Source organism: Periplaneta americana, chromosome 6 (assembly GCF_040183065.1).
Source record: "Periplaneta americana isolate PAMFEO1 chromosome 6, P.americana_PAMFEO1_priV1, whole genome shotgun sequence".
In the NCBI taxonomy this organism is placed as follows: domain Eukaryota; kingdom Metazoa; phylum Arthropoda; class Insecta; order Blattodea; family Blattidae; genus Periplaneta; species Periplaneta americana.
In genome coordinates, this window is record NC_091122.1 from 60,501,765 (window position 1) to 60,573,853 (window position 72,089).

Genomic DNA, 72,089 nt, shown 5'->3' on the forward strand with positions numbered 1-72,089 from the left:
ACCTATTTTTTTAAATTGTTTGCATCTCATGCACCTGAAGATGACTTTTTAAAGTCGAAAATATTAGTGACTTCGTATTAAATATTGTGATGTAACAGATTATCTGACCTCACAAATTGAAAAGTGTATTTGACTGAAAATTTATTATTATATATAATTATTAATTGTATTCACACTTTTCTGAACCAACATGTCTTTCAAATCCTTTGTATTTTGTTTAGCGGCTCTTTCCATTATGAGATTCAACTGATGGGCACTTAATTTCACATTTCTCCTGAAATGTTAAGTTACTGAACTGAATAGACTGTAAATATTGTACAGAATTAAACATTGTTGCACTTGTTATACTCACAACATTAAAGAAAATGTATTTAAAACTGCGCGCTACTGACAAACTGCTGAAAATTTTGCAGCGCCTGGAAACTCTGGATTCACAGCAAGGGGCAGCAGGGAGGAGGGGTAAAACTAACGCGCAAAGCATCCGAGACGAGACTGGCAGCTCCAGGGGAGGAAGTGACTTCACGCTATAGTCCTTGTCTCTGGTTTCGCTCTGGCAGCACCAGGGGAGGAAGTGACTTCACTAACGATTGAGTGCATGTCATTGAGAGCAAAATTTTTTTTAAAAATTCGAGCCGCTAAACAGAGACTGTATAATAAATGTTTTTCACAACAAAAAACTAGACAAGAGCCACAAATGTCTGGGGGTGCTGCAGCTCCACAGCCCCTCTTCGAAAGCCGCCCCTGATCCTGTCATATGTGCACATATGTTGCTGCAGATTTGGATCCTGACTCCCCTGAATTTTCATTCTGGCTTGAAGACCACAAGAGATCTGGGGAATGCCAGAAAAACTATGTTGGTTTCTCTAATGCAATGGAGATGGCAGCAGTAGACCAACTTGCTCTCGTTCTGAAAAATGTAAATTTAGATACACCACCATATTGGCAGATGGAGATGCTAGAACATACCAACATTTGATTCAAATTAGAAATGGATTCGGAACACCTCAAAATCTGTGCTTCATTGGCTGGTCATGATAATATCTTTGAAAAATACTGGAGTGCAAGAGGTCAAATGACTTTATTGTCAAACGCCTGGCATTAGAAAACAACAACAACAACAACAACATTTGATTCAACTCAACATTTATGGTGATAACAAAATTATGAACGAGGAGTGCATAAACCATGTCGCCAAGCGAATGGGCACAGGACTGAGAAATTTGGTCAAGGAGTGTAAGGTAAAAGGCATAACACTGGGAGGAAAAGGTGTGGAAAAGCTGAATGAAAACACAATTTCAGCTCTCACTAATTACTATAGAGCTGAAATTGTAAGTGGCATCCCTGATGTACAGGGAATGAAAAAGGGTATTTATGCAACTCTATGCCATTGCATGTCAACTGATCAGAAACTAAGTCTTAATCACTGTCCGACAGGTGTCGATTCCTGATGCTTTTACAACAGAAGCCAGGCTAAGGAAGAGGAGCCTCAGAGTCACAACAAAATGAAACATCAGTTGAGCTCTGAAGTAGTGGCAAAGTTTTCCTCTATATCAACGTTAGGCATGTAATGAAATTCTAGCCAGGTGTACTCGGGGTGCCACACAAAATCCAAATGAATGTGTTCATTCGGTTATCTGGGCCAAATGTTCAAAACAAATATTTGTTTCAAAGAAAGGAATTGATTTTGCAGTAACGAATGGTATCGCAGAATTTAATAAGGGCTGCTTCCAAAGTGAAAAATTTAAAATAGCCATTAGAGATGGTAAACTGACAGAGGTAGTCCAAATTGTATACAAGAAATGCAACGAAAAGAGAGAACGTACAAGTGAGCTCTAAAAAGATGATGTTTCAAAGAGATAAAAAAAAAACAAAAAAACATGTAGAGGAGGAAGCAAGAAAGAAAAAAAAAAAAGAGGAACATAATTATGGTGCTGGGCAGTTTTAGACATATGAGTTCACTTGTTGCATGGTATTTTACAAATTGCCATTTTTCTCAGAATGATATTTTCACATATCCAAAACACTCCAGAATGATTATTTTTCATCTGATTGCTGTGACAGTTTGCATGTATATCACTAATAGGTTGATTAACAAACTGTAGTCCCATTTTTTGGATATTCACAATATGACCTAGTTAAAGAGCGTTTACACCCTATAAAATTTAAAAAAAAAAAAGAAAGCTTAAATATGATTATTAAATTTTAAAAAATTAATAACCTACGTCTACATACAAAAATGGCAAATTTTCACTCAGAAATCAAAATTAGGGGTCAAATTAATTATTTTAAAATGTTTTAAACATCGAAAGTCAAATTTTGGGGCTCGTCGAATATGCAAGCAAAAAAAAAAACTATATATCTAATAACTTCCCAACCAAACATCCAATCAGCTTCAAATCTTGCATGGTACTCAGTTTTATAAGATTGCATGTGCTGTATAAAAATCATTCAGATCGGTTGGAAATTGCAAAAGTAAAAAACTCATTAGTGTTCTCCCTTAAAATCCATTTAGTTATTTTAACCACGCAAAAATAGCACATATTTCTTCTTCACGTGAGATGCTGCACATTATTTAATTAATTTAATATTTACTGTAAATAATACAAACTGCATCCACATACCACATATGAAACACCAATACTTTGAACTATATAATAATGTTAGCAATAACATGATTTAACTGATACCTACCTTCAGAATTCATTTCCCGTGCTATTTTTTCCCATACATTCTTCTTTAATGTAATAACTTTGTATGTTTTATGTTTCTTGTTGTGTAGACATGGATTTTTTTATATAAAATAATGAACTTTTCGTCATATGATTCCATATTGCGCGCGACCATGAGATGTTAAACAAAAAGTGAAAACACGCTTTCCGACTGTGTATTGTTTACAAATCACGTAAACATAAGCATGAAAGTTTGCAAACGAAGGTCGAGTTGTGAGGGTGCTAAGAACAAAAGACTGTGCCGGTACTATTTCGCATTGTCTGTAATGAGGAGATATTAGCGATCCTAGTGGTCAGCACCTACCTATGGATGCATATTTACTACGTATTGACCTTCGTGACTATCAAGACTTCTACTCCTCTTGGTGACTATCAACGAAAATGGTTCTGGAATCGGGCGAAGCGATATAAGTACACTATGGTGTTACAGTTACCCTGGAATTGGAAATATTCTCTTTGCTTCCGGTATGAGCAATGTTTTGGTCGAATTTACGTGCGAAACCGCGAGATGTGTGTCTCTGTGAATAGCGCAACTCAAATTTTTAGTGTATTAATGCATGGAATTGTGAATAAATTAAACAGTATACATTACGTAGTAATTAACTGAATTTTTCCATTAATATTACTTCTCTACATGTGCATTTAGTATTTCTTTAACTGTTGTAAATTGACATTGATCTAGTAAACTGTAGTGAAATGGTCGTACTGAGTAATTTTCCTCCACCAACCGACGGAATCAAACATCAACAACCATCTACAACTGTGCATATTAATGACAGAGAAATAGGAAAAGGCACATTGTTTATTACGGAGAGGTAAGTGTATACGAAAAGTTACATACATGAATCTCAGTAAGGTGTGTAATTATTTGCTTTAATGGCACCGCGGGTTTACCTCATTTGGCACATATTAAAGGTAGCGTCTGATCGCAGGGATCGTGTTGCACTGTGTTTTACTTTCCACTGGTGTATATTTCCGTAAATATTTTGAGTTAAAGGTTAGGTTACATTAGATAATTGACATGAGGCCGAGGAATATGATTTTTTTAAAGTTGTGTTTTATTTAACGACGCTCGGAACTGCCGAGGTTATATCAGCGTCGCCGGTGTGCCGGAATTTTGGGGACGCAGGAGTTGTTTTATATGCCAGTAAATCCACTGACATAAGCCTGTCGCATATAAGCACACTTAAATGCCTCCGATCTGGGCCGGGATCGAACTTGCAACCTCGGGCACAAAAGGCCAGCATTCTACCGACTGAAATATAATAATGTTAGAGTGGGTTAGATGCAAGAGGAGTAGAAATATTCTACTCCTCTTGGTTAGATGAGAGGATAGCTAAGTGATAGACCGAGAACTGTAACAAGGTTAGAATGGTTAGGTGAGAGGGTAACTAAGCAACATGAGGCCGAGGAATGTGATAAGGTTAGATGAAGAGAGAGCTAAGTGACAGGAGACCGAGGATTGTGACGAAGTCACACCGACTCCCCACATTTGGTGCCGCTGAAGTAAACAAATGTCAGTGAAACAATGACAATGTAATTATGCGAGTACGTCAACCATCAAAAGTTCATAATAACCGTTTATGACGCATTAATCCTAGCCTAAAATTTAAAACCAAATTCGTCAGAACTCTATTGATCTGTTACAGCCGTTTATCATGGGTCAACAGTTCTTCTGGACAAGGTTTCTCATTGGAATACCCACATATAGCCATGCACGCTGTTTCTCGTGACCTTCAAGCTCACCCATCAGAATGTTTATACATTTTGTTAGATACGGAGATAGATACAGGTAAGAAATAATAACAGAGCAGCAGTTACATTTGATTTTTTTAAACAGCATTCCTTTCGTGATTAAATTATAAGGTACCGGTATCAGTATTTTTCACGGAAGTGGCGGCACTTAGATATCCCGAGGTATGTGACAAGATTAGTGGGTTAGTTGAGGGGTTATCTAAACCCAGTGTTTCCACAGTGCCTGTTTCGTTGCTGCCCAGCAAGCTTGATTCTCTGATGGATATGTTGATAGCTCCCGTGTTTGCTACTATGCTTGAACTGTTAACACGAAGCTGACTCTTTTCACAGTTCAAATTGGAAAATCATCTGCTGTTTCATCTGTTGCCAACACTCATGATTAAAAAGAAATTAAACCGTGAGTGCAAAACAACTAAATTCCTTCATTAACAATAGTAAATGTCATAATAAGCTAATTAAACCAGAAGTGTAAAACAGCTAAAGTTCTATATGTAATTGCTGTTTCTTAGAAACTAAAGAATGTAGAAAAAAAAACAGATTTAGTTGGAAAACAACAAACATGGCGACATGGTTTTAAGCGGTGATACCACAGTCTAGAACACAGTCTACTATATACAGTCGCGAAGCTCAATATGTAGTAAAAATGCAAACATGGGTAGTTGCCCACCACTAGGATCGCTACTATCGCCTCATCATCGCAGATCTCTCTCCTAGCAGACGACAAAATATGTTACACTTTCGTTGTCGTGTTCTTTTGAAAAAATTAACACCTTCCTCCCATTATTGAAATATTAAATGCATAAAGTTAATTTATTATTTTAATGAATATATTAAATTCCACCATAAACTCGAAGATACCTGCAAGAAATAAGTTAATATAATTTTTGTTTGTGCAAAACGAACTGAAATTTAGCCTACTATAATAGCTTCACTCATTCAAGATTATAGCGATAATTAACTATGAAACCAATAAATATTAATTTGCATTTCCCTTTACAACAATAATAATGGAAATATGAATTAATGGAGTAACTTACGTGTACCGGTACTTGTAGTGTAGGCTTACGTAGTTAACAAAGTGGGATGAGGTTAAGCAATAATAGTCACACCAGAATTGGAAATAAAACGTGATCAATAAATTTTATTGTAACAGACTTTTTCTATGTCTCTAGTAAAGTAACAAATAAAAATAACAACAAAATTATTAGCTATAATTAAAAACATATCCTTTAAAAAAAGTAGGCCTAAGCAATAATAATCCCACCAGAATTGAAAATAAAACGTGATCAATAAATTTCATTAAAACAAACTTAATTTTTCTACGTCTTTAGTAAAATAACACATAAAAATAATAAAATTAATAGCTACAATTAAAAATATATCCTATGAAAAAAAAGTAAACCTAACCTTTATTTCTCTGGAAATTTAGCAGCCTAAGTGACAGAACTTTAACCGGTATCTAAAGTCCTTTCGGTTAGACTGAAATATTTCATTGTGAAATTTAAGGATATAATGTATTCTAACAGTCACAAAGAACTTCAAAATTAAGAGTTTTGTTTCTACACAGTATTCTTGTGGAAACCCAGGAACCTTTCTGAATCTTTCGGAAATCGGAAAAAGGATAACTCTGGCCTCTTTCTCTTACTGTTGCTACAATTTATAGCACTACAAACGTCTCATCCTTGTCCCATATTATTATTCCAATTATTATATTTTAGCCATTAACATTTTCATTACAACCAATAACGAACATTTCACAAGCAGCAATGTGAAATACGCAACGAGCTAGCACTCGATAGAAATACGACACAGTCCAAAGTCGATCATGGACAGTCTATTGTTTCTAGTTGCTAACCGCTTGGAGCGCTTTATCACGAGATTTGCAAAAAAACACCTCAAGCTTCGCGACTGTATATAGTAGACTGTGGTCTAGAATATAGAGTCACGATGCTCAATACTTAGCATCAATAGGTAGTTGCTAACCACCAGGATCGCTACTATCGCCTCTTAACAGACCCTTTCTTTCTCTAGCAAACGATAATATGTGTTGTACTTTCGATATTGTGTTCTTTTGAAAAAATTAACACCTTCCTTTCACTATTGAAATATGAAATACATAAGGTTTATATATCTTAATTTTAGTAGGTTATTTTACGAAGCTTTATCAACATCTTAGGTTATTTAGCGTCTGAATGAGATGAAGGTGATAATGCCGGTGAAATGAGTCCGGGGTCCAGCACCGAAAGTTACCCAGCATTTGCTCATATTGGGTTGAGGGAAAACCCCAGAAAAAACCTCAACCAGGTAACTTGCCCCGACCGGGAATCGAACCCGGGCCACCTGGTTTCGCGCCCAGACGCGCTAACCGTTACTCCACAGGTGTGGACGGGTTTATATATTATTTTCATAAATATATTATATTTTATAAACTCATCTTTCGGAAGAAGGATAACTCTGACCTCTTTTTCTTACAATTTATAATTAGTGCTACAAACGTCTCCTTGTCCCATATTATTATTCAAATTATTGTATTTTAGCCGTTTATAGTTATTACAACCAGTAACGTACATTTCACAGTTTACACAACATTTCACAACAATACGAAATACGGCACAGTCAGTGCCTTTTCGATCTAGACCAGGCTATAATGTATGTTCAGGTTTTCTATTTCAGTGTATGAAGCACTCAGTGAAATATTATAGGCCTATAACTTTATTGCATATCATTCTGTTTACTTCTTGTTCCATAATATGTTGCAGAAATAATTACAAAACTGTTTTATTTTAATGTGAAAGAATTTTACATGTTAGCATAATCTGTTCGAATCAACATTTTAAGTTTAGAATTGAAGCTATTTTGAGGTTTAATAAAAAGTAATTTATATTGTGATTTTAATTTAACACATCTAGCCTATATTTCTTAATTGTAGACAGAAAATTTACCATACCACTCCTAATTTAGTGTACGTACGATTGTGTTACTTCGTCTTTTAGGTAGCAGATAAATACAATAATTCAGTACTCAATTGTACATTAAAATACAAATTGAATGTCCTAGGTTCCATACTTGACATTATGTTTAATTATAATGTATAATTGCGAAAATATAGTAAATAAAACCTATAATTTCCATATGACATAATATACATGTGTAATGGGAGGGCATTGGAGACCACTAAAATTAGAAAGAGGGAACTGGTACAGTAAACATAACCTATAATTTCAACATATCTAAATATCTGTGCAGTGCAACTGAAAATTATTGAATTGTGCATAAATGAATGTACAAGAATTTCGTAATATTTAATCGAAATAAAGGCAGGTGTTACACATACGAACAATGTAATTTTCACAACAAAAATATTACTCGCAAGTGAATTGTGTCTGAAGTGTCTCATCATTGTTTTAAATTTTATTAATGCAATTACACTACATTTTAGAGAAATATATGTTAATCTTTATGCATTCAAACTAATTTATATGGTTGAAACGCGAGTCACATGGTCTGCCTTATGGCCTGTATTAGTTCATGATGAAAATTGCACAGTCTATTGTTCCTAGTACTCATAGGGCTCCAAGCGGCTAGCGACTATCACGAGAAATGCAAAACAACATCCCAAGCTTCGTGACTGCATATAGTAGACTGTGGTGATACTATATTATCATATTTGGTTCCAGCCTGCAAACCAACACGAAAAATAGCATCCCAACTTGGAATCCATCACAGAAACAAGCACTGTGGGACTGGACTTAAGTAACGTCACTTCCGTGTAACGAATCTTGGAAATTACCAATTATAAATTTAAAACATTTAAAGCCAAGAGGTCTTTATTCATAAATGGGGAATAATGTTATTTTCATTCTTTATTTTTTTAGATTCTCAGCCACGTGGTGGTTCTGGAGATGAAGATTCTGATGCAGGAGTGCAAGATATGACAGAAATGAGGTTTGTTCCGGATGATAAAGGAATGTTGGATGCAATGTTTCATGCCATGAGTGAATGTCAATCATTGCATCCTGATCCTCAAGACAGTTTCACAGAAGGTATGTAGGCTATTTACGTATTTGTTTTGACTAATAGTTCAGATGTAGATGAAGTGATGAGTAAACATATTTCATCCCTTTGGAAGGATTAAGAATGGACTTCCATTTTACATAATGAAACAAAAAATGACCATAGACCTATATTATGCATCTGTTGAAGTAAATAAAAAATAGATGAGATCTAAAGTTTGACGATAACTAATGAAGAGTAGCCTATATCAATATAAGAAATCTTTTGCAAGAACATTGAATATTGGATACTGAATAATGTTTTTAGAAAATTACATGAGAATTGACGAGTTTCCATGGTTCAGAAAATAATTTTCATTCATGTCTTCATTATAGATGAAGAAAGTTTTGAAGATGCTGATGAGGAAGAAGGAGAATACCACCTAGCTGGAGGAGATGCGTCAAGTGTTCCTGTTTTTGCTGGACTAAGTGAGTGGTAATAAATTTATACCTATTAAGAATTTTTGGGAGGCCGGAGGGAAAAAGACCTTTAGGGAGGCCGAGACGTAGATGGGAAGATAATATTAAAATGGATTTGAGGGAGGTGGGATATGATGATAGAGAATGGATTAATCTTGCTCAGGATAGGGACCAATGGCGGGCTTATGTGAGGGCGGCAATGAACCTCCGGGTTCCTTAAAAGCCAAGAAGTATTAAGAAATTTTTGTAAGTGTATTAAAAAAAAGTTGTTTCTGAGTCTGATGAAAACAGATTAACAAAAAAATTCCTAATAATGTTCCACGACCAATTGCAAGATAGGTACTGCCACACTAGGCACAGAAGGGGTAACTGACATTTTTTGGGAAAACGAATTAAGATTGTTACATGAATTAGCATTTTGTTCTCTAATACTAAGATATATATATATATATATATATATATATATATATATACATATACATATACATACAGTAGAACCTCTGTTATCCGTGGTAATGACAGGGGTGGTCTGAACGGTTAATCGAAAAAATCGGATAATCCGTACTATGATATATTTTCATAAATTAAATGCATAGGCCTAAGACTTAGGCCTATAGTTTTGCAATTTTCTACGTGCTCTTATGTTTAACATGCTAGTTAGTGGATCAGAAGTTCTAATTTAAGTTCGGTTCTCAATGACGGCTTTTAAGTGACAAGAAAATCCTTGTGTTGGTTGTCTGCGGAAAGATAGAGTAGAGATATCGTGTTGTAGATTTACATTCTCGTACTTTATACACTTTATCATTGTTTTGAAATAAATAGTGCACAGTTGTAAGTTGTAACGCCAATCTCGTATTTTAATAATTATACATGAACTATAGATTCTACTTTCCCAAATCCCTCAATTACTTGCACTTTTTTTTCTATACGAAGCTCAACACATTTTCTTTCGACGTTTTGCATAGAAGTTAAACAGTACGGCCACTCTAACAGTAGGACAAAGACCAATTGATGCGCATGGGTTTGCAATTGTGTGAAAGTTACTGAAGTCATTTCTTTGAAAGCAGATAGTGACTATTTTACAAGTTGGAAAAAACACTCCCTCTCACAAGTAACTGCTCCTGTTGCTGGAAGTGTGCGGAAGCATTCCTACGACATATCGTGTAATGGTAAGGGCTTATAGAAAAATAGGACGAGAAAAACAATCTGATAATCTGCCGATTGGTTAATAGGGTGATGGATAATCGGTGTTCTACTGTATGTATGTATGTATGTGTATATATATATATATATATATATATATATATTGCATGAGAATTGACGAGTTTCTTTCCATGAGATTTCAGTACAAGTTTCGTTTATGTATCGCATTTCGCGGACTGTTTCGAAGAGATAAAGTAGAAATGTAATTTTGTGGGTTGAGCCATTTGTGTGCTGAGCACCTTGTATGTTTTTTTAGTGGTTTATTTTACGACTCTTTATCAACATCTAAATATGATTATCTAGCGTCTGATTGATATGAAGGTGATAATGTCAGTGAAATGAGTCCAGGATCCAGCACTGAAAGTTACCCAGCATTTAATCTTAATGGGTTGAGAGAAAACCTCAACCAGGTAACTTGTTCCAACCAGGATTTGAAACTGGGCCTGTTCGTTTCACGGTCAGGCAGACTAACCGTTTCTCCACAGTGGTGGACCTTATGTGTTCATAAAGGAATAGATTACAGCTATGGAAAAATCACTGGTTTCGCGAAAAATCGAGATCACCTCATTGAGGTTAAAACAATCTCACGTACTAATGTCTTTTGCATTCTCTGGCTTCGAACATGTTTCTCTTCATTCTGAGAAATCAATATCAGGTTTTGAAATGGCCGATATAACAACAAAAGTTGTGCATATTATTGAGAATGGTGAAGTATTATGATTACTTTAGCTAATAAAATTTTGACAAGTACATTGTGTAATTAAAAATGTATTTCCTAGAAAAACGCGTTTTTCTCAGAAACTTATTTTTGTCGCTTGAGTCATTATATATTTAAACTCTTAAATTATTGATGATCCCTTTTGCAAATTCTTGGATAAATATAATTTCGTTTGTGTTTATGACTATTAAATACCCATGCCGGGGTCTAAGTCATCCTGCCTGGGACTCACGTTTCAGAATGTGCGCTGTTTGAATCATCATGGGGAAGAAATTTTCTCATGAAATTTCGCCAGTGTATGGGACCGGTGCCCACCCAGCATCGTGATGCACTTGGGGAGCTATGATAGGTAGTGAAAATCCGGTTTTGTAAACTAGTTATAACAGCTGGGGGGGGGGGTCATCATGCTAACCACATGATACCTTTCTGGTTGGATGATCGTCCACTTCTGCTTTGCTATGTAGCCGTGAGGCCAGCAGCCGGCTGGTCGGTCTTGGCTCTTCATAGGCTGTAGCGCCATGTATTTACTTTTACTTTTTTATGATTATTAAATATATTGTGTTACTGAGTACGGTATAATTAATTACTTATTTCGTATAGTATAACCAACTAGAATTTACATTGACTTTGAGTTATATAAATAAAAAGATAAAATAAAATTATGACCAGATTTTGCTACCTAGTGTAGCTCCTCAGTTTCTCAATTTCGTCATGATGTTGAGTGGGCACCAGTTCTTATGCATTGTCCAGAATTTTGAGAAAATTTCTTCCCTGTGAGGGCTCAAACTAGCATTAATTCCATAACACAATGCCTTAAACCATGATAATACGATGTAGGACATTAATTAGTACCATAATCTAAATCCTGAATGTTCATCTGGAGTTCATACTTTCAGCTATGATAACAGCTGACTAACCCCCAATGGTGCCCTCTAGTTATCTCAATTTCAGCAATTAGTATTAAAATTTACTCACAGATACTATTATTTTGTTAATTGATGTTAATGTTTTATTAATATTTTTCCATTAAATGCTATATGATATTGCCCCTTTGAATGGCCTCTGCAGTTTAAATTATTTATGGTGGTGAGCAATATGTGTAAAAATATTGTTGTTATTGTTGTCTAGTGCCTTGCATCTGGCAATGAAGCCATTAGCAGTCGTGCTTTCCAATACTTTTGAACTGTAGTTTCTTCTGATCTTAATGCTTCACAGGTCTTCAAGTGGTCTTCATTCATTTCTGCTGGATCATTACACAGGACACATATTGGTGAAGCTGAGATACCTATTCTGTAGAGATGACTTGCTAAACAGTCATGATCTGTCAATAGTCTGAAGGCTGCAACTGCTGTTTTCCTTGGTCTCTGGGGAATTATATCTGGGTTGGAAAGTAGTGTAATCCATTTTTTGTCTTTAGCATTTGATTCTTTTTCTTGTAGGTATGAATGAGAAAATTTTGTAGTGATCAAGTGTTTTATTGAGGAATATGAGAAATTAAACTTAGACTTTTGTTTTATTGTTGTGCCTTTCTTTGCAAGTGTGTCTGCGGTTTCATTCCCCATGACTCCACAGTGTGCTGGAATCCATTGGAGATGGACAATCTTATTAACTTTTTGGAGTTGTGTTAGCATTTTGTAGCATTCTCTTATTTTTGTTGACTTCTTTGTAGCATTTGAACATATTCCCTGAATTGCAGCTTTAGAATCTGAAAGAATTACTGTCTTGTTATATTTATTTAAGGGAAGATTTAATAATTGTCGGAGAGCAATGTGTATAGCCTCTATTTCACCATCATAATTTGTTGTGTCTCTGCCAACAGAATGATAAAAGGAAAAATGTGTACATGTAACTCAAGCTCCAGTAAGGTTTTCTGTGGTGGATCCATCGGTATATATGTGTAGCCAGTCTTCTGTAGGGTATCTAGTATTGATCGTTTCCAGTGCTAGAAGTTTTTGTATTTCTGTTGGTGTGTCTGATTTACTTATTTCCTCTGTTAATTCCAAACTGAAGGTAGGTTGCAATAATTCCAATGGATTTTCTCTTATGAGTAAATTTTCTCTGATGTTGGGAATGTTCAATTTGGATTTAATCTGTGTTACCTTTTCTAGAAACTACTATGAGCTTTAAGGATTGAAGAAGGAAGGGTCTTTTCTGTCCATTGAGAGTTTGGCAGTCGTAATATTTTCTCATGTTGGAGCAGTGCTTGTTCTTCTATTTTTGTTGTTATTGATGGGATCCGTGTTAAGGCAAGCATGGCATCAACAGGTGTGGATTTAACTGCTCCAGTGATTAGACGAAGAGTCTGATTTTGTAGTTGTTCAAGTTTATTGATGTTAGCATTTGCTGCTGTTATTAATGCTTCAGAACAGTACAAGAGGTTTGGTTTAATATACATTTTGTATGTTGTATTAAATATTGTAATTTTATTATTTTTACTTTTCAGATAATGGTTATGAAAGTGCTGCAAATGGTAATGGCATCGGTGAAGATGAGGATGATGAAGAGCCTATGGAAATGGATGGACAATTTGAAGATGCAGATGATTATTAATACAGCAATAAGTCGGTGAAAGGAGGAATATTGTGTCTTTATATTATACAGACTTAAAGCATTTTAATTCTAAAATGACATTGTTTAATTTGGTGGAGAATTGGCTCAAATATGTACATTTTAATTTAGAATAAAATTTATATACTATGATTATTCATTTTGAAACTTATCAAAACTATTACTGACTATAATAAGTACTCTAATAAAGCAGTCTTGTAAACTGAATTCGTTTCATGTCTTTGGTTTGGATGATTTGTGTAAGTGCAAATGATAAATCTGTGTGAGAAAGACAATTAGTAAGCGCGGCACTTAAACAACAAAGCAATTCATCTTTATGATCGTTCTTCTTGTAGCCTAAACATAAACAAGCTCTTAGTGACTGGATTGCGATGAAACTTATTTTATTTTGACAGAAATAAAATGGACACACTGATGTCTTCCCTGTACCATATGTAGTAATTGGAAATATGTCTACAGTCTATACCAGTTGCGGCTCGTAGTTTAAAATGGAGGAATGCTCTAGGCTGAAATGGCAAATGAGCACGAGTATGTTTATTCGTGTATTTCTGTAACTGGGAATTTTTAACAATAAGTTATTATAACATATATAACGTTATAATGGGCACTTACGTTACCTTAATTCATTTGTGGAACATCGTTTCAAAATGCATTAAGTGCACAATTAACCATTTTTCAAGAATGAAGAAAAACGTTTTACTTTCAAACCAGGAAATATTTCTGTAAAATTTAAACGCCAAATTTTATATACTGAGATGATTGAGAATCCTCAAAAACTGAAATTCTTTCATTATGAATGATTATGTTATTTTAATTTAAATTTGTCACTTAAGTTTTGAACCAATTCATTGTATGTAAATACATTTGAAATCGTTTAAGTTGCTACATAGTGAGTTTGAAACATCAGGTGAGCTAAAATTATGTTGCCACTCAAATATAAATATTTAAGTTATTTATTAAATGTATTATATTTTTTATTAAGCATACACCAAACATGTCTTACATCGAATTTTTGTCATCGATTAGCTATTGTCTATTTCTTCAATTTGAGACCGTCATGTAAATTATTATTTATCACATTCTGATCTTGACATATGCGGCAGAAACGTGGTCCATCTCCAAAAACAATGAAAAAAGATTGGAGATTTTCGAAAGAAAGATTCTGCAAAGGATCTATGGCCCAACATTTGAGGAAGGTCTCTTGAGGAGGAGATGCAACTATGAATTATATAGACTTCTAGGAGAGCCAAATATAATCAATACAGTTAAAACACAGTCTACTATATACAGTCGCGAAGCTTGGGGTGATTTTTTGCAAATCTCGTGATAAAGCGCTCCAAGCGGTTAGCAACTAGAAACAATAGTCTGTCCACGGTCGACTTTGGACTGAATCGTATTTCCATCGAGTGTTAGCTCATTGCGTATTTCACATTGATGCTTGTGAAATGTTCGTTATTGGTTGTAATGAAAATGTTAATGGCTAAAATACAATAATTGGAATAATAATATTTTACTAGAGACGTAGAAAAATTAAGTTTGTTTTAATGAAATTTATTGATCACGTTTTATTTTCAATTCTGGTGGGATTATTATTGCTTAGGCCTACTTTTTTTTTCAAAGGATATGTTTTTAATTATAGCTGTTAATTTTATTTGTTACTTTATTAGAGATGTAGAAAAAGTCTGTTACAATAAAATTTATTAATCACGTTTTATTTCCAATTCTGGTGTGATTATTATTGCTTAACCTCAACTACGTAAGCCTACACTACAAGTATCGGTACACGTACATAAGTTAATCCATTAAGTCATATATCCATTATTATTGTTGTAAAGGGAAATGCAAATTAATATTTATTGGTTTCATAGTTAATTATCGCTATAATCTTGAAAGAGTGAAGCGATTATAGTAAATTTCAGTTCGTTTTGCAGAAACAAAAATAACATTAACCTATTTCTTGCAGGTATCTTCGAGTTTATGGTGAAATTTAATATACTTCATTAAAATAATAAATTAACTTTATGCATTTAATATTTCAATAATGGAAGGAAGGTGTTAATTTTTCCAAAAGAACACAACGAAAGTGTAACATATTTTGTCGGCAGCTAGGAGAGAGATCTGCGATGATGAGGCGATAATAGCGATCCTAGTGGTGGGCAACTATCCATGTTTGCATTTTTACTACATATTGAGCTTCGCGACTGTATATAGTAGACTGTGGTTAAAACTAGCAGATTGAGGTGGGCAGGACATGTAATACGCATGGACCCAAGTGAACCTTGCAACAAAATTGTAATAACAAATCCGGGAGGTCAGAGAAGACGAGGTCGACCGCACTTGCTGTGGATTGATGGAGTGGAAGAGGATGCCAGAAAGTTGGGGTGCAAGAATTGGAAGGCTGCCACACAAGATAGAGACGGATGGCGACAATTACTAAGGGAAGCCCAGGCCCACCAAGGGCTGTAGCGCCGATGATGATGATGATGATGATGATGATGATGATGATGATGACATTCTGATCAATAGTATATTCCTGCCATTTGAGTGGTAACATAATTTTCACTTACTCTGTGTAGTCAAAGGAAATTATGTTGCAGTTTATATTAAATTTATGTTTGCAATCAGTATCATAACCATGAATGCATACATTGTGTAGTATTTAAACAGAATTAAAATTTTACTAAGATAATAGTATTAGTCACTTGGTAACGCAAATTACACACATTATTACAGAGTTTATAATTTTTTTCAGATAGACAAGCTTCACAACAGAGCTAGGCCAATATATCACATTTTTCCCATCCTATTTCCTTATGCAAACAGTCACAGTCCTCAGGATCATGGCTCTCAGGTGCTGCATTGAAATTGAGAGCTAAAACATATCTACAAACTATCAATCTGTCTCCAATTATCACCAAATCTTGCTTTGAGAAGATTACCAATATCAGTCTTCTTTGCATTCGATAATGCTCTCATTTTATCTAACATTGGAGGCTCAAACATCAGGGTCATGCTTATCCCTGTTCCATTAATGGTGTGAATTTTTTGAGGAATCATCACATCTGTATGTTGGCTCCATCTTTACTCTGACAATAGGTTTCCCCTTTATCTCACTCCAACATTACTCTCTTCATATCCTTTATTTCATCCAATTTCTTGAACTGTTTTGCAAGCTTTTTATAATCTCTGATGGCCCAAACCTTTCCAAACGACTTTACCTTTCTCACAGACTTGTAAATCTCTTTGTATTCTTCAGGAGTAACAATGTCGGAGCATTTCTGGAGAACCTTCACTACAACTCCAAACACCCTGTCTGCTGGTAAGAAGGAATGTTCTTTCACAGGAAAGATTACAATAATATTATTGATGTGAGCGAGTTCTTTCTTTTGGAGCCAATAAAGAAAAGCATGAATCATGTGCATGTTTTTATTTTGGCCTCTGCAGCCATCAGTGAAAAGCCTAATGATGGTGAGCGAATCCTCAAAGCGTGCTTAATCTAAACAGGAAATAACACCCGATGCCACCTCGTTCGCCCCTCAGTCTCGTTGAATGTAAAGAATGTTGCATCCTTAATGTTGACGTCAGTAACACAGTGCATAAAGTGATATCCGGTGTGAATAGTATGCTTCGCCAATTGATAATTTAGTAAGAGGTTGTATTTGTTGCAAATCTAAACAGAAATACCTCATGTCACTGGGACGCTTCCCTCATAAGTTTGTGGAAAGTCTTTGAGCGATATGTGTGTGTGCTCCCAACTCGGCCAGTAGCTTCACACTCCTCCATGATGATAAGAAATGGACATACATTTCTAAACTGCTACTTACAGACCTGTTACTAAATCTACGTATTACTCTGAAAAGATTTATTAAATCTACATACTTAGACTTCAACAAACAAAATTTGACAACACAATCTCAAGGGAAAAATGAACTCTCTGCATCATAATCCACAGTTAATTCCCGATTTACCACGAAAATCGTCTGTAGCTGCATTTAGATTGGCAACAGGCCATGATTGTTTGGCCAAACACCTGCATAGAATTGGAATATATCAGTCCCCTAACTGCCCATTGTGTAACTCAAACCAAGAAATGGATTCGGAACACCTCAAAATCTGTGCTTCAGTGGCTGACCATGATAATGTCTTTGAAAAATATTGGAGTGCAAGAGGTCAAATGACTTTATTGTCAAATGCCTGGCATTAGAAAACAACAGCATTTCTAAACTTAAGTACGAGTCATAGTAACAGTTAGTGGGAAATAGCAGTAAAAGAGCAGGTTGAATGCAGGCTGTAAAACTTTACATCATGAAAGTTGTATATAATATGTTTTGAAGCGATCGTTTAGACGTACACAATACGATTTGATCCGATTCATCATTTTCAACGCTAAAATAATATGGGATATAATACAAAATGTTCCAATCTGAGTTTACAGTGTTATAGAGCGCGTAAGAAATAGGGGGAAATTGCATCAAACTTTCGATCAAGGGTGCACTTAATACATTTTGAAATTATGCTCCACATTTGCTTGTAGACGAAATTGGCCCTTCTCTCTTTCGATATTTTACACATACAATTCATTGTTCTCAAATAAACACTCATAAACGGTTCTCTCAGTCATAAGTTCACAACCGCATACAATACCAATATGCCTACTCCTATTACGAAGGACAAGCCAAAACTAATTTCCATTGTGTTGTTTTCCTTTCCCTGATGGAGGTTTGAAAAACTTTCACTTTATGGGATACCAATTATGTCAATGAATAACTAAATGACTCCATCGTATCATCGCAATGTTATCCTAAAATGCCAATTAGGCCTAAGATCTACCGTAAAATGAATGAGAGAGCAGACATGTAACCTCAAGAATGAAGTGTCAGACATTGCTTTTTCTCTTCTGCAAGAGAGTTTCTTAAAGTTCAGAGCTAGAAAATGTTGGCAATGACTCAAGGCGTAGATCTCTATGCCCTTATTAGCCAGACTCCACTAGAAAACCATCCTGTCCTGTTTCTATTGTGCGGAAGAGACAGTACAAGGTTGAGCCTTTGTTATTACTAGGCTTATAATCTATCTAAAAAAATATCTATTGGTACCAACAGTTCCAAATATATTGACTGTTATTAACGAACGAGTAAAATTTCGAAGTTTCTTCTCTATTGAAAATCTTTATTCTACTATTAAACACAAACAAATGTCAAGATTTTTGTATGAGATTTTTATAGGGGTGGCTCCGCCTATCAGCCTTTAACTACGAGCCGCTACTGGTCTATACAAAAATAGTTGGGTACTGACAGTTCAGCAGCTTCAAGGCGTCACCAACTGTAGCCAGATAAGTAATTGATTAACTAGCGGACTTACTCATGTTAATTATGTAAGTCTGTGCGGCTTACAGCTGTTTCGGTGCTTCATCACACCATCCTCAGAGCCTACTAGATTTCGGCGTCATCTCGAACTTTCTGCCTGTTGTGTGGGTGCGTTTGATTGTTGAAAAGTCTTGGAAAGTGGAGTCAAATAATGTGTGTACTGAAATTGATCTGTGTGTTGAACAATCAAACGCACCCATACAACAGGCAGAGAAGTTCGAGATGACGCCGAGATCTAGTAGGCTCTGAGGATGGTGTGATGAAGCACCGAAACAGCTGTAAGCCGCACAGACTTACATAATTAACACGAGTAAGTCCGCTAGTTAATCAATTACTTATATTCAAGTGTTAAAAGTAGTGTACGCAAGATTCAAAATGTAGCCAGATGTTTTAAGAGACAATGAAGCACTTCTTATTCCCGTACAACAGGTAGTAAATAGAAATGCAGAGGCTCTTAAATTGGGAAATGAAAAATTCAAGTTGAATGAGTAAGAGAATAAGCCTTCCCACCGACTTGAAAACCTGGGAAAGTGGAAAGCAGGTGACAAATTTAGATACCTTCCATGACTATGCAATATGGCGGCATGTATATTTATATTACCAATGAAAGGAACATCATATTTAAAAAAACTGCAAACTTCACTACGAGATGCTGATCTCTTCCATGGCAGAGTTTCTTTTCTGCATACTGTCGTGAAGAATTGAGGTTTTAAATATATAAAAAAAAAATCAATGGCCATAAGCTGTTACCCTGTACCCAGTAGTACACTATACCACACGAATGCACCCTCACAGGAAACAGAACAAGGGGCGCCAAGACCAACAACAGCCAGTTCTGAGGATGACCCATAAATAAGTCGAAACATGTAAACAAGGTACGTTAGAATTTAACACAAGAAAGTCTTATCATACATATTCCGAAGAAAATTGGCATTGTGTTGTTTCACGCCACTCCTCGTAGTTGTATATTGAAAAGTTTTATTTAAGTGCACCTCGGAAAGTTAATATATTGCCTGTGTGAGTTTTTAAAATCAGTGTCGATATTTTGAGCAATGTTCACCTTATTTAGCAATATCATTGCAAAGGGATTAATTTATTATCCACCTTGCAGTATCATCAGAAATAGGATCACTTAATATCATCTTTCGCCCTATATACGTCACTGAAATAGTTGATATCGCGTCATTATGACTTGTACAAACAGTGGTGGCTCATCATTTTTGTTGGTGGGGCCAGATATTTCACAAATTTTACAGTATACGTTAAATAATGCACCAAGATTTTTCATTTAATTTCAGTTAATTGTTTCTGCTTAAAAATTAGTTCAGCATAATACTGGGTGTTCATTTCAAAGTGTGTCATGACGTCACTGTTGATGAGTCAGCAATTTGAAGCGAGTTTCAACTTTTATGTCAGAGAAGTTGCCTAAATCAAGGCCTATTATCTCAACTTGAGAACGTATACGGTATAACTTGAACGTCGTAGCAACAGATGGCAGTCTGTGTGCTACCATAACCTCTTTCGAACTGTGTTTTGCGAGGCCAAGTCGTACGCAGGGTATTTGTTATCATTGTTTACGTACGGCAACATTCCACAACACAAATCAAATGCTCCGTGTCCATGTTGACCGTCGAAATTAATGTCAACAAATATATAAGTAGGCTAATCGTCTTAACCCTCTCCCCATATCTCGACAGTAAGAAAAAACTCACCTCAGTACATGTTTCGAAACAGTTCACATTCCTGCCACTACCGGCGTCACCGTACATGTCACTAAGTACTCTTCAGAATGAATGCCGTACTTTCTAGGCAACTTCTCTGGCACATAGGTAATACAACTCTGCGGAAGTGTAGCAAGATTGAATTCTCTAGGCTCATCGACTAGCCACATGACGGCATATTGGGAGCCATGACACACTTTGAACTGAACACCCAGTACAACTAAAACTACTAACTATATAATAAACGCAAATTCAACATTAAACTCACCATTCTGCAGATTATTTATAAAGATGTGCTCGTATATCCTTCTGGCTGGCAAACTTTTCAACGACCCTGTTCTTGAAGAGTTCGGAATTTGATGGAGATGCTCCTTATGAACAGAACAGCAAGGCAACGAATTCATCCTGTCTTGGCATTTCTGAGAAATGTTTTTATCCTGTCTAATGTACTGAAACGCCATTCTAACTCAGCTGTTGAAACAAGGTGGTGTTAGTGCGATTTGAAGGGCTTTGCCCACTTCAGAGAATTAATCTTCAAAAAAAAAAAACTGAATAAATCACATAGAGGAAATGCCTTTCAATGTATCATTTCGACAGATCACTGGTAATTCACTAATAAATTTTTCTTTCGAAATTAATGGACTGTAGTTTTTTACGAAAATATTACCCAGGTCAGTGGGCAACTTATCTCTGTATGAAGCAAATTTACTTGGATTAAGTAGGCTATATTAAAGTTGCCAAATATACGTGACTATAGGAAATGTCCATTGAATTAGTTGATAATATCACATACTTCTTTGGCATCTACCGACAGGTTTACTTGCCTACTGAATTTCAGCCTTTTTCTTTGAGGAAACGACATTTATTTCATATCTGTTAGTGTTCTCTCTTATTTTCACTACAGCTGACTCAAAACGTTGTAATGCTCAATCTATTTGCAGTTTGCATCTGTATTAAATTGTATAATATATCAACATGTATCATCAAGTCATAAAAGAAATTAAAAAAAAAAACAACAAATATTCATTATTATTTAACAAGTTTTTTAGGCCAAAAGCTTCTCTCACTGTTATATCATTCTATTCATTTGAGTTATCTCCCTCTCCAATCCTTTCGAAGCACTTCCCTTAACGGAGGATACAACTAGGAACGGAAAGTTCCATCGTGTTGCTGAAATGTTTGGTGTGCGCTTGGAATGGAATGGAATTTACGGAAAGGGCACTATGGCCCAGCACTGCGACCTGTTAAGGTGTATTCCTCTAACCCTCTAGTGGCACATTCCCAAACCCACACTGACTGACCACATTAATTCTGTGTACCCAGATTCGAGCAGGCAACCCCACTCGTCCCTAGGCCAGTACCCTCCGTGCATTGCCAGCCGGCAATTAGGGAATGCTACAGAATGATAACGAAATGGAGAAATGGTGATGGAATGATGCAAGTGCCTAATATGGGGAAAACCGGGAGAACTCCGAGAAAAACCCCAACTGCGACCTTGTCCACCACAAGTGTCGCTGGATTTTTTAATGAAAAATCCCAGACCTGACCGGTACTCGAACCTGGGCCGCCTGTGTGACAGGCTGAAGGTCTGACCACTCAGCCACCACAGAAAATTGGTATCTGCTTACTGCACATAGATCGCAGTAGGTCAGTAGGCATTTAGATGAAGTGAAGAAAAATGTTGTGAACCCAGGTAATATTTGCAAAAGAAAAACGTCACTGATTTAATGTGTTTTGATCATGCAATTTTTATACCTAAATTAAGTTGGTGGGCATAGCAGTGAATAAATTTCGCATAAGGAAATGTTTTCTGCATCAAAGTCTGGACCTCATCCTGGTTTCCACTCATTACTGCAGCACCATCAAATGCTTGAGCTATGAGGTTATATTCTAAATTGAAAGGTTGTAGACTTTGTTTTAGAACCTTGCTTCAGATCGTTGGCTGTGCAATTGTTTACTTCTAGAAAGAAATTTTTCCACAGGTTTACAACCTTTTAGGTACCTCAAAATAATAATAAATTGGCTTTTGCAGATTACGTCTGTTGTTTCGTCAGCCTCCACAGCAATGAGGTGGCCAGGATCTCAGTTGGTAGAGCAACTGACTACGGACTGGAAAGTCCGGGGTTCAATCCCAGGTGGTGACAGAATTTTTTCTCGTTGCCAAACTTTCAGAATGGCCCCGAGGTTCACTCAGCCTCCTATAAAATTGAGTACTGGGTCTTTCCCGGGGGTAAAAGGCGGTCAGAGCGTGGTGTCGACCACACCACCTCATTCTAGTGCCGAGGTCATGGAAAGCATGGGGCTCTACCTCCATGCCACCAAGTGCCTTCATGGCGTGTTACGGGGATACCTTTACCTTCACCACAGCAATGAAATCTGTAGATGTATATGTCATAGCCTACAGTCAGCAACTAGATTTCAAGCCGAGTGGACGTACTGTCGTGCGAGGAATTGCAGAATCAACATAGAGAGAGCAATGCTCTAGGCTAAAGTAAAAAGAGTCGTCGGGCAATAGGAACAGCAATAGACGAAAGTAAAATGGATGTGGATTTATATGGGTATAGATCAAGCATTGGAATGTTTAGCATAAGAAGAGAGAAGATGGGAGAGTGGGAAGAAGAAAGAACTAAAATGGGCGATTGGAGCAGTCATAGTGATAATATTAATAATGGGAGGAATCCGGGGCCAAAGAGTGTGAAGAACGAAGAGTTGAGAGAGTTAATTAAAGAAGAAATGAAGTTAGGATTCATAAAAATTAATCAGGAAATAAAACTACAGCTACAGGATTTCAGTCAGACAATCACAAATTTGAAGACGAACATGGAGAATAACAACAAAAGAATTGAAGAGCTTCAACAGTTAAATAGCCAGTTGGAAAAGAAGATTAGTGATTTAGAAAATAGCCAGAGGAAGAAGAATTTGTTAATTTTCGGTATAAATGAGGACGAAAGAGAGTATGGAGAGGAAACTTACACTGCAGTCCGGAGAGTGTGTTGGGAACTTTTCGAAGTAGATATAGATGGCTATATAGAAGAAGTTTATAGAGTGGGGAAGGGAAAATTTCGGCCAATTTTGCTGAAATTTCAAAATTTAAGGACAAAAGAAATGATTATGAACAGAGTGAAAAATGCGAGGGGAACAAAATTGCGCTTTGTAAATGATCTTAGTTACGAAGTAAGAAGAAGAAGAAAATTATTGTTACCATATCTGAAAACAGCGAGAAGTAAAGGACATTTTGCGATCATGATCGATGATAAAGTGTACGTTCTCGAATACTGTGAAAAGAATAGTGACAAACCAGAGTTTTGGACTGAAATCGAGCAAAGCCAGGTGAATCAAGGCGCAGTGAAACTGAGGTTCAATGAACGTGGAAATATGCGTATGTCAAGGCAGCACGCTAGGAAGAATGAAAAAATGCGAACGACACAAAACTTCAATATCAATGAAATGAGAGATGTACAATGTCGATATCTGACATCTACTTCGAGTACGAAACAGCTGACCAGAATAAACCAAGGAGGAAAACAAAACGTGAGGCAGATACAAAATACGGCGGACGAAAGATTAGAGAAACAGCTGGAAGTGTCTGAGGTCAGGAGCATAGACAAGACTAATGGAGGAAATGCAAGAGAAGACATGATAAGAACGAGTGAAGGAATGAAGCGACTACCAGATATTAGTGATTGTGAGGACAGAATAGATAGGGCTTTGGAGAGGTTATTAGCAAAGAAAAAGAGTGCAAGAAAGTTAGGGGTGGCAAAAGTGTAAGAAAAGGAACAGAGTAAAAAGTGTTAAGTGTAAGAAGATAGTGTAAGAGTGTAATAAGATAGACTATCAAACAATGAATACAAGAGAATTAAAGTGGAAAAAAAAAAAAACATCTGAACAAATGTGAAGTGGAATGAGAGAGAAATTGCAAGTGTAATTAAGTGAATTAGATATTTGATGTTTTTCAATGTTATAGGTTGAGAGTAGTATGAGTGGTACTATAACTGTAGGAGTATTATAGAAATAAATATATGGAAAGAGGAATAAAATAGGAAATTTAGGAGTGAAGCGAAGAGAAAGGGATCAATACGTAAATAAACAGAGGGTAGGAAAAAAAAGTGATGTAAGTGTTGTAAAATAGAGTAAACGAAAAAGTCAGCAAGTAATGTAGGAGAAAATAGCTGGAAAACAATGATTAAGAGTAGGTAGGATTTGAGGGTAGAGAAGAAAATAAATAAATAACGCAAATTATTAAGGAAGGAATATGCAATATTTAATAGGTGAGCAAGAAATGGAAGGGAGACAGTCTAGGTAGGAGGGAGAGAATAGAAGAGGATAGAGAGGGAAAGATATATAGCAATTCAGTCTTAACAGAACATTAGAAAGTAATCAAGAAATTCTCGGCAAAGAATATACTAATAGAAAAGAGTTGTATGTATTAAAGGGATGGTGGATCGAAAAACAGAAATGTGAAGGCCCACCATAACTGTGAATTGTAAAGTTGACTGACAAATAAATATCATATCATATCATATGTCATAGCCTACATACTGTTTAATAATTCATTTTGTATAATGTGTGAAGTACATTTATAAACAGAAGTACTGTTTAAGTGTTCATCAAATACATTATCAAGGCTGGTAAGTAAAGGTAAGTCTAACAAATTTCCCCGATTTTCCGATCACTGATTTTCGTTATGACTCCTCAGTGATATTCGTGAGTTCTGCAAAATACTAAAGACTCAATATTATTCTCCCTAGTAAATGCCTATTTTTTGTATTTCTGGATTGAAATTTTGACTGCAGAATCAATCTGTGCTGCAATATTTACTGTCCCAAACATTTTAAACTTACAAGCATTTTCTAGAATTAACTCACTGCAACAGTTGTTTCTGCCTGTCAGGCAGGCCAGCTTGGACGGGCTCCAAACGAAGCATATACTCATAATGGTAACTTCGTGAATTTCCATCAGTAGCAAATGCGACATTGTACGCCTCACACCATGGCAATTGTACGCAAAAGTGATTCAAGCTGTGGGGCCCTTTGACACGGACCCAAGGTCACAATATTTAGTGTCATACAATCTTTGATGTTCTCCTGACACATATCGCATAATGTGACGAAATTTATTGAAACAATATGAATCCAGTAGACTGTCCTGAACAAAACTTACGTATTTTAAATGCGAAAAAAAAATTATGGGGGACGAAATATTGGTGGGGCATGGCCCCTAAGGACCGGTTGTCCCTAGGTACAAATATCTGAAATGCCTGGCTCAGATAAACTACATGCCCCAGTATCTTCTGTACTGTTTGTCATATTATAACGCTCCAATTTATGTAGGGCATGGACATTAGCTGATATTAGTCCATGGAGCTAAAAACTGTATTTTTTCTTTAAAACTTAATTAGCATGAAATCTTGATTATGGTTTATACTTTATACCATATTCACATTCACTCATAATTTTATTACTGTTATTGGTCAGTTTCTAGTGGAGAACAAATAAAGAAACCGTTATATATTAATGACACCTAGACCAAGTAATAAGGTTTGGAGATAAGTATTGCCATCTGTTGTCGGTTATGAGAACTACCACTTACATTGGGCAATGCTCAAACTACAGATATATATATATATATATATATATATATATATATCACGTACATCAGTGGCACATGAGTTCGTGGCAGAAGGCGACCTGTACTTCCTCGATATGATACGGCATTGTGGAACCAGTACAATTCCACATTAAATAATGAACACTAAATAAATGATGTCGGAAGGTTTCCACAATCATGGTGAGTGGTGTTTGGGAGACACCATCCAAGCTGTAAATCTAGCTTTCAGGTAAAACTCCCTGTGAAGCAGACTTGAATAGTTTCAAGGAAAAAATAGTTCTGCGACCGAGTATTGATCCCAGGATCTTTGGCTGAACATACCAATGCCCTACCAACTGAGCTACCCAGAAACTTCACTCTACACCATCCCAATTCTTCCCTTTAAGTCCACAAGTGGGCTCACAAGATGCCAGAAACCCACATCGAATGCACACAAACTGTGTGACTTGAAATTGTGCTTCTATACTACTTTGACTGAGCTCCAAAAGGAAGAGAGCAACACGAGAACCATGATTGCAGAATTCACATTGGGTAGATGCGTGAGGGCACAACCAAACTTCAAACACGAATACGAATTATCGTGCAGGATTATCACATCTATGCAGCTGATAACAGACACCTCGATTACCTGAGGACACTTGGACATTATTTCACTTTGTAAAGAGAAAGTGTAATGAATTATACCATAATTATATATATATATATATATATATATATATATATATATATATATATATAATGTGGTAATATACACTATTGTATTATCGGGAAAAATGAAATCAAAGAAATCTGGAATGTGGATTCGGGAATTTTGTATTTGGGAAAATGGAAATCAAAGAAATCGGGAAAATGTCAGTCGGGAATTGGATTTGGAAATGTTGTATTCGGGAAAATGAATGTCCAGGAATCAAATAACATATTTTAATATCTATGTGCATTTTTATAAATTTAGAGACCCTTTGTAATATTATATTACAGGCCTCGCACTAGCTTAAACAGCACTGTATTTGGGTGTAGAGACAAGATGGTTACCATCTGATACATTTCCACCAAATAGTGTTACGTTGTCTTTCTAGAAAAATTCTTTTGCAAGAAACAATTGAGGAGCGTTTTTTCAAAAGTCGCTAAAGCCAAAATTTTCAAAATTGAATTTTTGGTGGTTTTATGTTAACATTTATGTTACACGTATTCCTGTAAAATCAGTTTTAGCAAAAGTCGACAAATGCTGTTTTTATAAGGCATTGAAAACAGTGATCTTTTGCAAAACTCGATATTCGCCTCTTCATTAGTTAAATCAGAAGTCGATAAACACCAACCACATTAAAAAGGACAGAATACTTTTGTAAAATTCATACTTGGATTAATAAAAAAAAAATGTTTTATTTTATGCAACAGACCACAATTTGATAGCAATCTATATTTAGAACAACAATGTACATGTAGGCCTAGAAGATAAATAACACAATTTATTTAAATCTATTTAAATTTATTTGGATCCAAATTACATTAAAACAACAATATGAAACAGAATATTAATATTTATGTGCCAGGCATGTAGAAAGATCTTGGCTCACGATATGATTCCTTTTGAACTCAACCAATTAGCTTTTGTCTTGCTCTGCGAGATTAATTTTATTATCGCTGATTGTCAGATCATTCTGACAATCTCCGTTTCTAAATGATTGTAGTGAGAGCATAGTATTGTAAACTATCATACTATGGAATCTGTTTCTAGTGATTCTGAAAATTGTACAACTGTTGTCGAAAGTGTAGGCGGTAGGCAGTCTACATCAAAGGTAAATACACCTAGAAAGACTACAAAGAAAAGCAAGAGCCCTCATATTGTATGTTCATATAGTCTTCAGGGTATACCCATCAATCCAAAAGCTTTTGAGAAAAAAGAGTGCAGAGTAGCTGAGTCTTTGGTAGAATAGAAAAAATCCACCGAAAAAAGGAAGAAATTCTGTCTCCTGCAGAGTACTATGAAATTCAACATGATACTGTCAAAATACTGAATAAAGTCTGGGAAGTAAAGAATATAAAATCCAATATACAAAAAAAAAGTCTTGAAGCCTAAGATATCTTCAAAATTACAGCTCAATGAGTGATGACATACAGAAAATCAAACAAGATAGTATTCTTGTCAGTGGCGGACACCTACACTGGAGATTCCATTGAAGTTGAAGTATTGTAAAAGAAAATCTGTAGCCGGGAAATAAGGAATGCAGCTACTTTGCCTAAGAAGAATATGGTCAGCCAGGAGAAGAAGATGAAGTATTTTAGAATATCGGAATCTGCACAAGATTTCTATAAAGACATTACTGGGAATTCATGTTAAATGTTATTGAATGCTCCTAATATTTTGTGCACAAATTTAATTTTGTTTAAGTGTGGGTATTTCAGACTGGAAATAATACATTTCAGATTATATTGGCAAATTTGGACTTATTCTTTTTCCATATTAATGATTCAATGTTATCATTAATGAATGAATAGAGTTTTTGTGTTTTCTCAAAAAAACTGTAATATTATTGTATTTTGTTCTTTGTTGAAAGTAAAATTTAACAATCGCAATACAATATAAATGCATTTAAAATTTGATAAAGTCACATATAAACAAAAAATAAAACATCAGAAAAATCAACTAAAAAAAAGATACAAAAAAATCAGGTTTAAATGTTGACAAAATATGTGTTATGTTTCCATCTCTTGGCGTTTAGTGACTTTTGAAAAACTGTGAATTTCACTTTTTTTTTTTTTTTCCATTTTATAATCTAAATTTTAAAACATTAATTATATAATACAATTACTGCTTTATTAAACAATATGATATAAAAATTAAAATGTTTGTGGTAACTACTTTTTAATCATTTAAAAAAATTGTTTCCTGAAAATTTTACTTTTAGGCATTTAGGGACTTTTGAAAAAACGCTCCTCAATTCAAGAATAAGAAAAAAATTACGCTGATTTTGAAGAAATCAACATTTGATGTAATTTTATGGAATGCTATCATTATCCTTAAGTAAACACAATCAAATTAGCAGCATATTTGCCACATAACTTTCCCGTAAAGATCAAGCATAAATAGTATTTTCAAAGGAAAACATTTGCACAGACAGGATGTCAAGAATCATTTTCGGTACTAGAAATGTTTAACATGTCAAAATATTACACTCAATTGTTTGTAGTTGTCAGAGTTCTCTTTATACTTAGGCATACTAACAAGATTAAAATATTATAACGAATTAATAAGTCACTACACAAAATTCATCTACAGATACAGTTTAACTTTGTAGCATTTCACACAAGTATATTCAAAGTTAAATTTAATTTAATCCTTAAAAAAATATATAAAATTATCACATACTCTGATACCTCTTCTATGTTATAATTTTAAAAATATATTTTGTGTTTTTATATCTTCTTGGTCGAAGTACCACTTAAAAAGTTTGCATTTTTAGTAGCTTTCACAGTTTTTACAATTTCTTCAGTCTCACACTGTAACTTATGTGACACCTGGTCTATTTCGTTTTCAAGATACAGTTGCTCAAATTCTTCGTGCTCTGACTTCAATGTTTTCAACTTTTCTTGAACTTCAATTTCTTTTCTTAAATATGCTTCCATTAAATAAGCCTGAAAGCAATATACATTTTCCAATTACTGTCAATTCAATAGGTCTAATACAAAATTTGTTTAATTTATTGTACATCATAAGATAGTAAAGAACATTTAAAAAAAATCAATTAAGTTGGGAGATACAGCGAACATTAGTACTAATATTGAATGTAGTCTGACCCAAACAGGCATTAATACTGTATGTATAGCAACGTCAGTAGTATAAAGAAGCTCTTTGCAATGCTTTCATCATGCCAGTAATGTTATGGAGGAAGCTGGAGGTGAATAATACTATGCCATGAAAATAACGATGTGCATTGATTCTCTGGAGTAAATGGTGGCCATATGTCTTAGTTCAAGTTATAGCATCCTCTCATCGTATACATGCTGTTCAAATAACATTTCACAGGGATGTCTACAATTCGGGCAGGTGAATGGGACTTTTGGTACATTCTGTACATACTTACTTACTTACTGGCTTTTAAGGAACCCGGAGGTTCATTGCTGCCCTCACATAAGCCCGCCATTGGTCCCTATCCTGAGCAAGATTATCCCACCTCCCTCAAATCCATTTTAATATTATCTTCCCACCTACGTCTCGGCCTCCCCAAAGGTCTTTTTCCCTCCGGTCTCCCAACTAACACTCTATATGCATTTCTGGATTTGCCCGTCCTGCCCATCTCAAACGTCTGGATTTTATGTTCCTAATTATGTCAGGTGAAGAATACAATGCGTGCAGCTCTGCGTTGTGTAACTTACATTCTGTACATATGAAACATATAATATACAGAGTAAGAAATGTGGACAGTATAATAAGAGAGAGATTTAAAGAAAAATAAATCATCCGGCCTTAATTAAGAATGACCACAAGGACCCGGAAATTAATAATAATAATATAATGCACTGAAGACGAATATTGTTGTAAAAATAAACTGTAATTATTAGGCACTGTTAATAGCAATTATAATATAAGATCTTAAAAGATAGCCTTAAAATTAAATTTATAAATACAAGATTTTACACTTTAAACCAGCCTCTACAACTGTCTCCAATTTGTAAACTATTCACTCTAGCTGAAGTCAGAAACACGATTAATAGATTACCCGTGAAAAAAGCCCCTGGGCATGACTATATAACACAACCTCTCCTCTTGCAACTGCCTAGAAGAACTATAGTTCTGTTAACACATATATACTATGCAATGATAAATCATATTTTCCTTCAACATGGAAGCACGCTAATATTGTGATGATTCCTAAACCGAATAAAATTCGTACTGATCCATTTAACTACAGACCTATAAGTCTTCTGCCTCTCTTTTCAAAAATATTTGAGAGTCTTTTATTACCTAGACTATTAACGCATCTAGAATCATTGTTACCAAATACTCAATTTGGATTCAGAAAAATACATCCCTGTCCGCAACAATTACATAGGATTACTGACATAATTCTTGACACCTATGAAAAGAAACAAATCTGTTTAGGCCTTTTCCTTGATACAGAAAAGGCGTTCGATAAAGTGTGGCATAATGGCCTCTTATTCAAACTAAAAAATCATCTTCCTGACACATATTACCGTTTAATTAAATCATTTCTTAGAAGACGAACTTATTCAGTAATTTATGAAGGTGTACAGTCTCAGATTAGATATATTTCTGCAGGTGTACCCCAAGGGAGTATTCTAGCCCCTTTTCTCTATTTAATTTACACTCATGATATACCAACACCTAAATCAGATTCTCTAACTGTAGCTCAGTTCGCTGATGACATTGTTGTCCTTAGCAAAGGAGATACTGGTGAACAAGTCACAACCAATCTACAAAACTTTCTACAAGAAATTGAAAATTGGAACAAAAAATGGAGAACAGTCATGAACACAAATAAGTCATCAACAGTAACATTCACATACCTCAAAAAAGAAAAAGCACTTCCATTATACCTCAACTGTTCCCCAGTACCACAACATGAAGAAGTACGATATCTTGGACTCATCCTAGACAGTCGCTTGACCTGGCATAAACATCTCACTTACACCCTCCAGAGATTAAGGTACAGACTTCATAGATTGAAAACAATACTTTCCAGCTCTTGTCTTTCACTTTCCAACAAAAGGCTAATATATGTAATGCTTCTCAAACCTATTTGGCTCTATGGATGTTCATTATGGGGATCGGCTTCTATAAGTCAAATCAAGCGTATTCAAACATTCCAAAATCGTGCACTAAGGTTAATCACTGGAGCACCAGGGTACATCAGAAATGAAACACTTCATTCAGATCTAGATCTAGCCAAAATAGAGACTGTACTTCATTCTTCCTATACACGATTATATGCAACATTGTCAACACTTTCTAACAGCTTAATCAACCAGATTCCTCGGAACCTGCCCCATGCACAGCCTGGTCGTCGCCTCAAGAGGAAAAGACACACTGATTTGTTGATGCTTTGAGGAACGTTAATGGACGTCACCCTCTCCACAAGTCTCATATTGTTTAAATGTTAATTATTTAAGCACAATTGATAGTACCAATGTACAAAAATTTTCAAATAAATAAAAAAAAAAAACAAGATTTTAGTTAAAATTAGTATATGGATATCCTTAATTAAGACCTTCTGAATGGTATAAATGAAACTGTATAACCTGCAGGGAATCTTTAAGAATTTGGGTGATGATTTTTTAATTTCAAAAGATGGTATTGATAATTCTTTTAAAAAATTATATCTAAATTTTGGTTAAGAATCCCACGCACCAAAAAGTAAACCTATCACTGACCAACTGAAGAGAGGGATGTTATACTTGGCACTAAGGTAGGAAATACAAGGCTCATAAATGGTTCTCCTTTCAAGATTAACCTGATGAACTTGGTTGGGATCTCTCTCTATGCGTATAGTTGAATATATGATAATAGCCTTTTGTAGTTGCATGTTTATTGCTATTATATCTGCTCATCTGTGAGAGTTGTCTTCAGAAATGCAGTGGACCTCTTCATGAACTTCCCAACCCTTGTTCCGAAGAAGACAGGCGACAGCTCCACGGACTCTATGATATATGTTGTTATGCAATAACTCTCCTTTCCGACAGAAGCCCAACACGTGGCCGAGGGTTTCTGTCTCACTGCAGCCAGGTTGATGGCAATGGACCATGCTGAAAGCTATGCCAGGAACTGTGCGCACTGGAGTGAAGTTGCAAGACATCTTGATTGCATTAATGTATTCCGAAGATGACAAATTCTTTTTGGTGCTGACCCATGAATTGGCTCTTGGATATTCTTTGTAGATGACTACACCTTTCCCCTTATCTGCTCTTCTGTGAGAGTTGTCTTCAGAAATGCAGTGGACCTCTTCATGAACTTCCCAACCCTTGTTCCGAAGAAGACAGGCGACAGCTCCACGGACTCTATGATATATGTTGTTATGCAATAACTCTCCTTTCCAACAGAAGCCCAACACGTGGCCGAGGGTTTCTGTCTCACTGCAGCCAGGTTGATGGCAATGGACCATGCTGAAAGCTATGTCAGGAACTGTGCGCACTGGAGTAAAGTTGCAAAACATCTTGATTGCATTAATGTATTCCGAAGATGACAAATTCTTTTTGGTGCTGACCCATGAATTGGCTCTTGGATATTCTTTGTAGATGACTATACCTTTCCCCTTATGAGGTAACACACCAGAACTCAAATGATCTCTTTCGCAATTCATCATATAGATGTATTCCAGTAGTTCGAGGTGTTATGCTGGCTTCAGGAATTTTCAGGCATTTTGCTTTTATTATTGTCGGACCATCGGATCTGTGCACCTTCAGCATTGTCGTCGTTCTTGGAAAAGTTAACGTCTCTACTCACTCCATTCCACACAGCTTTCCTCCCACCACGCCAAACAGCAGGCCACGAACCTTACTGAATAGGGATGTTGCCAAACTTCCGTCAAACAGTGTCATGTCTCTTGAATATTGTTTATTAATAATGTGAGGTTAATTATTACTTATTCATAATTTAATTTAAGTAGATCTAATGAGACTGATTGACTTCTACGATTATTTGGAGATAATTATATGATCACAGTGGATATTTGTTGGTTAAATGGAAATTACGTGAAGGGAATCTATTTCGTTTTTAAAGAGAAATGTTTTCGTCATAAATAATTTCCTTCACCTCATTATCTTACTTTGTTAGGTTTGAAACGTGATCTTGAAGTCCTAATAAAATTGTAGAAATCGAAGAACACATAGTCATGTACCCTCTTTCTTTCTCATCCAGGTTAGGGACTGGCTATGGCGAAGTTACTACATGCTATGATCTTATTTACATATTTTCATACTACAGGCCTATAACATAACATACTGATAATGTACAGGCGTTCTAATTTATGCGTATGAAAATAATTTACACATTTACAAAAGACCAAGACTTGTATTATGCATGAAATTACATATCTGCATCTGAGTCACTACTATTGCTGCTGCTGTCTTCATCCAAATTGATAACAAATCTAGCTACTTCCTCTTCTATTAATCCATAGTGTTTTTCTCCCATCTTAGAAATTTGCTGCTTCTCTCGCAACCTTCAATAATTTCTTCAATGTCAGAACTTCTTTCTTTCTTGTGACTTTCTTCTTAAAATACATCGGTCCATATCTTCTACAAGAATTAAAGGTTCTCTTGGTCAGTTCTTCCCTGGTGATTCTAACTTTACATATCATCCACAGACTCCCTCTCTCCTGATTTTCTTTATTAGGCACTCTGACCTGCCTATATAAATTACATAAAAATGTTGTATTATATCAATATTAGTTAAGTAAGTAATTTTAATACGTAATCCATTGAAATAAAATAAGCCTCACCTGTGATCGCAGCTGCTATTTTCGTTTCCTGATTTATAGGAAACAGATATTGACCTATTTGTTTCTCTTCATCGAAAAATGCTATTACTTGCTTAATAATATTTTTTTCACCACCCGTGCTACTGCTACAGTATTTATGTTGAGTTGACAACACTGGATTGCAAGTGGAAATATACTGTCCCGCAAGAAGGGTAAAAATTGTGAGTAGTGGGGGAGAGAATGGGAGAGAGATAGGAATGCAGGGAGAGAAATGAATTACCGAGGCTCAGAAGGAATTAGGGTTTAGTTCACATATCTTACGGGGGCACAGATCCGATGGTCCGACAATATAAGCATAGAAATGAAGGTTATAAAAACAATATATAAAACAATTACTGTATTTGCAATACAAAAAAGCACAGAAAAATAATAATACAGTACAAACAATATTAGAAACACATTTCACGTAGAGAAGTCACAGGAGTCTAAAGAACAATTAGAGATTTCTGATGGGCTGCAGTAGCCATGTAACAGCTGCAGACCAACGGAGATCTACTCAAAACAGTTCAAACTAAAAATTTCAGTACATTCATGAAGTTACTGTCTTCATGCCAAGTAAGAGGTCTGGTATATGTTATAGCAATTTATCATGCTAGCTGAAGTCATAACTATGGACCAGATTTTTATGTAATTACATATTATATTCCTTTCAATCTAACCGTATATAAATAACAAATCTTTGTGAATCTTGTAATTACCATTAATATATTAAAATTTGATACTACATATTTTTACATATTTACCTCATATTACATATTATGGCTTGGTATTACATAAATTTACACATTTAGGGGTTTTATTCATTTTTATTTCTTTAAAAGGAAAAAGAAAACTTCTGCTGGGGAAGTTTACAATTTGAAATACACAGATTTAAAAAGCCTTTTTACCTACCCGAGAAAGGATATATTTCGGGACAAAACATAACATCTAGTTCCAGGAAGTAAAAGAGGCACTCACCCCTTACCGCCCACTGTAAATATGAGTGAAGAAAAGGCAACCTTTCTCATACAACTACTTTGTATTGTAAAAATCAAGAAGAGAATAATCTCATATGCATAAGCAGGCGACATAGTAGTAGGGTCTAAAGACCTTACAAAGTTAGAAGAAACAATAAACATCATGGTAAAATAAAACAAATTTGATATAAATGTGGACAAGACAGAAATGATGATACTCAGAAACGGCGGAAGAGCACCAGAAACAGTAGAAATTGTCATGAAGAACAGAAAATTAAAAATTGTACCAGATTACAAATATCTAGGCTTAACAATACAAACCAGCGCAGATATTGATATCAAATATTTTCATGATTTTACATATTTCGGTACATATTCAGCTTATTTTTCTTACATAAATATGTACATATTTTACACCTTGATATTACATAAAAATCTGGTCCCTAGTCGTAACTGTGTGAAACTAGTACTTAAAATTAATGAAATGCTGAAGCTTCTAAAGGTCGAACTGCTTCAGATTTAATATAGAAAATATGTATATTTAGTATCTAACTTTGCTCCAATATTAATGACTGATGAATAAAAATTATTTTAGAAACAAATTCATGAATGTTACATACCCTTTTAGCCCTAGTTTCAAGATTATTTATTTCACAGTCAAGCAACCACTCATCTTGTTCAGAATACTGTTTTCTTTGCGGTGCATCCTCTGGTAGCAAAACGTTACATGGTATAGCAAAGTATTCGTCTATGACAGACTGAAATATAACAAAACACCATAAACATTTTAATAAAGATACTTCAACCATTTCCACATTATACAGACTGTCCCAGGAGGAAAGATCAATATTCTTAGAGAGTATTTGAACAAAAAAGTTCACGTGAATATGTGTATGTGGTCTATACTGAATGGTTGTCGAGACAGGAATGTTTGAATGTAAAATTTAAAAAAAAAAACTTTTCTGTTTTTTTTCCTTGTTTTATTTCACGTTATTTCTTGTTCAAGTGACAAAAATTTTACAAAATTCCCATAAATTTCATTGTTCCACCTCAATACATTTTTTAACTCGCACAAGATGATAACGTGTTGCTTGTCGAGGGTCATGACATTCCTTGATGCTGGCAACAGCATCCATTATGCAAGCAAGCAGATCACCGTGTGTATTAACTTCCTTTCTTTACACTTCATTCTTCATCCAACCCCATAAACAAAAATCCAAAGAGTTATGGTCTGGAGATCTTGGTGATCAGTAGAGATGAGAATGTCATGCACTATAAAATCCCAAAATATGCATGCATTCATGCACTATCAAACTATGAAACATGCACAATCAAGCGAAAAATACATTAAAATATGAACTTTCATTTTTGTTCCAAATTTCTTATTTCACTAATTTTTTTTTTTTTTTTTTTTTTGCACTGTTAACAACTAACAACATTTCGAAAGTGGTTTCTGTGAGGTTCCTGTGCTTGTCAGTCAATATGTTTTTGTATTCTTGCAATATGTGAAGCAGGTGCGACATGCTGGTCGACTTGAAATTTGTTAGTACATTTTATCTGAAATTATAATAGACTTTACGGTTACCTAGATACAATTTAAAATCGGACAACATAATTTAATTAATTACAGTACTTTAAAGAAATTTTATAATGTTTTACAAAGAACAACTGGCATAGAAAATATTCGGAAACAGAATAGCAGTGATTACCTCTTTTTGCAACAATCGCAGAATATGACATCCTCATATGAGCTAATAAAATTCTTTCCTTTATTCCACTGTGCAAAGAGTACACTTTTGGAAGCTTTAAATTGAGGCATATTAGAACTACATTAATACATGCAAACAAAATAAACAAACACATTAACCACTTACGAGATTCACACACTGCAAAGAAGTTTAGCGAATGATTCCAATTTTAGAAGGTACTAAATTGATACTAATTATGGAAAAGGGAGAGAGAAAGAGGGTGCCTTTGACCTGAATTATTTGTCAGCAGTTTCCTTGAATCCTCTGTATTTCCTCTCTACTATTCTCAAAATATCCAACGTAATAAATCCATTTATGAGACACAGTCTGTAGAGGGTCGTCGGTAAAGTGTTGTAAAAGTAAACTTCCATCCAGGAAAAGGTCTTTTAACATCTTATTGTGAAAATCTTAACATTTTATTTCATTTTTCTGTTATTCAGTTTTTTTCTTTTCCTTCAATCCTGATTCCTGAAGCTAAAATAAGGGACATAAAAATCGTGAAACTCAGGTTTCCACTCAAAACCATTAAAACATGCATTTAAACAGAATATAATGTATATTATATGCATGATTATGTTAAAAATTGCTTAAATATGCATTGTGCATGTTTTTATCCCCAAAAAGGCCAAAACATGGAAATATGCATGGAAAAAGTACACATATTTGGAACCAGAAAGTAATGAAATGGATAAGTACTAAGTTTGAGCTATGTCCTATACACAGGCGGAGTTATGGGGGGCATGGGGGAGCACTGCCCCCCCCCCAAACTTGTCTCAACTCTTTTTTTTTTCCATTAACATCAGAAAATATTGAATGCAAAAGACTTTCCTGGTTTTTGTTTATAATTAAGTTTCAGTGCTTAAATAGACGAATTAATGTCTTCAGATCATGTGTCTAGACTATAATATTTATTTTAAATTTCTGAATGTATAAGAATTTCTCTACCTCGTTTGAGGAATGGAAGCACTGTAATGTTTCTTTTATAACAGCCTGTACTGATGTGTTAGAACTCTGCAGCGGTCATCTACTGAATAAAGTGTTCGTGAAGAAAAAAAAAAAAAAAAACACCACAGTCCCATGTTAAAGGAGTGGAAATTTTCAGTAGTTTTCATAAAACAACCATAGTCCAAAGATTTTTTTAGTGAACAGGAAGATGGTGCGATGGTAGGATTTACAAATAATATCCTATTCATAAACAAAAGCAAGAAAAGTCTTTTGAATTCAATATTTTGTTGCTGTTGTTGTTTTCTAATGCCAGGCGTTTGACAATAAAGTCATTTGACCTCTTGCACTCCAATATTTTTCGAAGATATTATCATGGTCAGCCACAGAAGCACAGATTTTGAGGTGTTCCGAATCCATTTCTTGGTTTGAGTTGCACAGTGGGCAGTTAGGAGACTGATATATTTCAATTCTATGCAGGTGTTTGGCCAAACAATCATGGCCTGTTGCCAATCTAAATGCAGCTACAGACGATTTTCGTGGTAAATCGGGAATTAAATTCAATATTTTGTAATGTTAATAGAAAGAAAGAGTTCAGACAAATTTTGGGGGGGGGGGGGGATGCCCCCACATACCCTCCCATAACTCTGGCTATGATTATGCCCTATTATAATTTGTAGTAAACCTATAGTTGAAGCCCTATACAACTCGGTCCGAAACATCATGGATATGGATGTAATACTGTAAGAAACATGCACCACAAAAATACTTTTATTAGATGATCATATTCCGAAATACTGTACCATGGTCAAGCTATAACGGGGGAGGAAGTAAATGATTTCCCCATAACCTCATTATATTGGGATTCTATGGTTTTGCTTTGCCCCTCCCCAAGGAAACTGTTCTCTCTCTGCCTATGACCCTATGTTTCTATAAAAACATGCATTTGCATGGAATACTCGTCTCTAGTGATCAGAGAATATAACACGACCAATCCACTGATTAGAAACTTTGCTATTGAGATGAGCCAACACATGGTCTCAATAAGAAAAAGGATTGCAGTCCAATGCCTGCTTCTCAATAGATTCATCTTCTTTCCTCAAAGTATGTCTTATCCACCTCCACTTTCTCATTTTAATTTATTTTTCAACTGGTTTCTCAAATATTCTTCTCAAGCAGTAATTTTTTAATGTCTAATATATTTATAATCTGGTTATTTTCAAGATTTCACATCCATAAAACAAAAATGATTTAATATTCCTATTAAATATTCGAATCTTTGTTTTCCACATTGTATACAATTATTATATAAAGGCTCCCATGTGCTTTTAAATTAGCATTTTAACATCTTCTGGAACTAATCCATTTGTTGTCACTATGCTACCTAGACTAGTTCCTTAAGCAGACAGACTTCTATTATAGCCTGAATGACACGCTGATCAAACTCGTCTATTTAAACTTTACCATGAACCTTAATTCCGGGATGAAACAGTCCATTTTAAAGAATTAATAACTCATTCTGTCACTCACAGTATACAAATTACTGAACATAACTGTTACAGCTGTACTTTCTAAACATTACATACCTATTTTTACCTGGATTAGTGTGAAGTTAATTTGGTTCTAATTAAAACGTCTTCATAGACCTAATACTTTAACCAGAGTAATTCGCCACTCTCTCATACACTTTATCGAAAGATTACAGCAAACATTTATTTAATTTTTCCTCCTCACCATAATGCTACACTGTGGTTGCTGCTCCATCTTCCACGCTAACATTACTGGTACACAGAGAAGAAAATCATTCTATTTTTCTTGACAAGAGGTTACAATGTGGAGCATGCGCATACCACTTTGTTGGTTCCACCCTGTCATGTCCTACCCTCCTTCATTTCCTCACCAGAAGTTCAATAAAACCTGTGACAACAGTTCTCTACCTTGCCCCAATGTAGCCATAAAATTAATATTCATTTATTTATTCTGGTAGAGTTAAGGCCATGATGCCTTCTCTTCCACACTACCAAAAGTGAAATATACATTAAAACAATAAAAATTACATACATATATGAAACTGTATTTTCTGTGCGTTTATGTTACTTGATGTCTTGTATTCTGTGTGCAAAGTGCAAGTAACCATATGATGTAAAGGTATTCTTTTATTATAGGACATAAAATAACAACTGAATAGATTACAGTGGACTATAGTGGACTTTATGTTGTCAGCAAACAGCTGAATACATTAAGAAGATTGATTGCTTATAGGATATCACTTCAATTTTCGTAAAGTTTAATGCAAAGTGCAAGTAACCATATGATGTAAAGGTAATCTTTTATTATAGGATATCACTTTAATTTTCGTAAAGTTTAACAAATGATGACGTCACAACATGGTGGCAGTGACGTCAGAACATGGCCAATGTAAACCGATAAATGAAACTATCTAAAAACCCTAATAATTACACACAATTTTACGATATCCAATTCAGGAACAGAACACATAGCCCTTATTGGAAATAGGATAACACCAAAACAATTTCACAATATTCCATTCTGGAATAGAACCTATCCACACTTACTGAAAAATAGTATATCATCAACACAATCTCACAGGTGAAATTTCGGCATCCCCACACTATACATGGGAGAGAAAACACACTTAAATCATTGAATTCAAAGTATTCAGCTTCATGTCACTGAGATAGCCCCTCAACTAACCCACTAACCTTGTCACATGCCTCAGTCTCATATCACTTAGTTACTTAGCTATCCTCTCATTTAATCCATCTAATTCATAACCGTAGTCCTTGTACAAATTAAAAATCCAAATTAAATATAAATAAAAAGAAACAATGAAAAGATACACATACACACTCAATATACAAAACTAAAATACCAAGAAAAATACCAGGCATGTTCATGTTCATCGTAAGACGATTCGAAATTGGAATCAGAAATCCAATGTTCACTCCTATGCTTATCTCCACTCGGACCAGCAACAGAATCCATAACCAATTAAGTAAACAATAAATAAATAAAGTAATTTCAAATGCAAGAAATAACATAATGACTTAATATCGATACACTTGATATAGCAGTATATTATTTAAACTATGTACATCAATACCAATGACAATAAAAATTACATACATACCAATAACTACCAGAATCCACAGCTATATAAATGAACTAATACACCAAGCATAGTTATAAAACGCTCAATACATCACCGGCAAACACAAAAACTAATCACTGTAACTGATAACGTCAATCTTATGACATCATCCCTTCTCCAATCTAGCCAACATAAATTCTCATACACTCACTACAGATATCCTATAGTCAAATAGAATCAATATAAAAACAGTAAATTACTGCACCACTAATAACACAATATACGGGCATCCTTTTGGTTGCCAGGTGTCCCGCACTGTATGAGATATTCCGTACTTGAGACTGTAAAAACTTATCCCATATTGACTCCATATGGAATGTTTAACCCTTAGAAGCGGAAGACAAGCCACTTACTTACTTACTTACTGACTTTTAAGGAACCTGGAGGTTCATTGCTGCCCTCACATAAGCCCGCCATCAGTCCCTATCCTGAGCAAGATTAATCCAGTCTCTATCATCATATCCCACCTCCCTCAAATCCATTTTAATATTATCTGGATTCGCCCATATGTGCTACATGTCCTGCCCATCTCAAATGTCTGGATATAATGTTCCTAATTATGTCAGGTGAAGAATACAATGCATGCAGTTCTGTGTTGTGTAACTTTCTCCATTCTCCTGTAACTTCATCCCTCTTAGCCCCAAATATTTTCCTAAGCACCTTATTCTCAAATACCCTTAACTATGTTCCTCTCTCAAAGTGAGAGTCCAAGTTTCACAACCATAAAGAACAACCAGTAATATAACTGTTTTATAAATTCTAACTTTCAGATTTTTTGACAACAGACTGGATGATAAAAGCTTCTCAACCAAATAATAACAGGCATTTCCCATATTTATTCTGTGTTTAATTTCCTCCCAAGTGTGATTTAGGTTAGGTTACATGGGAACGGCAGAACACAAATAGGAGATTACTTGTTGTGTTATGGAGAAGGAAACAATAATCACAAATTAGGAACGAGATTCTTTATCCATAAAAGAATAAAATCAATCAGCAGTAAAAAAGATCGAATTTATCAGTGATAGGTTATCGTATTTAGTACTTAAGGGTAGATGGTGCGAAATTTAGACAAGCCACTATTGCACGCAAATGCCTAACTCTTAACCAGGGGTTCGTATATCTGCATAATCGGGTAAATTCGTGTTAGGTTCGTTAGCCGAGCAGTTTAAGGCACACAAGATATGTCCGGCCAGCATATCATGCCTAAGATCGCAAGTTCACATCCCGGTCACTGCAGTCAATTGAGCCTGTGGTAAAGGAAGGGGAGGGCCCATGTAAAGCAATCGGTGTAATGGTACGCATGAAAGCTGACAGGGTTTCAGTTGAAATGATTTTGCTTCTATTTTAAGAAGAAAATAAAAATTACAAAAAAAAAATTTTATTGTTTTAATCAAGTGCAGTGTCCTTAATGTTATATAAAATTAAAGAATATCAACGTATTTTATATCTAAAACATACAAATTATAACATATTATATCACGTCTTGACCATAATACGAGTACTAGCTGGCCACTATAATGGATGCACGGCTCCTAAAGGTTAAAATTCCGTATTTACAGCCTAGGCAAAAACGGTCATTTTTTTTCATTCTAATTCTTATTTCATATGTCCTAATAGTGTCATAATTATGTTTCCGTCAAAGATTAAAAAACAACAAAAAGAATACCACATTTTAGCATGTGTAGTTCCATTATCATGCAGAGTTTGTTCTATACACTCTTATTGTTTCAATGTTGTTTGCCTGTGATTATACAGAACAAAGCAAATAAATCACCTGCAGCTACGTAACAAAGCAAACACTGTACATGCAGTAGTTGTAACAATTTCTACAAGTGGGAGATCTTTTCAAACACAATGCAAAGAACACATCACAGCCATAATTAAATCACAAAATATTTCCATCTCGCGGAACACATCACTAACTCCAACCACAACTACAAAAATACAGAAACAGACATGGAAATTCTAAACATTGAACCGAAAAGCCAGAAAATGATCACACTAGAATATCAAATTTATAAACACATGCACAACACATCCTCAATATTCAACTGAATTTCAGAATGCACACTCTTTTCGACACAACACTACCAAACACAGACTTAACCTCATCTCTACCAACAAGCCCCCACCAAAACACCAGCAAGAATAAGCCAGAATCGCAAGACCTCACTAGCAATCTGAAGATGGTGTATATTTTCACTGAAACTAATCATTAAGGTAAAATAACATTCAATATTAACATAGTATTATTAAGTTAACAAATTTAACAGATCATTAGTGATACCTTAGATCATATCTACTCAGATTGTTCGACCTTATAGGCTTTGACGTTAATAACTTTTGTCAGGTTTACTATTCTGTCATCTAGTTGTTACATAAGGAGTCACGTCATAACTCCCATGTGAATTGCATTAGCGACTGTACTGCCATCTTGTGTTCGTTTATGGCGGACGGGTGGCGATCCTGGTGGTTGTTCTCTTCAAAGTGCTACCAATTTTAACATAGGGATGAGCAATCTGTTATATATGTGATCTGGGGTGATACACAAGTGTTAAAAGCAGTGGCGGCTCCTGCGTATTTCTTAAGAGGAGGAAATAGGTTAACAGCACAAAATGATACCTTCTTGAATAAAACATGCTACAAATTAGCCTACATGCATACATTTAAGACCAGGTAGTGTTGGGGTTGGTCTTCCCTTCTGTATAGCAATAATCTGTTCTTATAAACTGAGTTTCCTAAATTTTACAAAATATATTATGTTTTCACTTCCATTCATTATTGAATAATTGCACAAATTAACAATTACAAGGAAATTCACAACCTTGCAGCATTTCTCGCGCACACTACAGCATCACACGTGTTGGAAGAGACTATAGCGACTAACACGTAATCGGAACCGTTTTACGGAAATGGGAATGGGAAATAATCTGAGGAAAGCGAGAACACTGCACCCAACCACGTGGTCTGTGTTGCCACATGTACATTTTACAGGATCAGTATCACATGCTTTTGAAGAATGTCAGGTCTTGTGGCTGTTGCCCTGTCTAGTAGACAATGAATGGAAGTGAATTTCAGGGGCCAAAAGACCTGCGATACTAACGTAGAATAAATTACTTCCTCTTTGTTTTATATAAACCCAACTTTAACTTCCAAATATCCTTGAAAGATTCAAACCATGAATAGTAGCCTATATAAAGTGCAATGAATAATATTTATTTATAATTTAAAAAAAAGTTTATATGGTATCTTTCATAGCTTTGCGTTAAAACTGTTTTTATTGTGTCTCCTCCTAGATGTGTTATAGTCTGGTTGAATGCAACATCGTTAGATGGCAGCGGTAGCGAGCTTGCTGCATGACTAGTCGGTTTCTATTTCCCGCCCATGCGCTGATTCAGAGGAGGATCTCCTCCCTATCCGTTCATTTACTTGCTTTAAAACTCTGCTTCTTTCTCTGGCCGCTAGTGCGCTGTTGTCTATGTGTGTTAACTGCAGTAAAGGAGGAATGGATTGACTTTCCTCTACACAAACAATCTCGCATCTTTCTCACAGTTTTCTAGCAGCACATGAGTGCGCGTCGTTTAAAACTCGATCAACCAAGGTTTTCTTATAGCTGAGAACTTAAAAATTATCGAATCTTCCTCGAATTTCAAGGCACATACTTTATTTGGTATTTACTTTCAAAAGAAAAAAAAATGTGAGGAGGACGTTCCTCCCTTCCCTCCCCCGAGGAACCGCCACTGGTTAAAAGTGTGTAATCAGGAATGAATAAACAACAACTTACAGGCAGTTGCTTCAATCTTTCTTCTGCACAAGTAATACTTTCTGTCTCCAAAGCACTTATTGCAGACTTAATTGCACTATGCTGGGTCTGCAAATTCTGTATTAGTTTGTCCTCCAGTTCTTTTGTTTTACACTGAATATTGTCAATAACAATGCTTTGTACTGTAAAAGAAAGAAAACAGACCGTCAGTAAAAGGTTTGAACACACATGATTATTACACTCGTAACTTACAAATGTAACAGCGTGAAGAGTGAGGTGATGGTGTTGTAATAAAACAACTGAGAAATATAAAATAATATTTTCTATTGTGCTTTCAATTTGTTATTAAACGTAATCTTTCAAGAATTAAGACACTGTGGTAAGTTGGAAAGAGTGGGTGAAGAAAGAATTATGCTGAAACTGATCAGAAAGAGAAAAAGTAATTGGTTGGTCACTGGCTGAGAAGAAACTGCCTACTGAAGGATGCACTGGAAGGAATGGTGAATGGGAGAAGAGTTTGGGGCAGAAGATGATAGACGACATTAAGATATGTGGATCATATGCGGAGACTAAGAGGAAGGCAGAAAATAGGAAAGATTGGAGAATGCTGAGTTTGCAGTGAAAGACCTGTGCATAGGCAGAACTCTTATATATGTGTGTATGTATGGTAATTTACCAGAAGTCGTTTTTGTGCTCTCTTTATCTCTCCCTTTCTCATTCCATCCTTGGACCACTGCATGAAAAAGTAGTCAAAATATATATTTACCACGAAAATCGTCTGTAGCTGCATTTAGATTGGCAACAGGCCAAACACCTGCATAGAATTGGAATATATCAGTCCCCTAACTGTCCATTATGCAACTCAAACCAAGAAATGGATTCGGAACACCTCAAAATCTATGCTTCAGTGGCTGGTCATGATAATATCTTTGAAAAATATTGGAGTGCAAGAGGTCAAATGACTTTATTGTTAAACGCCTGGCATTAGAAAACAACTATTATAATTTCTACTAATTGATTCTGTAATAAAAAGATTACATTACGGGAATTGAAAACAAAATTATGATTTATTTTTATTGATTTTATACGTAGTTAAAGTTGATAGCCTGTGTACAAAGGCTTTGTATTAGGAAAAGTTAAACTGGCATACCTATTCTAACTTCCTGTACAACGTCAAAATTGTCTTCTTTGTATACATGTGCTATTGTTCATAGTTTGAATTCATCATTAAAGCAATAAAAAATTGTTGAGGTAAGTTTCTTTGCTATTATAGCACTTAATATGTTAGTAGGTATTGGTGTTACACCAGTAACAAAAGAAGTGATTAAGTGAAGTTTCTCAAGGTGTATCCTGAATCTCTGATTAAACTCCACTGAAGTTTCAAATTTAACATTAATTATTTCTCGAAATATTCTTCTACGATGATTATGTTAATAAATCTCAAGTTATTCATCATCAGAAGAAGAATACAAGCTTTTTTATTTTAATAAAACATACTTCAGACAATTTTAGGATCTAAACCAATATGGTAGAACTTTCAATTTAGCTATTTTCCAAAACCAAAGTAAAAGTATGGTAAGAATTTGTTACAAAATTTGTAAATTTGTAACGTGCCATTTGTGTGTAAACAAATGACAATTGAATTTGTAGTATCATGGCCTGGAACCTATTATTTTCTACTTCACTTAAGTTACATATTTACAAGAGTATCTTTGTGAAACACAAAAATTTGTGAATTTGTAAATTTGTAACTTTTCTTGCCTGTAATTTGTACTTTCGTGAACCAGGGCCCTTGTTGCTCTCGTCACATCCATAACAAACAAACAAATTCATATCTAAAAGAACTACAATCCAAAAATACTTTAAGACTATGCAATGGATAGATAACTAATTAACTGTACATTCTTGAAAAAAATAGTGATATTCACTATTCTAAACATAATTCATTAGAATGTTTAAGGTCACAAATCTATGTCTGGAAAATGTCACACCCCTAACCAAGGTTTAAAGGTACTTAATTTGTTATAATGATTTTTCTAAATCTATTTGTTGGAAGTGTTTATTCTTTTTGAGAAGAAGACATTCCAATAATTGGTGTGCTAAAATAAACATTGAATATTAGATTAAACTTAATTTTAAAACAAAAAATTTAGTGCAAATGTCACACCTGTAACCATAGAATGCCCCATTCCTTATTCTTTTTATCATTTCTATACTACTGCCTATTTATTATTATATAATTACAAATTGGCCTACTCACCACAGATCTGCCAAGATTCTATCTGAGAACCTCTCAATTAGTAGTCCAATATTTAGATCACTGAGCTAACTTATTATTGCTATCAAATGAAGAATCGAACATCAAATATGTACGTATGTACTACACACTTTTAAATAGGCCTAATTGGATCAATAAAAAAAATGCCACCAGATTGAAGGCCACTTCCTGAAACAACTAAGGTGAGTAGAAAATGTTTCATATTGTAGCTATTATCTCAGCATACTTCGGAATGTAATTTTGTGTTCCCACACTCCCTGCTTGAATCTAACACCTCCAACTCCCCACTGGCGCCAAACAAAAATAAAAAACAGGTTAAAACCAATTAAATGTACAGGGACAAGTTTAGTAGTAATTATAGTACTTACAGTGAGGTTAAGTTACCGGTAGTGGAAAAACGACTGGTTCTAGGAAATTAAAACAAAAAACATACAGTGGAGGAGCATCAACAACGAAAAGTGACAGATATTGATAACAAATAGCAAGGTAAGCAATAATGTAACGTCACCACTTGTTTCTGCAGACACGGCATATGAGAGGACGACCGGCTTCTGGTATCAGGTAGTTCCCTTCGTACTCTTATATACCTTGCATATACAAATCTGTGACAGGTTAGATTTGGTTATATCTATTAAATTGAGAAAAATTCGTTCCAGCACTGGGAATCGAACCTGGGACCTCTCAGCTCTGCGCGCTTTTTCCAACTGAGCTATCTCAGGACATGATCCACGGTACCGGCCGAACTCTTATTCATATCATCAATAGCCTGCTACCTACATTTTTAAGACATACAAGTCACGTATGCAGGAGCACATATTTAAATGACTTTCTGGCCATTTTCGACAAAAGTTTATGAATACTGTTAACGTTTGACATATACATATGAGTAGCTTAATATCAAAGACGGACATCTGTCGTCTCCATAGTTTTGATCTAGAGGCAATTTTTTAATTCACAGTGTTCTTTGTAATATTTAACACAATTTATTTTATAAATGTAGTGTTAGAGTTTGCATATAGTTTCACTATAACTGGAAAGAGCATGAAAAATTGTATAAAAACCGCAGCTATCTAAATTTCGATTGAGATCAGGTGTCCGTCTTTGATATTAAGCTACTCATATATGTTCATAGAGTTCGGTCGACACCGTGGACCGTGTCGTAGCATCGCTCAGTTGGAAAGAGCGCGCAGAGCTGTGAAATAAAGTTGCAATCTATAGAACCAAAGTTAGCTTTATTCTACATATAAATCTGGCTACCTGGTTATTTATTTATTTATTTATTTATCAGAGCTTCCTCAAATTAGAGGCTGCCATTAGACAAAGCATACAAAACAATACATGAACAAAATAGAAGATGAGAGCTAAAAGAGTAAGAAAAAGGCAAACAAATACACAAACAAACAATGGCAGTTTACAGAAGAAAAAAAAATTTCAAGTAAAGACTCAATGAAAGCTAAGAAGGAAAAAGAAAAATGATAATGGTGCGTCAATTTTTTTCCATACACTGAATTAGAGTCCATATACGTGGTTCCGTAAAAGTTTGACTGACTCTTTAATTATGAGGAGGGCCAGTTCGTTCAGAAAAGATTTGTGCAGTCCTAGGATCTTACAGAATTGAGAAGAGAAGTTGGGTATCGTTCCTCTTGCTCCAAACATCAATCCCGTAACAATGATATCATGAAGTTGGATACTTAAACAAAACAAAACAGAAGAATCGATCATTATGGATATGGTCGATTTAACTATAAAACTCATTACATTCTCCCCCAGATCAGTATTGAATATAGTCCAGTAAGTAACTCGGGGGTTTCACTACTCTGCCAGAATGAGATACCGGTATATTGTTCTCGTTTGACTTAGTCTCGCCATTTCTTCCATAAGACTCATTCAAATTGGAATCACTCCTTTCTGTTATTCTCGGGCTTTGTGAAGATTTAGAAATAGCTGTATTCTGGTTATCATAATTTTCGAAGTCTTCCATTTGAATTTCATCCCTCTTCTCAAAAACAGACATCTGTTCTTTAGGAGCAAGTTGTCGATTCGATACAGTCATCTCTCTTCCATTAGATGTTCGGACATAAGAATAGGCAGGGTTTGCCTCTATCAACTGAACTTCAACTAATGGATCGAACTTGCTTGCACGAACATTTCTTCTCATGAATACAGTTCCCGGTGTTGTCAACCATGTCGGTAGCATAGATCCATTTGCACAGCGTCTGGAGTGTGAGAACATACGTTCATGTGGTGTTGTGTTAGTTGCTGTACATAACAGAGATCGAATAGCATTTAAGGATTCCTGAAGAACAGTCTCCCATTGTATACCTGGAAGACCTCGAGATTTTAAGGTCAGTTCTATAGTCTTCCAAATTATTCTGTTATATCTCTCAATTTGTCCGTTCCCTTAGGGATTATACGATATGCTGTAGTGTAGCTAGTTGCTATTCCTTGTGAACAAAGATACTATTTAAGTTACTGCGACATAAAAGCAGAGCCTTGATCAGAATGGATAAATGACGGACTCCCAAAAATCGAGAATAAAGTTGATAATCTGTGTATGACCGTCGAAGTTGAAACATCATTGCAAGGGAATGCAAATGGGAATCTGGAATACTCGTCGACAATTGTGAGTAAGTATACATTGCTAGTTTTTGAAGGTATTGGCCCTTTAAAATCTATATTCAGACGCTCGAAAGGTGATGTTGCTTTAATTAGTCGATCTTCTCCTTTGTAGAAATGAGGTTTAATTTCTGCACATACCGGACATGATGCAGTCATCTTCTTGACATCTTCTAAGAAATACGGGAAGTTGCCACAACGAATAAAATGTGCCATTCGCACTACACCAGGATGGCAGAGAGACTGGTGAAGCTGATAAAGAGTAGGAATTCTAGCAGATGAGAATGAGCAGACTCTGGATAATGTATCAGCTACTGTGCTATCCTTTCCAGGACGATAGACAATATCAAATTTGTAACATGATAATTCTAATCTTCAGCATTCAATCTTCTCATTTTTTATTTTTCCATGTTTAGTACAATTAAACATGAAAGGTACTGACATTTGATCGGTTAACAGCGAAAATGGGCGTCCTATTAGGTAATGCTTCCATTTTTCGCAGTGATTCAACAATAGCGTAAGCCTCTTTCTCTACAGCAGAATGGCGACATTCACTTTCAGAAAGGGTTCTAGAAAAGACTGCTACTGGCCTTCCAGACTGGGACAAAGTTGCAGCTATAGCAAAATCAGAAGCGTCAGTCTCAACCAAGAATGGAACTCCTTCCTCTACAGAGACTACAACTGACTTGGCGATATCAGATTTTATTTCCTTGAAGGCAGTACAAAGATGAATAGGAATTGGAAATTCTTTGCATTGTATTAAGGGTCGTATTTTATCAGAAAAATTTCGTACCCATTTAGCATAGTGTGAAAACATCCCAATTGCTCTTTTTAGTGACTGTTGATCTTTAGGAATAGGTAGATCCAGTAAAGGACGAATGCGATCAGGATCAGGTTTAATAGTGTTGTTTATAATTTGATAACCTAGGAGGTTAATGGATTTAGTAGAGAATTTACATTTGCTTTCATTGAGAGTAAGGCCGTATTTCTTTACAGCTTCTAGAAACTTTCTCAAGTTTTTATCGTGATCTAGTTGACTAGTACCACACACAGTAATATCGTCTAAGTAAGCATATACTCCATTTAGTTTTTCATTACTGATAATTGAATTAATCACCCTCTGGAAACATGCCACGCCATTCGTAACACCAAATGGAATTCGCAGAAATTGATAAAGTTGTCCACAGGCTTCAAAAGCTGTATAAGATCGCTCATGTTCAACAATGGGTATCTGATGACATGCACTCTTTAAATCGACAGTACTAAAATATTGATATTTAGCTACTTCTGAAATAATGCTTTCAATACTAGGAAGAGGATACGCATCAAGTAGTGTAAATTTATTTATGGTTTGTGGATAGTCAACAACTACTCGCTTCCTATGATTAGTACTCGAAGTAACAAGAACTTGTGCCCTCCACGGTGATGTACTCTTTTCAATTATGCCTTCACTTAAAAGTTTGGCGATTTCAGATTCTATGAATTTGTTGTCTTCTCGTGAATGTTTACGAGACTCTATAGCAATAGGATGACAATCCTGAGTGATATTAGAAAATAATGACACAGGCAATAAGGAAGCAGTAACAAGACCACAAACATAAAGGGGTTCACGAGGTCCCCCAAAAGCAATTTAAATAGAAGAATGAAATTTGAGTATATCATGCCCAAGTACTATATCAGCACACAAGTCATCCATAATTAATAGCACGACATCTCGATAAATGTGATCATCAAGTTCTATAGTAACATTACAGCTACCTCTCACATGAGAAATGAGTACTGATGATGCCATTGCAATCTGCACATTAGCAGGTGTCGTTTCAAAATTATGCCTGTTTACTAAGGAACTGTTAATGAAGCTGGTGGTACTTCCTGTATCAATGAGAGCTTCAGCTTGCACTCCATTAATTTTAACTAGTAAGATAGATTTACTTAAAAGAGTAGTTGAAGCCCCAGTAGTTGAGTACGACTCAAATTAATGCAAGCATCTGAAAGTTTATTGTTTCCATCTGTTGCAGCTGTTACAGCATCATAAACTTTCCTTTTAGATTGACAATAAACTTTCCTTTTAGATTGACATACCTTAGCAAAGTGTCTTTTCTTCTTGCAAGTATTACAAATAGCATTTAAAGCGGGACAATTACTTCTCATATGACGATTGAAACCACAGAAGAAACACTTGTTAAATTGTTTTTGCGCAATGGTTAGTACACTATCAGGATGATGTGATTCATTAGACTTCTTACTTATCTCTTGCACATTACCTGATGCTGCACTGACTGATGACACATTATTATACCCATATTCTTCTGATTGTCTGAAAGCCATCTCCAAGGCTCGTGCTTGGGAAAATGCTTCATCTAATTTTAATGTAATATTTTCTAAAAGACGTTGTCTAATCAGACATGATAATAGTCCAGTAATAAAAGCATCGCGGATGCATTCATTTGCGTTTTCTTCTGCTGAAACTGCTTTAAACTTGCAGTCCTTCCCCAACAGTTTAAGTGCTTGCAGATATTCATCTACAGTTTCGTGTTGCAGTTGTCGTCTTGTAGCTAGACGGTGTCTTGCAAAAATTTCATTCATGGGTTTTACAAACACAGATTCAAGGTAAACTATAGCTGCCGTATAGTTGTTACAATCTCTTATAAATGAATAAACTTTAGGAGATACAGGGGCGTGCATTTAGGGTAAGCGGGGTAAGCGCCGCATACCCTACATACACTTCAAATTAATGTATCATTTTATCTCATTCAGCTTATAGATAAACACTTTTAATAAAGTGTATTCTGCATTTCATATATAAATGTTCTGCATTAACTACATTTCTGCAGTAAGGCAGCTCTTCATTCACAGCTTGCCTTTAGCCTCATTTTACAGTGCTGGCGCATGCGCAGACAGTAATAATAATAATAATAATAATAATAATAATAATAATAATAATAATTCTTTATTTATACTGGCAGAGTTAAGGCCATAGGGCCTTCTCTTACACTCTACCAGGTCACAAAGTATTCAAGCAGTTAAAATTTAACAAAAAAGTTACAGAACAGAAATACTAACATATTACAAAGAGAAATAATAATAGCATAATAAAATCGACACTAAACAACATGAAAATAATACCATAATAGAAAACAAAAAGAAAGTAAGATGCATTGGAATATAGTAAAAGCAACTCATTTAGCACAAATGGTTAATATGGAAAATATAAGGAAGAATATAACAAAATAGAACATAATAAAATAATAAAAAAGAAAAGAAAAAAAGAAAGAAAATTAAATAAAATTCACAATAAAAGGCTATGATAATAAGTTCATCAGCTGATAAAGGGAACAAAAAGGGGAAAGGAAGGAAAAGAAATATATAGCCTATAGTTTTACATAACTATCGCAGAGAAAAGGGCTTATAACTGAAAGGAATCTGAGTTGAAAAAGTGCAATTTTAATTTATTTTTGAAACTAGACAATGCCCGACAGTCTCTGACATGTTGTGGTAGAGAGTTCCAGAGAATAGACAAGGATGGAAAATTCCCTCATCCACCACTGTATTGCCTATACGCCCGTACACAGAAAGAATAAGCGCTGGGATTATCGCTTGTCCTGGCTTGTTAAGTTCCTGCAGAAGAATACCAGTGTTGATTGTTGAATTTGGCAGTGTGTGTGAAACATGCGATTTGTTTGTCAATTGAGATAGTGTTCAGGATCTCTCAGCTATTTGAAGATTTGTTTCTTTGTGAGTGACAATTTATGTCGTAATTTTCTGTGTATAAATTAAATATTGATTAAGAATGGGCGATTCTTTATGTCCTATCGAAAAATTATTGAAACACCCATTTCGACTACATTCTTTGCAAGAAAAATTAAACATAATACAAAGTGATCGACCATGTCCTGAAATGCCAACGCTTTTTGCAGCTCATAAAGACAAAGGAAAAGAATATACTCGACATTTTCAAGCGTCCCAATATCAGATAAGTATCTCAGTGGATTGTAGGAAGTGCGAAATTAAACTCTTTTGCTGGCCCTGTCTTATGTTTTCTAAAGAAGAAACAGTTTGGTCTAAAAATGGATAATCTGAACAATTTGCACAATGCCATTAATAAACATGAAAAGTCACAGACACATATTTTTAGTGTTTTACAGTCTAAGTCATTTGGATCATCTCAAATAGACGTACAGTTAGATTCACAACTTCGTGTCAGTGTCGAGCAACACAATGAAATGGTACGAAAGAACAGGGAAATATTGAAGAGGTTAAGTGATACAGTCTGTTTTCTAGCCATACATGAATTGCCATTTCGTGGTCATTGTGAGTCAGAAGAGGCAGTTAACGAAGGAGTATATTTATGTGCGCTCAATTACCTTGCAAAATATGACTTAACCCTCAGCCATCATCTGGAAACCTCTACCACATTCCGCGGAACTTCAAATCGAATACAGAATGATTTGATTCTTGCTGTAAGTGATGTTGTTATGGATAACATAAAACAAGAACTTTCAAAAACGTCATTTGTTGCAATCATGCTAGACGAAACTTCAGACATTATGAATGCATCCCAGCTTTCAACCACTCTTAGATGTGTTGATTCAGAGAATGGTGAGATTAATGAAAGATTTATATGTTTTACTGATGTAAGTAATGATAGATCTGCCAGTTGTTTATTCGAACATGTCCAAAATATAGCCACTGAGTATGACATAAGTAACAAGCTCGTTGCTCAAACGTTTGATGGAGCTGCTGTCATGGCTGGTCACACAAATGGACTGAGAGCTAAAGTTCTTGAAAAATATCCTAAGGCAATATTTGTGCACTGTTTCAATCATAAATTAAATTAAATCTTGTTGCAGTCACTTACGTGTTTGAAAGAGTGCAGAATATTTTTACAGACTTCAACTGGTTTGAGTTCTTCCTTCAGTAAATCGTCCAAAAGAACACAACGACTTAAGGAATACACCTTAAAAAAAATGCCTAGACATGCTCCAACTAGATGGAATTTTACATCGCGTCTTGTTCAGACTGTAAGGGAACATAGGGGTGAATTTAATGGATTTTTTCAAGACATATTAGAAGACAGTTCTACCTGGGACAGTGAAACAGTTGTTACTGCACAAGGCCATTCTGAGAAAAAGATGTCCTATAAACATTTTGTCCTAATCGCAATATTTTCAGAGTTACATTAATTTGAAGTTATTAGTAAAATACCTTTTTTCTTGTTTTACGGGTAAAAAATATTACAAATAGAGAATGAAATATTCAGAAGTGCCATTTCTTTAATTGGCTAGTTTTCTGAAGCTAAAAATAAGCTCCGTAAGGGTCAGTAAATCCTCGTGAATCACATTCATGACTAATGTGTATAAAAGAAATGTCAATAAGTAAATTTCAGAGCTTACCCACACAAAAAATACACCGCATGCCCCTGAGGAGATATGTGATTTATTAACAGCTGAAGTTTCAACTCATCTGTAAGTTGTTCTCCTGCTTGGCTGCCAAGAAATTAGTAAAAGTAGTCTTCCAGTACTCCCATTCCTGAGATGATAATTGCGATGCAGGGTCCAAATCTAGTCGTTCTGGACGCAAACATTTCTCCATGTTCTTTCTTCTTCTCCTTTTACTTATTAAATTCGTTCAAGTACATATCTTAACAGAATTTAATCAGTACAATATTTGTTTTATATATGTCGAATAAATTGTAATAAAGTTGCAATCTATAGAACCAAAGTTGGCTTTATTCGACCCTATAAACCTAGCTACCTGGTTACATAAACAAATACCTTGGATACATAAACAAAACAAAACAGAAGAATCGATCATTATGGATATGATCGATTTAACTATAAAACTCATTACAAGCTGAGAGAACCCAGGTTCGATTGCCGGTGCCGAAACGAATTTTTCTCAATTTAATAGATATATCTACAGTATAGCTACTTGTAGTCAATGTATTCAATGAGGACGGCGAGGCCTCATATATGAATATATATATATATATATATAGGTTTGGTTAGTTTAGGCTTTTATTATGTCTTGCATATACGATTAACTGCATCTTCACAAGAAAAAAAATCCCTTATGAATGCAACGATTTTCACTTCTAAAATCACCGCAGTATAAAGAAGATATCTTCTTTATACTGTGAAATCACCAGAACTACATCAGCGCTAGATTCACCAAATCTTACAACAGGCATACAAACAACACAAAATATTTTGTAATTTGCTTCAACTGAAATAAAAGAAACTCATGCCGTACTCGTATATATCCCAATATAAACAATTACAGAACATGATTACCACAATCCAAAACTGTTTGTGTGCTAAAATTATATAGCTGCAACTCGTACGCCTCCTTTAAACAATTATCATGATTACGGTCCATTACTTCTCCTCAACATTTCCCTCCTTTTATCAAAATAACAGGTAGTAACAGTGTAACCAATTTAAGTTCGAAAAAGTTAATATTACCGCACGATACTGAAAAATTCCCGTAAGGTTCGGTAAGCACGAGCAGAAGACTGTTCTCAGAAGAAATATTAGTAATTACCTATTTCGCTCTACAATAAATTGTACGTATCTTCTTCTCGTGCTTATCTTATCGTAACCCAAAATATTCACAACTCGCCGTACTATAAAACGTCTTTGGCTGTGCCGTACTGTCTGGTACTGTTGACTGTACGCGAAAATTCCGAAAGTAGCTATCAGAGTTGCCAACAGTATACATGTTTTCCAACTTAAAAAAATAAGTAAAGAAAACAACTAAAATCATACGTTAAACAATTAAATCTATTTTTTTCTATAATTATCATCCAAATAACATTAAATGTCGGTACATGAAATAGATAAAGTTATTTTCTTAATTCACCTAAAAATCAATGTTTTGTTGGTTAAAACCCATGCCGTAGTCGTATATATCCCAATATAAACAATATAAACTTAAGTACCACAATCCAAAACTGTTTAACTTAAGTGTTAAAGTTATATAATTCCAACTCATACGCCTCCTTTAAACAATTATCATGATTTGGGTCCATTACTTCTCAACATTAGCAGCCCTGATTACAATATACGGCATGCCGCACTGTGAATTTAACCTTGGCTATGGTAATGATGACAATTACATTTCAATAAGTGATGACTAAATGAGTCCGAGGTTCAACGTCGAAAGTTACCTAGCAATTCTGTTTCAATTAGTTGAGGGAAAACCTCGGGAAAAAACACAAGCAGGTAACTTGTCCCCAGAGATTTGAACCCAGGCTCGCTCGTTTCACAATCAGACATGCCAACTGTTATTCCACAGCTGTGGACAATGCAAACCCATACATACAGAATGAAAAATTTAACTTTAATTATTATGTTAAGGTTACAAGATGTCTCCGCTTTCCTGGGAATCTCAGAATTTAATAACTTGTCCTCAGATATTACCCAATTTTCAGTGCTAATTATTATAATTTTATGAAAATGCTGTTGAATATCTCAGGCCTGGACTAATCATTCAAAGTTAGATACATATTTATGGAAAGTATATAATATTGCTGAGATCTCCTCTAGATAGAGAAAAATTTTTCTTTAAGTGTAGATGGACTTGACCTGGATGTAATAATTTATTTGATGAAATTTGCTTGAAGAAATATGTGACTTCAAAAAGGAGTGAAATTTAAACATTTTTCTCTGCAAAGCTCCAGAAGTTGATTGAACTCTCTCTGTCTCTTCCTGGAAGTAATGCTTCAGTGCAGAGAGCTTTTTCTAAAGCACACATGATGTGGACCACCAAAAAATACAAAATAACTTTAGAAATTGTTCAAACCATGCTTACTGCCTAAACAAACTTCAACATGACTTGTCAGGTACGGTATTTGCTGCAAAACTGGGGGTCCAGAGACCTGTTAAGAAAAAAAAATTCACTCATCAGGAAAATACCTCTAGTTTAAGTAGTACCAAGTTAAGTAGAATGAATATTTTAGCATGTAAATAGAATGAGTATTTTAATAAAGTGTAGCAAAACAATGTAAGTGAATGGCAAACTAATAAAAATATCAGAAGTACTGGTACCTTGATTTTTTCCTTCATATTTCAGTATTTGTTACTGGAAATTGTGAAAAATTTGGTAACCTTATGTCGTCTGAAACTTACAGGGACAGCAAAATTTCAATTTCTGTATATCAAACAAAAAATACTGTCAATTCTTGTTAACAAGATCCTAAGATCCTTGTGTGAACTAGAGAGCCGTGCCAACAGTGATTTTGTAGGATGCTTGATTTTTGTCCACTTTGCCATTTGTTACCACTTGTATAGTCACTAGTTGTAGTCATCACCTGCAATAAAGTGAATTGAATGAACCCCCTCTATAAATTGTTCCAGGCTTGTCCCAAATCTTTCTTACCCACATTTATAAAAAGATAAATCGAACAATGAATGCTTATACTTAGAAACATAACATACATACGAAAGCTATGAAACTCATAGGAACCAACTATCCATGCTATGCTGTACCTTCATTGCCATCTTATCCCACCACAGCCTCCCAGCTCTTACTATAACTTTTTTTATAAGCAGTAAAACCTATCTGAAAGACCACCCCTATTGAGAGACCACTCCTCCTAAAGACCGATTTTTTAAAGAACCGAATTAAACATCCATAAAACCAATGTAAATCATACCCCTTTTAAAAGACCAGACTTTTTTTTTCCATTTACAATTTAGTATTTTATTACATTACTGTAGCTTAAATAAACTCCAAGAAATTCGTTACAGTACTAGAAGTTAAAATGATGTTTGGCAAAGTTGGCAAGTGGTACCGTATTCTTGTTGAATGCCCATCTCTGTCCTTAATCCCATAAGGAATGTTGGGTATTGCTAGGAAAAAGATACAATGACCACTTGCAAACAGCTTCTGAGGTATGACAAAGGGTTATTTGCACCGCTGTTTAACAGTTTCTTGGAAGATAAGATTTCTCATGCTGTATGACGATTTTACTATTCGTTTTGTACAAGAAAAATAAAATCGTTACTTGTTAATTACAGTACAATAATTTATTTTTTCTTCCTCCTACCTATTAGAAAAATCCGGTAATCAACCCACCGATGACAAGGTTGAAGTCAAGAGAGAATTTCAACTGAAAAAAATGTCACTAGAAGAAGCCTTATGTAATATTCAACTAATTCAACAATTGGCACTACTAAAAGAGTGTATGAATGGAGAACATATAAATGAACTTTTTTAACATGTTAAAGAACAGTTTTGAAAATTAAGTTGTAAAAACGAAATCGAAAAAAAATTAAGCAGAGTTCAATTTATGATTTTGTGAAGTGGAGTATGTACGGTAATGAAGCGAAGGAGAAAATTGTAAAAATAACGTAAATAAGAAATAAAGTTCTTTTCTCAAGCTTTTATTGTTAGCAATATTCCCCACGTTTTTTATTTGATAAAGGTAGAAACGTTTTAACCAATTATTTGTGTAAAAAAACTCCCCCTATTGAGAGACCACCCCTCTGAAAGACCAATTTTTCATGGAACCAGCAGTGGTCATTTAATACAGGTTTTACTGTATAGGTATAATCCCCAACACTTTCTATAAACTGTATTAATTAATATTGAAAATTTAAAACCCCTGTAACGTCTTGACTTACAAATCAGCAATACAAGTTTAAGTTGAACTTATACTGGGAAAGAGACCCTGCGTAATGACAAAAAAGCTGGAAAAATAAAAATAATCCCTATCACACCCATAAGTGAAGTTGCAGCAATAATAAACTACCAGTATCTAATTTGTCGAAAGAACTCTAGTATTACACAGTTGAATTTTCTCTTTTTTTTTTTATCTGTATTTTTTATTTTACTGCAAATTTTCATTATCTGAAATATTATCTACCGTAAATTTTAGTTTACTGTAAACAAATTTCTTGTAAGACATTTTTAATGTCATCTTAAATGTTACTGTTTAACATTCTTTGTCTTTGGCAACCTCACCAAGTTGAGGAAGATTAAATATGTTAGGAGTAACTATGGATACATATAGATTAAGTTTTAAGTATACTGTACTTAATTCTCGGGGAAATTTTATTTATTAAATTATGTTTAATTTACATCTCAAGTAGAAATTGTATTATGGAAGGATATATGATCAATATTATGAAATAAGAATTGACAATACATACTACAACATATCAATTAAATTATTTATAACAGACTATGTTACATTTTTGTATCATGCAGAATAGCTAAATATTTTCTACCACTTAGCAACTGCAGACGAAGCAAACATTATTTGCGAATTTAACGAAATAGAACAATGAAATATGCCAATACTACACTCAGCAAATATTTTGAAGTAACAAAAAACAATTAGAACAAGATGAGAACTCAGTAGAGTAAAAAAACTATAAAGAATACTATTATCTTGATATAAAAATTCTCATAGCACACCAATCTAATTGAATTAAAATCACACCAAAGGCAATGTCTTACAAGAACTACAGAACACATTGAAATCGAAATAACATTCTTCAAATTTTCAAGTATACATCTCGTTAAAATAAAAATAAAATACATTTTATTCAGTCTATTTACAATGTCTTTAGTTTTATGAGAAACCAAACGCATCAAGTATTTCAAGGAAAGAGGAGATGAAGGACAAGGAATGGTAATACAAAGTAGCTGGAAGAAAAATAAAATAATTATTGCTAGTATATTTTGTATAATTATTTTAATGCGATTTTTCTAAAATCCTAAACATGGCGAATAGGGAAGGCATTCTCAATTAAGACTCTAAATTTAACATTTGGGCAGCAAAATTTTCTGGCACATGAGAAAGCATTAATACGAGTCATTACACTGCAGTATTATTACCTATGTTCATAGAGGAAATAGATTTAATACTGTTTCACAATGTACCAGTATATCGAGTGAACATCCTCTGACGAAGTTTTTATTTCTTCATTAAAAGTGACATATGTTGGTACAAAAGTAAACAGGTGCATCGAAATTAACAATTTCAAGATATTAAAGTCAGAAATATAATTTCACTTTTTTTTTTATTTCTTATGTAACAAATAGAAAATATCTTGAGAAATATCTTTTTTAATTTTAAGTAAATGTTACTTTTCAACATTTATGAGTGTCAGTGATTATGTTATCTAATAATTCAGGACTTCTTACATTAACACTTAACTCGGTTTTACATACTGTAAATTGGAGAGTACTTCCAAAATATCAACTCGGCTCTCAACTTCAAAAACGAAGGTACTTTACATGAAAGTCTATACGACTAATAATTTACTTTAAATCTTAGAAAGCAAATAAAAGTTCTGATGCTTGAAAATATACATTACATGTTATTTTCTCGAGTCTGGCTCCATCAGAAAGACGACTAAGAAATGTCATATATTTCTACCACGTCTGTCACTTGAGAAAAGAGAAATAATTTTTAAGATCTACTATTAGAAATGGTAGATTTTAGCATATTAAAATAAAAAAAAATTGCACTTTAAAATCAAATTTAGCATTTATAACACTTTTAATGTTGGAATTTTGCATTTTATAGCATTTTCGGATGGAATATTCAATGTCATCAATGTGTTTAAACAGGTGCATTTTCTAGATTTTACAGTTAAAATTCTTGAAAGATAATACGTAAGTGAAGGGCCAAAATAAAATTACAGTGAAAATGAACATTAAGAAACATGCCAAAACATAATGTTGTGATTTTATCCTGACCCATCTTGTTACTCATTCATAATCACCCACTACCACATACAACTTGAGTAAACATTGAACCTAAAGAGATTGCATAGGTAGGCAATATTCTACCACCAGCACCAGACAAATTAGTTGAAAATTCGAGATAATGGTACAGATAACAAAGAGGGTATCTGGTAGATCACATTTCTCTCCTATTTATACTGTAAAAGCTAACATGAAAGCCCTTTAGACAGATTTTTTTGGTTGCAAAACACAAAAATGTATGATAAAATGTAATTTCACTCTTATTTCGCAGAAACACGTACATTTTGGCATTTTATCATGGAGTAAAAAAACTACAGTAATATATTTAACATACTTTTAAACATAAAATTACTTGTTTTGACACTATTTGGGCACATTTAGCATCTATAGTAATTGCGAAAATCTACCATCTCTATCTATTATGTTACGTAAACTAGAACAAAAAGTGAACACACAAGAAAACAAACTTCCATATACAGTTTCAAATATTTTAATTCGTTCATTATCAATTGCTGTAACAACATTTCACACACACTGGCTCATGTATCCTGTGAGATTATTACATTGCAGAAGCACCTTGCACTGTATCAGCTGCATCAAAACATATTTAAGAAACATAGGTCTAAGGTAACACTGCTAAGCTTTCCTCAATAGAGTTATCAGATTTCCATTCTAATTGCAATCAACAAGTTATACAATGCTGGCAGAGAATCAGAAATTTTGAATAACGAATTTCCATGAGCACTACTTCATGTTTGTGACTGTTCATGGATTGACCTTTTTTTACTACAAGAATATTAATTTGAATAATTTTGAGGGAAAAATTGTTCCAGGGCTGGGTATTGAACCCGGGACCTTTGGTTTAACGTACCAACGCTCTACCAACTGAGCTACCCGGGAACTCTACCAGACACCGATCCAATTTTTCCCTCTATATCCACAGACCTCGAAGTGGGCTGACAGCTGTCAAGCAACCAAAGTTGAGTGCACACTAACTCAGTGTGACTTAAATTGTGGCTTTCTGTTAACGAACAGTGACGTGTATTATGCAAATCAAGCTTTCAGGTATAACTCCCTGTAAAGTTGATAAGAATAATTTTGAGGGAAAAATTGTTCCGGGGCCGGGTATAGGCATTTTCAATATTAATTACTTATCTATAAAAATTCTCGGTAGAGCCTTCACAAAAATATTATGGGTAATTCAAGTTCGAAATAATGTAGATTACTACAGCTAATGTCTGCAAGATTTCAGGGATATTATAACTCATATCTACAGAATAATTAAAAGATTAATAAGAAATAATTCATTATAAATACCCATTTTCGTCTGCCATGCAGGTATACTTACTGCATTGTCTAATTGAATGGGAGATGTCTGAATATTATGAATGGCTATTGCTTGAATATTACATTTTGGTAGAAAAGTTATTAAAAAGTAGATTGGAAATAGAAATTATTTCTAGGTAAAAATATACAATAAATTTTCGTTAACATATACATTAACTATAGGAACATAAAATATTGTCTCCATAGCTTTACATATTTATTGCAAATAATTTTACATACTCATTTATCAGGATTAATATAATACCTTATCTCAAAGCATGAACAATTCAGATCTAAAGCATATGTGTGCAGTCAATACACTTTGTACAATCTCAGGTGTAATTGCACATAAAATAAAAGGCCAATAATAGTTACAAAAGTATTGGCGCCAAAGGGATAAGTAAAAATGCAAGAAGGCAATTGAAGAGAATACTGATATGCTTATAAAAATACATATTACAATAAGCATCCTGCACAAATCACTTAAATATTAGATCATGATTTACATAGGTCATTCAATAATTAATGGCAACAATGTTCGTATGTGGCGCTATCAGCAGTAAATGATGCAAGCTGATAACAATGAGAAAGAAGAGCATCTGATATGTGTTATCTGTGAGTTTGAAGACAATAATCTCATTTACAAGATAATTGTATTGAGTTTAATTTGTAGACTGTTATCTGTAGCACTCTAAAATGTTTAGCAAATACGAACAAAGATGCTTCATTAAAATTCAGATTGGAAGAGGCAAGAATGCTCCACAATGTCATACAGGATTACTGGAAGCTTGTGGTAGAGAGACTTCACCACATCGTATCATGGCTAGGTGGGCGCATGCATTTCACAGCGGGAGGGAAGATGTTCATCAACAACATGAAGCTAGCAGACCATAATCGGCAAGTAAACGCTGTAAGAGCACTGCTGGAAGAACACCATTGTTGGTTATGATTTTGCCGGAATCCTTCTCACTCATTCAGTTCCTGTTGGAAATCGTGTGAATGGTGCATAGTACAGTTACTTTCTGGAACACCATTTACAACCAGCGCTGCACTGTAAACGTCCGAATCTCCTGAATTCTCATCCTACTGTACTACATGATTGTGTTCGCTTTCACATAGCTGCCCCTGTGGTTAATTTACTTCGCAGATGGAATTACGAAGTTCTGGAGCATCCTCCATACTCCCCAGATATAAGCCTATGTGGTTTTGACCTTTTCGCGAAAATGGAATTACCACTTAGAGGAGTTTGCTTTAGAACCAGACAGTCAATTATAGCAGCAGTAGGGCAGTCTGTTCAAATATTAGTACAAGACGCTATGGATGGCATCCATCGTCTCCCTGAGGTGTGGAGGTGGGTTCTTCATGTTGGAGGAGATTACTTCTGAGCACTGCAACAATGTGACTGTTCCAAAAATGTTTTCCTTGTTGTTAATTCAAATGTTGCCACTAATTATTGAATGACCCATGTATTTAAACATCTTATTATAAAGAAGTACAAGAGATCTGTGTATTTAGAGGCATAATTTTGAACTACAGTCATTGACGTAGTTTCAATGATGGTAAGAGTAAAAGATAACTAAGGATTCCTAGTAGAGAAATAATATACTGTACCTAGATATAAGTAAATATAAAAAATTTCACTATTCCGAAAGTTCACAAATACAAATGCTATCCTCAACAACTTTTTAGAAATTGACACACTACCATTATTTAAAATGAGCGTAACATAAAACAACTGTATCACACACTCGCTATTCATTCATTCATTAAGTGTTCTGGCCAAGGGCAGGTGTTTCACTGCAAACCCAGTTATGACCACAAAAAAATTACAGGTGAAAATAAATATTGCAATGTGGTGAATGATGGGGATGTGTGCATTTTTTTTTTAATTACTGTTATTTAATAACATACATTATTCCTACGTTGGTATGCACAATTACATAAACTGAATATTTTAAATGATCAATTTTAATAATTCTGTTTCGAATGTAAGTTCATATACATAAGCAAAAGTACAGCAAAGTCAAATTATGCAACACTCAAACGTTGCTAAGTTATTGGCAAAGAAAATTGTAAACTGCAGTTTATTTAGTTAAAATACCAATCAATTTCTGACAGGTAGTTCTGGTAATTTAAGGGGTTAGGTATAGCTTACAACAGTAAAATTTTGGAAATATTCACCATTTTTTTCCTCCATTACTGTATCTTGTACAATAATGAAAATTAATATGTGTAAAACACTGTCCTTTTGCTTTAAGAAAAAAAATATTTTTACGATTTAAAAAAATTATTTACATTTTCTTTTTTCTTTTTCAAAATCCAGTTCACTGTGCAGTGATGATGCGTTTCCCACATAACTAAAAAACTATCCAACAATCTGTGATGAAATTTTCTGTGTGTCATATCTACAATATGATGCAAGTTCACTGCATTATGATAGACTGTCTGATAAAAAATAATTCATTTAAAAAAATGGTCATATATCAGTATTTTCTATTACACAAAATAAAAAAAAATTCCTTATTAAAGAATGTAGTTGAAAGAGCATGTAAACATGTTTCAGCAATAAAATAAAAGAGAGAGAACATGAAAAAGTTAACAAGTTTTTGAGTCATGAGGGAAACGCTTCATCACTACACAGTGAACTGCCAACATTTTGAATTTTGAAAAAAATATATGAATAATTTTTTTTAAATCGTAAAAATATTTTTTTCATTTAGCAGAAATGAAGAAAACACAAGTATAGAAATACAAGCAAGGCTACTATCTCGGAATAAAAGCTACTATTCATTACATAAAATTCTAAAAAACAAAAATCTATCAAGAAAAGTTAAAACAAATGCATACAAAACTATAGTAAGGCCTAGTGTGATGTAATGGAAGCGAAACTTTGATGCTTATAAAGACGGATGAAATACAAATACATGGGAAAGGAAAGTGCTGAGAAGGAATTTAGGGCCAGTAAGCGACAGAGTCCTGCAGCCTGTGCTGTACTGCTTAGTGTTTCATTATCCTCGCTCGCTTGCTCGCTCGCCCGCCCACCCGCCCAGTCTTACTGTCCCTAGTTCGCAACTTGTATTATCAGTGATAAATTACGTTCCATGCTTTTGGCACTTTTCCTGCTGAAACTCCCTTTGCTAAGGAGTTTTATCTTAGGGGAATAAGTTTCTTCAGTAGCAAAGCGAACCGACAAGGGAGAGAGCAGCAAGAAAACACCTAGCGGCGACAGAAGTAAAGAAGAGAAAGGGAGCAGTAAGAATACATCTAGCGGCGACGGACCGAGTGAAACCAACAAGAGGAACAGCAGTAAGAAGACATCTAGCAGTTAGGAGCAAATTCAAACAGCAGCACCACCAGTGCCCAACACTGATACTACGAGACAAAGAAAACAAACGAAGCAAGGAGATACAGGGGAGACATCCAGTAGCAAAGGAAATAACATGCCGAGATCAACGAGAAGAAGAAGTACTATCAACACGTCGGATAGCGAAGATGACAGAGAAAGCGACCAAAATACTGTCCTACAGACGATATTAAAAGAAATAAGGGAAATCAAACAATAAAACACAAACTTCAGAAAAAAATGAACTGGCGAAAATTCGAACAGAGATTAAGAAAAGAGACAAAAAATGGGAAAACGACAGAAACAATCTAGACGCGAAAATCATGAACATTGAAAATGAAATAGATAGCAAAATAAAAGACTTTGAGACAAAGCTACGGAATATAGATGAAAACGAGGAGAGAAGACAAAAACAAGAGAGAAAAAATAACATAATCATTAAGAAGGCACAGACCACAAGCAGAGGGAACTACAACGTCCACATGGAAATAGATGAAGTATTTAAAATATTGGAAATAAAACCAGCATACGAACAAGCAAAACACATAGGAATAGATTGGCAAGGAAGAGACATGATACTAATTAAGATGAGAGACTTCGAAGAAAGATTGAAAGTACTGAGAAACAAAAACGAGCTAGCAGGGAAGGAATGCTACATAGACAGCGACATGACAAAAGAAGAAAGACACATACAGGCTATACTAAGGAGAAAAGCTAAAGAAGAAACAGAAAAAGGCCACACAGAGTGGGATATCAGAAAATCCAAATTAATGGAAAATGGGAATACCTAAACAGCGAGAGAACAAAAAACGGAGACTAGACAACAAGAAAAGGAAACAGGACAGAAGAAACAACAACATCAACAACAAAAAACGACAGCTGGAGAAAAATCAATGCACAACCAACTCAGAGAAGAAAAACACTATAGATAACAAACTACAACTGTGTACATGGAATGTAAGGACACTAAGCACAAAAGAAAGGGAAATTGAACTAGACAATGCAGTAGCACAACTTAAATTCGGAATAATAGGCCTAGCAGAAGTAAGGAAATTGGGAGAACACAACATAGAAAAAAGAGAACAGCAACATCCTATACCACATAGGGACAACCAAAGGACAGAAAGGAGTAGGATTCCTAATACACAAGAACCTTAAAGAAAACATACAAGAATTTGCAGGAATAAATGAAAGAATAGCGGTATTAAAAATTCAAATTAATACGACAATCACCATTATCCAGATCTACGCCCCTACTGAGGCCAGCTCAGAGGAAGAGTTAGAAGAGTTCTACGAGGACTCAGAACGAACAATTAACAAACACAGGACCCAAAGACTGTTTAAAATCGGGGACTTCAACAGCAAAGTAGGGACAAAAAACGAAGAGGAAACACCAATGGGGCTGTACGGCATAGGCACAAGAAATGAAAGGGGAACAGACTCATTCAATTTGCGGAGGAACAAAATCTATCAATACTGAACACATTCTTCAAAAAACCCCAAACAGCAAAATGGACTTGGAGATAACCAGATGGGAAGACTTGTAACGAAATAGACTTTATACTAAGTGATAGCCAAGAAAAAGTGGAAAAGGTTCAAGTAGTAAACGGCCTCAAGTTCGACTCCGACCATAGATTGGTCAAAGGAACACTAAAACTGAATAAACGAAAGAGGAACATAACAAGAACTAACACACCAAAAGCCGTGAAAATAAACAAAGATATATTTAAAAGCACCCTAGAGGAAAAAATCCAACAATTAACAAACGAGGAAGAAAGAGATGTACAAGAATCATACAACAAACTACAAAACTGTATACTATTTGCAGTGGAAATTGCTTCCAAAAGAGAGGACAAAATAAGAAACAAACACAAATTATCTACAAACACCATAGCAATGATTGAACAAAGGGAACTAATGAAACAATCTCTCCAAGGAACAGAAAGAGAGAGGACAGAATATGCCGAACTAAACCAAACACGGAACATAATAGAAAACTCTAAATCTATCAGGAGAGTAAAGAAGGAACTAGAAAGGGACAAACACTGGATGCTGGGAGTCAAAAATGCAAGAGGAGATACAACGAGATTAAGACAGAGAATAATCAAAGAAGCAACAAACTTCTATAGAAACTTATACGACAGCAACACTATAATACCATACCACAGCCCACACAGGGAAGATGAGGAAGAAATATCCACTATACTGAATAGAGAAGTCGAAAGCGCTATAGTGGCATAATTTTGAACTACAGTCATTGATGTAGTTTCAATGATGGTAGGAGTAAAAGATAACTAAGGACACCTAGTACAGAGAAATAATATACTGTACCTAGATATAAATAAATACGAATGCTATCCTCAAACAACAACTTTTTAGAAATTGACACACTACCATTATTTAAAATGACCATAACATAAAACAATTGTATCACACACTCGCTATTCATTCATTCATTCATTCATTCACTGCAAACTCAGTTATGACCACAAAAAAATTACAGGTGAAAATAAATATTGCAATGTGGTGAATGATGGGGATGTGTGCATTTTTTTTTTAAATTACTGTTATTTAATAACATACATTATTCCTACGTTGGTATGCACAATTACATAAATTGAATATTTTAAATTATCAATTTTAATAATTCTGTTTCGAATGTAAGTTCATATACATAAGCAAAAGTACAGCAAAGTCAAATTACGCGACAGGTAGCTCTGGTAATTCAAGGGGTTAGGTACAGCTTACAGCAGTAAAATTTTGGAAATTTCACCATTTTTTTCCTCCATTACTGTATCTTGTACAATAATGAAAATTACTATGTGTAAAACACTGTCCTTCTGCTTTAAGAAAAAAAATATTTTAATGATTTTAAAAAATTATTTACTCCCCCCCCCCCCCAAATTCAGTTCACTGTGCAGTGATGATGTGTTTCCCATATAACTCAAAAACTATCCAACATTCTGTGACGAAATTTTTTGTGTCATATCTACAATATGATGCAAGATCACTGCAATATGATAAGACTGTCTGATAAAAAATAATTCATTTTAAAAAATGATCAAATACCAGCATTTTCTATTACACAAAATTAAAAAATATATATATATTTATTAAGGAATGTAGTTGAAAGAGCATGTAAACATGTGTTTCAGCAATAAAATAAAAGAGAGAGAACATGAAAAAGTTAACAAGTTTTTGAGTTATGAGGGAAACGTTTCATCACTGCACAGTGAACTGCCAACATTTTGAATTTTGAAAAAAATATATCAATAACTTAATTTTTTTTAAATCGTAAAAACATTTTTCTCATTTAGCAGAAAGACAGTGTTTTATACATACCAATTTTCATTATTTTACAAGATACAGAAACGGAGAAAAAAAATGTTGAATATTTCCAAAAATTGTACTGCTGTAAGCTGTACCTAACCCCTCAAAGTGCCAGACTGACAATGGAGAGTTACGGAGTTCTAAACCTGTCTAGTATGGTTTTTCTTTCTGCTGTTATTCTATGTTAGAATTAGTTGCAATATTTTATTTAATGATGCCTTTAACTGCAGATATTATTCAGCATCGAAATTGAACACGGGCGAAAAATGACCGACAAACTTTGCTTAGACAGGATAGGATTCTTTTACGTGACACAGGATTTACAGCTTAAATTCCCTCCTGGAGGAAACCAAACTAAGGATTTCATCCACTGTCCTCAAACCCCAGATCTGACATGTTAATCACTAGACTACCAAAACCAACTATGTATACAATTATTGTACTAGTTTATTTATGGACGTGTTTCTTGTATGTTAAAAATAAAAGAGAAACAGGTATTGTTTCTTTCCACAATCAGTGTCATCATTTTTTAGTTGATTATTTAATAACACTGTATCAACTACCAGTACTAGATTATTTAGTGTCAATGGAATTGGTGAATTCGAGCTGATATCTGGCGAGGTGAGGCAGAAGATTTACTATAAGATTAGACATTCACTTCACCTGGGGAAAATATTGCAACAAAACCCAAGTGGGAATCGAATCCCCCCCCCCTTTTTCTTCTTAATTAAAGGCGTAAACAACTACTCGAAGTATTTAGGTACAAATGGTTCATTTTGCGCCGCCCCACAGATTACAAATCATCCTAGAAGACAACAGTGGATGACCAGCTTCACGATGTTGTTGGGTTTGATTTCCTGAATCTTCTTGGGAGATAACACGTTTCCTGAGATACTGATGCCTGGTATGACTTAAACCTCGATAACTCAGCAGAATGTGAAATGATGACTCAACATGCAGCTCACATTTCCTACAAGTTGAGTCCTCTATGTGTCACAATTGAGGCGTTGCGTCAGAGATAGTCACAAGCCACACTTTGATGGAAATCAAGATTTTGCTATAATTCTATTCTCTACCTATAGATGTCTCCAAAACTGCATAATTTTCTGCAATGTGGTAGACGTATTGAGAAATATAAGGTGTTGTTTTCTCTTTCACTCTTTGGCTTCATATTTTTCCTGAGACATAATCACAAGCCACCAATATAGCTTCCGTGAGGAAGGAGCTTGATTTTCAATCAGTAGTATGTGGTAATTCTGAAGTAAAAACTAATAAATTGGAAAGCGATTTATCCACTAATGGCACTAGTGAATTCTTCACTGAATTTGAACTGAATCAGACTCAGGAAATGAAGAGGTAATGGAATAAAAATATGACTAAAGTTCAAGCATAACCTTGTCTAACACAGTGTTTCCCTTATTAATTCTGATATAAATACTGTTACTTATTGTGAAATATGAAATATACAAAACTAAATAAAAATTAATTATTTATTTTCGTGATAGAGTGATTATAAGACCGTATACTAAAATATTTTGAGTTGCAATAGTGCATGTGGGTTGTGATTCTATCTGAAGCATTTTTTTCAGATGGCACCAAAATCCATGATTAATGATGAATTCACTTCTTCTAATACTGCAAAAAATGAAAGAAAGAAGTTCCGAGAAATTTTCGACCCAAAATTTAATACTGAGTTCAAAATATCTCACACTGATACATGTGGCAAATGTGATAATGTTCAGAAACACTTGAATGATGGTAGACAAACACAAAGGCCTGTGACTGAAATAACAGCAATAGAAACAGTCAGAAATCTTCATCATGCACAGGATAAACAGGTCAAACAATAATAAAAGATCTTTCTGAAATTGCTAAGAAAAAGAATAAAATTCATGTCACTGCAATGGACTGCCACAGACATTACCTAGCCCAAAGTTAACTATAAGTGCAGTTTTTTATTGCAGAAATATTTGGACATACAACTTAGGGATACAAGACTGTTCCACAGGTCTACGTAGAGTATATGTTTCTCTGGCGTGAAAACCAGGCTAGAAGAAGAGCAGACGAGGTTGGGAGTTGCTTATTGAAAAAAATTGCAGATAGCTGATCTCAGATCTGAACATCTCATAAAATAACTGATAACTGTAAGGGACAGAACAAAAATTGGACGATTGTAGCCCTGAAGAGAGCACTAATAGAATGCAGAAGAATTAAATATGTTACCCATTGGTTCCTCCAAGTGTGTCATATCAGATTACCCAGC

General features: G+C 34.8%; 2 protein-coding genes across 13 annotated transcripts; one reads left to right on the forward strand and one right to left on the reverse strand.

Moving 5' to 3' along the window:
- The first annotated feature begins 2,982 nt into the window (after positions 1-2,982).
- On the forward strand, positions 2,983-13,652 carry icln (chloride nucleotide-sensitive channel icln). Its single transcript, XM_069828172.1, has 5 exons — positions 2,983-3,544; positions 4,379-4,521; positions 8,360-8,527; positions 8,873-8,965; positions 13,321-13,652. Exons 1-5 carry the CDS (start codon positions 3,426-3,428, stop codon positions 13,425-13,427), a joined length of 630 nt encoding a protein of 209 aa, XP_069684273.1. The 5' UTR covers positions 2,983-3,425; the 3' UTR covers positions 13,428-13,652.
- A 13,391-nt stretch (positions 13,653-27,043) lies between these two features.
- LOC138701361 (protein MIS12 homolog) lies at positions 27,044-56,807 on the reverse strand. 12 transcript variants are annotated; one of them, XR_011332525.1, is made up of 5 exons: positions 56,650-56,804; positions 47,859-47,897; positions 45,234-45,394; positions 36,208-36,345; positions 27,044-29,769 (listed from the first exon to the last, which is right to left on the reverse strand). XR_011332525.1 is itself a non-coding variant. In XM_069828176.1 (5 exons), exons 2-5 carry the CDS (start codon positions 55,519-55,521, stop codon positions 29,551-29,553), a joined length of 540 nt encoding a protein of 179 aa, XP_069684277.1. In that variant the 5' UTR covers positions 55,522-55,676; positions 56,650-56,804; the 3' UTR covers positions 27,044-29,550. The 12 variants fall into 12 exon arrangements, 6 of the variants coding, with proteins under 6 accessions (XP_069684277.1, XP_069684275.1, XP_069684274.1 ...); XR_011332522.1 differs by lacking the exon at positions 56,650-56,804 and adding an exon at positions 56,400-56,555; XR_011332526.1 differs by lacking the exon at positions 56,650-56,804 and adding an exon at positions 56,211-56,233.
- Between the last annotated feature and the right edge of the window lie 15,282 nt (positions 56,808-72,089).

Excerpts from the sequence above, each read along its gene's own strand:
- LOC138701361 (XM_069828173.1), bottom strand. The coding sequence starts at position 56,484 with ATGGACCGTAATCATGATAATTGTTTAAAGGAGGCGTACGAGTTGCAG. Across the intron at positions 45,395-56,399 it reads ACAAACAGTTTTGGATTGTG|TACAAAGCATTGTTATTGAC; the intron begins GTAATCATGTTC and ends TTTCTTTTACAG. Across the intron at positions 36,346-45,233 it reads AAAGATTGAAGCAACTGCCT|TCTGTCATAGACGAATACTT; the intron begins GTAAGTTGTTGT and ends GTTATATTTCAG.
- icln (XM_069828172.1), top strand. The coding sequence starts at position 3,426 with ATGGTCGTACTGAGTAATTTTCCTCCACCAACCGACGGAATCAAACAT. Across the intron at positions 8,528-8,872 it reads TCAAGACAGTTTCACAGAAG|ATGAAGAAAGTTTTGAAGAT; the intron begins GTATGTAGGCTA and ends TCTTCATTATAG. Across the intron at positions 8,966-13,320 it reads TCCTGTTTTTGCTGGACTAA|ATAATGGTTATGAAAGTGCT; the intron begins GTGAGTGGTAAT and ends TTTACTTTTCAG.